The following is a 72,089-nucleotide window of genomic DNA, read 5'->3' as shown; positions in this document are numbered from 1 at the left end:
GGGTGTTGATTAAATTTTTTGATATTTACTGCTAATTCAATTTTAGGCCACAAATTTAATAAGATTCAAAAGCACACTTAAACTATCCATTTTTTTGAGTTCATATGAAAACTGTTAAAAGTGTGGGTTTTATACCTAAACTATCACTTAAAAAACACATTTTTCTCTTTTATTACACTCTTATCATGGTGTGTGTAATACACTCTCTTTATTTAAAAAAATTATTACATCACACTCCACATGGACAAAACATTTCACCTCGATAAAAATTAAATAAATTATTAGTAGTAGTTAAAGTTAAAGATTAAAGTATTACTATTCCCCCAAAAAAATTATAAAATAAAATGTAAAATAGTTTTTTTACCCCACTCCATCCTTCTTCTCACCGTACTCACCCATTCCATATTTTTAGCTTTTTTTAAAAAAATAAATAATTCATACTTCATCTCCCTCCCTCCCCCCCCCCCACCCAAATCCCTTCAAATAATAATTTAGATATTATTTTTAAAAAAAATATTATATCCCACTCACATAACGTTCTGCTTCCAATTTTTTTTCTCTTTTTTTGTATTAGATATATAAAAGTATTTTTTTTACATGCTGCAAGATTTTTTTAAATTTATTTATTTATTTATGTTATATTCGATACGCAAGTAGAACCAAATAATTTTCTAAAAATATGTGTGCACATCTAACACAAAACAAGAAGAATGTAAAAATAAATAAATAAATTAGGAACGGAAATAAAAGGAGTGGGGGGGGGGGGGGGGGTTGTCGTGGGAGGTGGAGGGAGGAGATGGTGGATTGAGGTGAGAAAAATATTTGTAAAAAGAATATTTTTTTTATGTTTTTGGATATTAATACTTTAATATTTAGTTTTTAACTAATATTAATAGTTTATTTAATTTTTGCCTAGTGGATATTTAATCCATGTGAAAGGTTTTTGCAAGTAACAGAGAGAGTGTATTACATACACCATTGATGTGTGTTTCTCAAACTAATAAGTAATAGTTTAGGTATGAAACTCACACTCTCAATAATTTAGATATGAAACCCAAAAAAGGAAATAATTTAAATGTGTTTTTGACACTTAAAGCTAAAATTTAACGATTAAAGTTTAGTGAATATTTGATAAACTTAAAGGGTAAAAAATGTTCATTGATATATTTTTTTTAAAAAAAGCTATTTTAAACTTTAACAAAATTCTATAATATAAAAATGTGAAGAAGAGGACTATCGAGAACAATTTTATCTATTACTTCATTAGTCCAATAATACTTGTCCACTATTAACTTTGCACACTTCTTAAAGAATTATGGATAGAAGGGGAATTTTACTATATTACCCTTTAAATGTAATAAATACAATATCGTGGAAATTATAATAAGAAAATGACTATAATTAATGATGAGGGTATATTAGAAATTAAGTATAAAATTATCTATTAATTTTATAAATGGACAAGTATTATTAGACATCTCAAAATAGTATAATGAAGCATTATTATTGGACGGGGAGAGTAATAAAAAAACTAACTTAAGACATTGATACATAATGCAGCAAAAATAGTGAATTTAACCAAAAGATCAAGAAAGTTGCAGAGTAAATTATGATGATCATGTAATCTTCCATGCATTTGGGAAGAGTAAAATGTGGGGCCCATTACCTATGTTACCACATAATAAAAGTGACCAAAAAGTACGTAAATGTTTCATTTAGCTATTTCCTCACTACTTTATAAGAAAAACATAAATAAGGGAAATTGGGGAGGAGATTACAATGTTAAAATCAAATCCTCACTAATAAGGTGGGAGTTTAGATAGTCAAACAATTGATTTGCTAAGATTCTCCTTTTATAACCTCACTTCAATTCATACTCTTTCTGTTTATTAAATATTTGTCATACTCCTTTCGTCCTATATTAGTTAATCATCTTACTAAAAATAATTGTTCCATATTAGTTGTCCACTTAACTAAATTAAGAAAACATTAATTTTTTTTCTTATATTACACTTGTAATTAATTCTTTTTTAAAGTATTCACGTTTGTTTGTAAAATTCTCAAGAAATTTTTTAAGGGGTGACTTAGTAAAATTATCTTGTTATTTATAATTTTTTAATATGCGTGTCGAAAAGAAAGTGATCAACTAATATGGGACGAAGGGAGTAATTTTTTTAAGTCAAACAATTTATATTTTGGTGAATATTATTAAATATTTTTTTTATTATATTAATATGAAAAAAATTACAATTAATATTTTTTTTACAGTTTTAAATATATAAATTTTATTTTTAAAATATCAAATTAATTAATCTAATTTAACTTTGAAATTTACTCAAATAAGCAAAATGAAAACTTTTTAAAAATAGATGGAGTAACATATTTAGTTTCTCTCTAATAAATGTAGACAGTCATTAATATAGTAAAAATATATATTAAATTGAGATTAAAGGATAATAACTAAAGATAAATTAGGAGTGTCCACCAACTTTTAAAAAAGTAGTAGTCCATTTATAGAGATAATCAAGTTTGTACTTTGTTTCATTTTAACTAATGTAAGATTGATTTAATTTTGAAGTGCCGAATCAAATTTTGTTTTGAAAAATAAGTATTGTTTATGTCTAATTTACGTATATTGACAATAGAATATCATTATACTTTAAATTAATCAACAACAAAATTAATTAATTGTAATAGAAATTGATTACATATAGTAGATTACTTACTTTATTTTTTAATTTATCAGTTAAAGCTTGATATTGCTTTTTCTTAATAAATTTCATGAAAATATTATATTTGAGGAATTTGAGTTTTCACAAACTTTATTTTTGTAGTAAAAAATTGATAAGATAAAAGTTTTACGTACAAGATAGAACTATTATATTGATCATGTTTTGAATATATAATTTATTGACAATTAGAGATGTAAATAAGTGGGAAGATGGTCCGAAATTTGAACTTTGATGAAAATTGATATAACAATCCTAAACTTTGGACCACTAAATCAGTCAATTGTAAGTGATTGTCTCACATGCACTATTTAATTAATTAAATTAGTCAATTAGTTAACTAATTGATTTTAAAAAATTATTAGATATTTTATAAATTAAAAAGTCAAAAAAGAGAAATTTGTATTATTTAACAAACAATTGCCGATCTTTCCTCTTCCCCAAACTTTTTACATCTACCAAATATGACAAAGTGTCTCTTTTTTTAACTCTTCTCAATTGTGTTTCTGAATTTGTCATGGTAACGTAGATGTGTGATAGTTCTTGGCAGCGTGACTGGTGTTCAACCAAACTTGATAACATACTAAAATTGTGGATGTGTGATTGTTCCGGTGTTCAACATAACTTGAAGGTTAGTCCTTTTTTTGTGTTGTCTAACCTTAAAATTGAATTTTTCATCAGAAATTATCTAGGGTTTGGTTATTATTGACGTCATTGTTGATTTTGAAGTAGAACTTTAGGGTTTGTCGATAAATTAGGATTTTTACTAGTCTAAATTTGTGTCTTGTAGTTGTGATTGTTCATTATATTTGGGTTGTATGTATATGCATATACCAATGTATGACTCGCTAAATTAGAATTTTTCCTAGTTTAAATAGAATAAATCAATTCCCCCCAAATTATTTGATTTGTAAGAACCGGATGTTTTCTTCAATTTCTTCTATTTATGTAAGGTGAATATGACATAATTTCAGGAATGTATGCTTTTAAATATAGGGAAAAGGGCCAAAAATACCCCTCACATAGTGAAAATGACTCAGAAATATCATTTTTCTACCTTTTGGTCTAAAAATATTCTCACATTTTGATCTAAAAATACCCTTCACCTTTTTTCTAGTCAAAGATAGTCCTCCTTTAGTAGTGTGGAAACATGTCCGAAAATTCAGGCGATATAACTATAGAGGAAATTCTCTCTCCGGAAGAAAAACACCTCCTAGAATATGGTCCCCTAAATACACAAAATCACCATCCCTAAACCCCCCGACCCACTGGAACCCGGATACAACTAGCTCCATGATAGAAGACAACCAAATACCACAAACTTTTAAGGAAATCCTTATTGATAAACCAAAGACTTTGAATCATACATACGTAACACTCAAATGGAAAAATACCATGGAGGAGGAAACCTACTTCCAACATGAAGCAATTGTCCTAATTGATGAAGAACATAAAGATTATATCAACCATGGTGTCTATATGTGATAATCAAAATATCCGGGAAACAGTTAACTCACGCGTACCTGAAGAACAAACTGACAGACACATGGAAGCTCACCAAACCGCTAACATTGATAGACCTAGGGTGGGATTACTATATTGTCAAACTCAGTCGAGTGCAAAATATGCATAAAATTCTGCACGAAGGCCTATGGTTCGTTGCTTGGAATTTTCTATCAGTGAAGAGATGGGAGCCAATTTTTGTGCCCAACAATCCACCTTAACCTGCATAGCCATATGAGCTAGGCTACCCCAATTATGAACTGAATTCTATGACAAAAACACACTAGAAAAAGTTGGATGAAAATTGAGGGCACTACTTGTTGACAGCCAATTTTGGCCTAACATTTTCAAAATTCGTAACTTTTATATTTTTTTTAATATTCATTTCATATGTTGCATTTGTTAATATTTATTTTGATATTTTGCACAGTCTAAAAATCCATTCAATATGAATAAGATTTCATAAACAGATATTTTATTAGCTAGTAATTTCGGTCCATCATTTTATATAATGGTATTGTACTATAGATTTTTTATTTTCTATTTAACTCATTTCTTAGTCATTAAGTGGGGGGAGGGGGGGGTGATGAATTATTTTTTAGGAGGGAAGAATTTCTTAAATGGAAAAAACCCTAATTTTTTCCTCGCCCACTTTACTTCCTTAGCCGCCACCACCCAAAGACCCCAATCAGATTCAAACCAATTTGTTCCTTTCTTTCTCGTTGCTGCCCAGTAAACCGGAAACCACCACGCTTCTACCATCTTCTTATACCAAGAAACCAAACAGCCTCTTGCTTCACTATTTCAGCCACCAAACAACTCCATCTCCTCCACCTTTTTGACGCATTTTCCGGTGAGCTTCCACCACCCAACCAGCCGCCTAAAGCAGCTCTCTCCAACAACAGCCTAAACCTCACCCATTTCCCTTCCAAATCAACCTTCAAACACCCAACAACCACCGAAAATGACCAACACCTCCAAACACCTATTTCACTCTTTTCCGACAACTCCATGAACTCCGAACCACCAGACCCACCTCCATAACCATCGTTGTTGCCAACAGCTCAACACCACCAGATCTTCACCGCATCGCTGATCTTCTGATGAGCTACAATAATCAAAGGTTCAAACTCCGGCGAGGAGCTCATGAACCGGAGCAACACAACAAGGTCAGGTATTTTCATTTCAGTTTCTAAATTTAGAGATTTTATGTTAGGTAGATATTATAAATATGAGTTCATTTTCTTAGATCTGTATTAATTTGTATTTGCTCGATTATATTTATTACAAGTTTGATTTCATTGCTTTTGTTTAAGCCTACTTCCGGTGATTATGTTACTGTCGTTGTTTAATTTTGTTGATTTTCTTATTGTTGGTTTCTCGCTCGACTTCACTGTTTCATGATATTAATTTTGCCATTTTATGTTCTGAAAGTAATGTGCTCTTTATTTGTTTAAGTTAAAGTAGTTTTTGCATTTTTGATACATGAATGTATGTGATGGTTTTTTATTTTATTTTATTATTTTCTCCACTTTCCAATAACTTTAGATTTGCATTGCTGCTCCATTTGGCTCACATATATTTAGTCTTAATTAATTTATTTGGATTGATTTCATTCACCGTTTAAGAAGATATCAACAAATCTTGTTTTGTCAATTCCATGTGGCTACCTTTTGTTGTTTGTTCTTTTTTAATATATTATTTTTGTTGTATGTTTAAAATTAGTCAATGAGAAAATTTCTCCGTCGATTTTGGAGGCCTCCACATTTGAAAAGACGGAAATTTAGTTTAAGTTTATATAAGTTTTATGTTAAAATTAGCCAATGAGAAAAATCTCTCCGTCGGTTTTAGAGGCCTTCCCATTTTAAAAGACAAAATTTTAGTTTAAGTTTATATATTTTATTTGTTAAAAATGACCAATGAAAAAATCTCTCCGTCGGTTTTAGAGGTCTTCCCATTTTAAAAGACGGAATTTTAGTTTAAGTTTATATATTTTATTTGTTAAAAATGGCCAACGAAAAAATCTCTCCGTCGGTTTTAGAGGCCTTCCCATTTTAAAAGACGGAATTTTAGTTTAAGTTTATATATTTTATTTGTTAAAAATGGCCAACGAAAAAATCTCTCCGTCGATTTAGAGACCTTTCCATTTTAAAAGAAGGAATTTTAATTTAAGTTTATATATTTTATTTGTTAAAAATGGCCAATGAGAAAATCTCTCCGTCGATTTCGGAGGCCTCCCTATTTTAAAAGACGGAAATTTAGTTTAAGTTTATATTTTTTGTATGTTTAAATTGGCCAATGAAAAAATTTCTCCGTCGATTTTGGAGGCCTCCACATTATAAAAGACGGATATTTAGTTTAAGTTTATATTTTTTGTAAGTTAAAATGGTCGATGAAGAAATTACCGTCGATTTCCAAGGCCTTTCATGTTAGTAAGACGGATTTTTATTTTAATTTATTATTTATTTCATTTATTTTTATTTTTATTTATTTACTATTAACACTTTTGCTAAGTGTGTTTACAGGTACCCCGGAGATGCTTCTCATTGAAGCTATTCGAATTAGGTTCGAATTATACTCTTATTCATTATTGTATATTATTGACGATAGGCAAATTTAGGCCGATTCTTATATTATTGTTTTATCATATTACTTGTGTATATTACATCTTTATTATACTTGTACAATATTTTATCCTACTCCTCGATTTGAAAAAATGAATTCAATCGGGATTCACATTTGTGGATTTCGAAGGATGTCTAACCCCTTTACTTCGAAATAACCTGAACCCCTTACTTAGAATCTAATGGGTTCGTAGATCATTTAATGGTTTCCTAGTTTTCCTAAAATTAGGTGGCGACTCATTTAAAATTCTTATTTTCTTAAAATCATTTTAAAATTGAATCAATTGATTATTTTTTGAGTCACCGCGACGTTTCGCCCTATTCGAATAGAGTATGGATGTAAACAGAATGGCAACTCCGCTGGGGATATAGAGGTTCTGACTATTATGAGTTCATTTTTTCAAATTGAGTAATTATTTTATTGTGTAATGCATTATATCTTGTATATTTTGTTGATTATTTGTATAATATATTTGTTATTTAGTCATTATTTGTTTAAACTTTATATACATTGTCATTGCATTCATGACATTTTCCGACATGTATGTATAGTATATTAAAGAACAGTTTTGCAGAATCGCAGCCGGACCTTTTTATACTCAACCATTTTCCGGAATGATCGGCAATTTATTAGTTCGTCATGCGTCTAATGGTTGTCGTGAGTTCTAGCCTAAGTTGTCCACTTGGGTTCCCGGTTTTTCAAAAGTCACTCTTAGTTAACTAGCGTAGAGTGAAACCAAATCCCGATTTCGAGCGCATTTTGAACTAAGTCGACCCAACACCCAAGGCGTGTTGGACCCATTAGTAGTCTACCTCGTGTCTATTTGGCCTATTGGTCATTAAAAGACAATCATGTTTATGTGTTAAATTTGAAGGATGTATACGTCATTTGACAAAACAATGTCCCTTCGGATAGGGAGTTTAAGAGTTTGTTTGAGTCAAAGAATGATCAAATTACAATTGCATTTGAAGACGTTGCCATTTAAAGATGAAATGAAATCAAACAAAGGGATCGTCAATTGAGGCATAGCTTAGGATTGTACCCCTGCGTGGGACTGATTATTTGTATCCTCTTTTTCCTATTATGTATCTCCATTCAATTTTATTCATAAAGTTTGTATAAATTCAAATTTTGGGACAATGTTGTCAAATGACGTAATACATCCTTCAGATCGATAAGCCTACCCTTGGCATAAAATGGTCACATAATTGTATAAAACGCGCAATAATTGTTTATATGCTATGTGATATAATTGAGTTTGTTTTCAATCAAAGTAGTGCTTATGTGTTTAATTAATTTATTTTTAATTTTTGGTGATATTTTGCATTATTTATTATGAATACAAATTAACACTTTTATCTTTTGAGTTTATCTTCTTTTTAAACGAGAGATTGTTTTATGATAGAATTTAGAAGTCATTGTTCGTCCAAAGTTGCAAGAGACAAGAGGATTCGCGAAGTTCAAGTGTTTATATTTCATAATACATTAATCTCAAGTCAAAAACATAAATCAGGGGAGTCTTTAACTATGATGTCGCACTCATTTATTTTTCATTATTTTTGCATGTTGGCTCTGCTTTCACACATTTTAAATATTTTTGCAGGAAAACCATCCCCGACGACAGTCAAGGATGGTCATAACAATGTTTGGTTCTCGTGGATAATTGGGAGAAGACACAGTTCCAAGAGACATTAAAAAAAATACAACAAGTGACTACTGTAAGAAAAATGAGAGACCACATTCAACATGCAATACAAAGGTCGACAGTTAAGACGATACAAGAAATCGCTCCGAGTTTGTCTAAATTCTAAAGTTGTTTTATGTCATATCTGAATGAACTACGCGAATCTGATTCTCATCTCGGTGAGATACGTAGGCAACCCTTCTTGGGTTCGGTATCCATTTTTTCAAATTTCAAAAAAATAAAAAGTAAAATAGTTTGTGCATATTTTTCAAAGCCTTATCTGAACAAACTATGCGAACCTGATTCTCATCACGGTGAGATACGTAGGCAGCCCTTCTTGGGTTCGATATTCATTTTCTCAAAAGTAAAAAAAATAAAATATTGTGTGCATATATTCAAAACCACATCTGCATGAACTATGCACACCTGATTCTCATCTTGATGAGATACGTAGGCAGCCCTTCTTGGGTTCAGTATTCATTATTTTAAATTCAAAAAAAAAAATTGTGTGCATATTTTCAAAGTCATATTTGCATGAACTACGCACACCTGATTCTCATCTTACTGAGATACGTAGGCAACCTTTCTTGGGTTCGGTATTTATTCATCCTTTCAAAAAAAAACTTTATTTACATATTAAAAGAGTCATGTCTTCAGCTCAAATGAGACCAATGCAATTAGGAGCATGTAAACGTATTCGATATGATGAAGAGGACTAACTTTGTGGTAAACCATAGATTCGTTTGGTACCTCTCATTATACTTTTGTGATGCTTGAAAATTCTCTTGCATGCATTCAAGATAAGAATAAAACCAACCTCATGATTTAATGTGCATTGTGTGGTGAGCTTTTAGATCAAAATTCATTTGCATCGCACTGTTGATCTAAAACTTGGCTTGAATGTTTATCAAGGCGAAATCCTGAGCTATGTTTGGTTTGGGAAAGGATTGTAGGTTTTCTTTGACCCGATTGTGCCTTTCAAAACCTACCAAATGACATTGATCCCTAGTTTTTCTCACTTTGAGCCTGAAGCCTTTCTTTGTACAACCACATCTTAGACACTATCCCTTTTTAGTGTTTTCATGCACTATCCCTCTTTTGGCTCAACCTTCTTGAGTGCACCAAGAGTGTGCAAATTATAAGAGAAGATCCATGTTTGAAGTTGCCAAAGACAAAAGATACAAAGTCTCCCAAAATCAAGGAAGCAAAAAAATGATTTTAAAAAAAAAGGGTGGAAAGAAAACAAGAAAGACAAAAACACTCCTACAAGGTCAATGAAAGACGAGAAGGGAAAAAAATCCAACAAAAGAGGAGAAAACTTCAAAACAAAGGGGTGAAAAAGAAAAAAAATCCAACAAATAAGAATTCAAAAAAAGTTGGAAAAAAAAAACAGGGGACAATAAAGAGGATCAAATGCCAAAGGTGTATCAATCATCAAAAGCACAAATTCACTGTGACGCTCAAGAAGTAATTTACTCACTCTTATCCCAAATATATATCCTATCCATCCCTAAGCCTACATTATAAGACAATAACAAGTCCTACATGATCTCATTCTAAATGTTCTCACATTAGTGGAGATTTACATAAGGGCCAAGCATATGGTATCACAGTTGCAAGCATTGAACATTCTTGTGAGTGTGAGTGGACTTCAAAAAATGTCCTGCAATAAAACATTTCAACTATGTGTGAAATATGACTTTTCTTTATGTGAGGGCACTTGAAACATGGAGATTGGTACAATTCAAAATCTTTGTTTGAAGAAAGATGAATAAATCTTATTGATACTTAAGTATGTTTGAGGTACCACTTGAAACTGTGAGAGTTACCTTGAATTCAATCGTAATTAGAAAAAGAAAAAAAAAGATTTACATGCGATCCTAACTGCTAGTACCAATTGTAGTCGAGACTTGACTATCTCTTCACATTCTTTATTCTTCAAAAAAAAAAAATTACATTTTTTTTTGTTGTCCGTTGTAAAACGTGACATTAGGTTAACCTTTTAAATGTGAAACATATATTTTACTTCATTGAGTTGCCGTCTAAAAAATGTGACATGTCTTTTATCTCTAGGCTTTGAATATCATAAGAAATATCATTTTCCTATTTCATCATGTTCATATTGTACAGTTTCTACTGATGATCTTGGCTCAGATTCTTTGCAGCATTCATCATCTACATGATTGGAACTACATTTGACCTGATTCCTGGCTCAACATGATATGTAGGCGCCGCGACGGCTCGATCATATACCCAGTGTCATGTTCTTTTTTCCTTGTAATAAAAACTGGGACAGAATTTTTGAAAATATCTCAAAAATTCACAATAAAGGTGTTATCTCCAGCAACTCAAGATTGGAGATCATTTTAAGATTTGCCAAAAGTTCTAATTGGGACAGAATTTTTGAGGAAGACCTCAAAAATTCCAACAAGTACTGTCAGGAGTTTGATAGTCAACTTCAAATGATTCATCATGAAGTTCAAAGTCAACTTGCAAATCTTCAGCATTGTCATGACGAGCCAACAATGCCTCGTATAAATCTCCAATAAGACATGAGTCACAATAAACACAAAATGGTCAAGAGTAAAAATGTTGGTTGCTCACATGTGTCAAAGTGATCAGACATTTGGTACACATTCTCTTTTAAAGAATCTTTTCTCAAGGTTTCTTGACTAAGTCACTAGCTAAGGCGACATTATGTCTACCAATTTTTCCTTCTCAAGTACAGAAACAGGTGAAAGCATTGAAGCGATGACGCTTTCAAGACAAATCATCGAGTCATCCACCTCGTTACAGTTGGACAATTATCGAGTCATCCACCTCGTTACATTGGACAATCATCGAGCCATCATCCACCTCGTTACAGTGGAAAATCATTGGGTCATCCATCATTTGCATTTTTCATAGTATTTTTAGTTGCCGAGAGGGCCATTGCATTTTCATTTTGCCAAAAGGGCCATTGCATTTTCATTTGCCGAGAGGGCCATTGCATTTTCATTTTACCAAGAGGGCCATAGCATTTTCATTTGCCGAGAGGCCCATTGCATTTTCATTTGCCGAGAAGGCCATTGCATTTTTCATTTGCCGAGAGGGCCATTGCATTTTTCATTTGCCGAGAGGGTTATTGCATCTTTCATTTGCCCAGAGGGCCATTGCATTTTTCATTTGCCGAGAGGGCCATTGCATTTTCATTTTGCCGAGAGGGCCATTGCATTTTCATTTTGCCGAGAGGGCCATTGCATTTTCATTTTGCCGAGAGGGCCATTGCATTTTCATTTGCCGAGAGGGTCATTGCATTTTCATTTTGCCGAGAGGACCATTGCATTTTCATTTGCTGAGAGGGCCATTGCATTTCATTTGACGAGAGGGTCATTGCATTTTCATTTGCCGAGAGGGCCATTGCATTTTCATTTGCCGAGAAGGCCATTGCATTTTCATTTGCCGAGAGGGACATTGCATTTTTCATTTGCCGAGAGGGACATTGCATTTTTCATTTGCCGAGAGGGTCATTGCATCTTTCATTTGCCGAGAGGGCCATTGTATTTTTCATTTGCCGAGAGGGCCATTGCATTTTCATTTTGCCGAGAGGGCCATTGCATTTTCATTTTGCCAAGAGGGCCATTGCATTCTCATTTACCGAGAGGGCCATTGCATTTTCATTTGCCGAAAGGGCCATTGCATTTTTTATTCGCCGAGAGGGCCATTGCATTTTCATTTTGCCGAGAGGGCCATTGCATTTTCATTTTGCCAAGAGGGCCATTGCATTCTCATTTACCGAGAGGGCCATTGCATTTTCATTTGCCGAGAGGGCCATTGCATTTTTTATTCGCCGAGAGGGTCATTGCATTTTCATTTTGCCAAGAGGGCCATTGCATTTTCATTCGCCAAGAGGGCCATTGCATTTTCATTTTTTGCCAAGAGGGCCATTGCATTTTCATTTTGCCAAGAGGGCCATTGCTTTTTCATTCGCCGAGAAGGCCATTGCATTTAAGTCGCATCTATTCAGAGGTGAAGGATATGCACCCTATCTATTCCACATTCAAGTCGGAGGAGGCTTGCGTTGAAAGAATTCTTATTCATCCTACCGATGGACATACATTCAAAATCCTATCGATGGATCATCTTTTTTCATTCATCCTACCGATGGACATACATTCATATCCTACCGATGAATCTTTTTTTTTCATTCGTCCTATCGATGGATAGACATTCAAAATCCTACCGATGGATCATCTTTTTTCATTTGTCCTACCGATGGACATACATTCAAAATCCTACCGATGGATCATCATCTTTTTTCATTCGTCCTACCGATGGACATACATTTACGTCCTACCGATGGATATGCATTTTTATCCTATCAATGGATCATCATCATTTTTATTTGTCCTACCGATGGACATACATTCAAAATCCTACCGATGGATCATCTTTTTTTTATTCGTCCTACCGATGGACATACGTTCAAAATCCTACTGATGAATTATCATCCTTTTTCATTCGTCCTACCGATGGACATACATTCACGTACCGATGGACATGCATTTTTATCCTACCAATGGATCATCATCATTTTTATTCGTCCTACCGATGGACATATATTCAAAATCCTACCGATGGATCATCTTTTTTATTCGTCCTACCGATGGACATACGTTCAAAATTCTACCGATGGATCATCTTTTTTCATTCGTCCTACCGATGGACATACGTTCAAAATCCTACGATGGATCATCTTTTTTCATTCGTCCTACCGATGGACATACATTCAAAATCCTACCGATGGATCATCTTTTTTATTCGTCCTACCGATGGACATACATTCATATCCTATCGAGGGATCATTTTCATTCGTCCTAACATTGGACATACATTGATATCCTACCGATGGATAATCTTTTTTCATTCGTCTGATTGATGGACATACATTCAAAATCCTATCGATTGATCATCTTCATTCGTCCTACCGATGGACATGCATTTTTATCCTACCAATGGATCATCTTCATTTGTCGTATCGTAAGAGATGCTACCTTTTCCCTGTAATTTTGTCTCTACTGATGAGTTTCATCTTTGTTTTTTATTTAGAACATCAAAGATGATGCATTCTAAGTTGAGCCACAGGTGTGGACTACTTCAACAAGGGCGCAACACATCGTGGAACCTTTTGGAGGCAAGTCCAGGATCGACTTCCACCACATTCCAACCGTACTTTTATATAAAGGTCATGTGTTCGGCCAAAATCGGGTTTGTCAATTTTCGTTGTCTAAGATTTCTTTCATCAATCATATTCAACGAAAGGGATAGTTGTTGACACCCAATTTTGGCCTAACATTTTCAAAATTTGTAACTTTTACATTTTTTTTAATATTCATTTCATATGTTACATTTATTAATATTTATTTTGATATTTTGCACAGTCTAAAAATCCATTCAATATGAATAAGATTTCATAAACAGATATTTTATTAGCTAGTAATTTCGGTCCATCATTTTATATAATGGTATTGTACTATAGATAATTTTTTATTTTCTATTTAACTCATTTCTTAGTCATTAAGTTGGGGGAGGGGGGGTGATGAATTATTTTTTAGGAGGGAAGAATTTCTTAAATGGCAAAAAACCCTAATTTTTTCCTCTCCCACTTTCCTTCCTTAGCCGCCACCACCCAAAGACCCCAATCAGATTCAAACCAATTTGTTCCTCTCTTTCTCGTTGCTGCCCAGTAAACCGGAAACCACCACGCTTCTACCATCTTCTTATACCAAGAAACCAAACAACCTCTTGCTTCACTATTTCAGCCACCAAACAACTCCATCTCCTCCACCTTTTTGACGCATTTTTCGGTGAGCTTCCACCACCCAACCAGCCGCCTGAAGCAGCTCTCTCCAACAACAGCCTAAACCTCACCCATTTCCCTTCCAAATCAACCTTCAAACACCCAACAACCACCGAAAATGACCAACACCTCCAAACACCTATTTCACTCTTTTCCGACAACTCCATGAACTCCGAACCACCAGACCCACCTCCATAACCATCGTTGTTGCCAGCAGCTCAACACCACCAGATCTTCACCGCACCGCTGATCTTTTGATGAGCTACAATAATCGGAGGTTCAAATTCCGGCGAGGAGCTCATGAACCGGAGCAACACAACAAGGTCAGGTATTTTCATTTTAGTTTCTAAATTTAGAGGTTTTATGTTAGGTAGATATTATAAATATGAGTTCATTTTCTTAGATCTGTATTAATTTGTATTTTCTTAATTATATTTATTACAAGTTTGATTTCATTGCTTTTGTTTAAGCCTACTTTCGGTGATTATGTTACTGTCGTTGTTTAATTTTGTTGATTTTCTTATTGTTGGTTTCTCGCTCGACTTCACTGTTTCATGATATTAATTTTGCCATCTTATGTTCTGAAAGTAATGTGCTCTTTATTTGTTTAAGTTAAAGTAGTTTTTGCATTTTTGATACATGAATGTATGTGATGGTTTTTTATTTTATTTTATTATTTTCTCCACTTTCCAATAACTTTAGATTTGCATTGCTGCTCCATTTGGCTCACATATATTTAGTCTTAATTAATTTATTTGGATTGATTTCATTCACCGTTTAAGAAGATATCAACAAATCTTGTTTTGTCAATTCTTTGTGGCTACCTTTTGTTGTTTGTTCTTTTTTAATATATTATTTTTGTTGTATGTTTAAAATTGGTCAATGAGAAAATTTCTCCGTCGATTTTGGAGGCCTCCACATTTGAAAAGACGGAAATTTAGTTTAAGTTTATATAAGTTTTATGTTAAAATTGGCCAATGAGAAAAATCTCTCCGTCGGTTTTAGAGGCCTTCCCATTTTAAAAGACAAAATTTTAGTTTAAGTTTATATATTTTATTTATTAAAAATGACCAATGAAAAAATCTCTCCGTCGATTTTAGAGGCCTTCCCATTTTAAAAGACGGAATTTTAGTTTAAGTTTATATATTTTATTTGTTAAAAATGGCCAACGAAAAAATCTCCCCGTTGGTTTTAGAGGCCTTCCCATTTTAAAAGACGGAATTTTAGTTTAAGTTTATATATTTTATTTGTTAAAAATGGCCAACGAAAAAATCTCTCCGTCGGTTTTAGAGGCCTTCCCATTTTAAAAGACAGAATTTTAATTTAAGTTTATATATTTTATTTGTTAAAAATGGCCAATGAGAAAATCTCTCCGTCGATTTCGGAGGCCTCCCTATTTTAAAAGACGGAAATTTAGTTTAAGTTTATATTTTTTGTATGTTTAAATTGGCCAATGAAAAAATTTCTCCGTCGATTTTGGAGGCCTCCACATTATAAAAGACGGAAATTTAGTTTAAGTTTATATTTTTTGTAAGTTAAAATGACCGATGAAGAAATTACCGTCGATTTCCAAGGCCTTTCATGTTAGTAAGACGGATTTTTATTTTAAGTTGTTATTTATTTCATTTATTTTTATTTTTATTTATTTACTATTAACACTTTTGCTAAGTGTGTTTACAGGTACCCCGGAGATGCTTCTCATTGAAGCTATTCGAATTAGGTTCGAATTATACTCTTATTCATTATTGTATATTATTGACGATAGACAAATTTAGGCCGATTCTTATATTATTGTTTTATCATATTACTTGTGTATATTGCATGTTTATTATACTTGTACAATATTTTATCCTACTCCTCAATTTGAAAAAATGAATTCAATCGGGATCCACATTTGTGGATTTCGAAGGATGCCTAACCCCTTTCCTTCGAAATAACCTGAACCCCTTACTTAGAATCTAATGGTTTTGTAGACCATTTAATGGTTTCCTAGTTTTCCTAAAATTAGGTGGCGACTCCTTTAAAATTCTTATTTTCTTAAAATCCTTTTAAAATTGAATCAATTGATTATTTTTTAAGTCACCGCGACGTTTCGCCCTATTCGAATAGAGTAGGGATGTAAACACTACTCAAGATAGATACTTAGATCTCAACTACACTTAGAGGAAGGTATGCAAGAATTTGTATCCAAGTCCCACTAGAGGAGTCGGTCAAGAATGAAGTGATAATCGGATGCCACAAACAAAAGGTAATCTACGAAGGGGAGAGGATCATGTGTGTTTCGCTGCGGTAGAATAGTCCATATGCTAAGGAGTTGTACCGAAATAGCCCAAATCCACCAAAATCAACACAATTCATCAACATCTAAAGAAATTGAGCATCCAGACAATTGGCAAATTGTTTCCTTCTCTAAGAAAAAGAAAGCGACACAAGCACTCAGACATATCCAAAGGCCAAACAAGGCACGATCAGCAACATGTAAAGGTGTATGACCCCCGCTCATGTAAGTTCCTAAACACCGTTTTCTCAAACCAAACACCCGAAGATGGTGGAAACAAGAAATATGTAAGAAATATTATTATTGGGAATGGGCTCGGGATATTTATTCCAAAGACTAGTTCCCCAACTATAAAGTGTCTTATCAATGTTAAACCAAAGCTTTCTAGAACTTTTAATGAAGAGAAACAAAAATTAAAAAGAAGGAATTCACAAGGCAAACACTTGCCCTGGATTAAATGCAAAGAGAAATAGAGGGTCCCAATGCATTTCCTCTCCCAACGCTCCGGTGAACAATACCACTGCCCTTTCCCCTACTCAAAGTAACCATCACTATGATACCAACAACATGATCATGGAAGTCGCATCAAACATCCATCAAACTATCCCCTCAAACATGGAAAGAGAAACCCCCTTTAGAGGTTTTAGAGGAAAGAGACTATATGTCATGCCCCAATTTAGGGGAGGCGCGACAGGCACATGATGCCTCACTTGACCGAGCGAACCAACTAAAACATAAAGTAAATGAAACAATAAGCTGAGAAGGCCCCCACAATAACCTGCTGAAACAAGATAACTAGACCGGCGAGGTCACAACAACATTAAAGACATAAAATAGGTGGGCAAGACCAACTTAACTAATAAATAACTAGCATTCCGACAAGGCTGCAGCTGAAATCATAAATACAATAAGCCGACAAGGCTACAATAGAAGCTAAGAAGACCCAATGAAGTATGTCCACAAGTCTCTACGAATACTACAACTCAAATGGTTGGAGAAAGTCTTTCACGATGCCAATAACTATATATAAAAATATAGTATGCAAACTCTATCCACTACCAACATCTCCAGGCTGAGACAACACCCCTATTGCAAAGGCCAATCAAGATATCTGTCTGATCCTGTAGCATGACATGCAACGTCCCCAGGCAATGAGACGTCAGTACGAATGAAAATGTACTGAGTAAGGCAGAGAGTGAAATCATAAATAGTTGCAATAAAAAGGGTAAAAGTGATACCACCTGAAACTAAAACTCTAAAATCCTCAGTGGCTGACGTCTGACCTCCTAGTAGTCAAATATGCATGATATGCTCGGGTAATCGTATGTCATGAGTACAAATATATAGATGCAAATGCATGACATACCCAACCAAATGCTAGCAATAGTGGTGTTTTCTGGTAGCCAACCGGCATCATATTCGCCAACTTGTGGCCATCGGTGTCTCATACATATAAATATAGGCAATAGGCCCCATACCTCCCAATTATAGCTCGGGAGTAGAATGCATAGCATGTTATGTCATGGATTCATAATGCATATATGTTACCGTTGCTATGTCGCCAATCTTGGCCCATTGGTACTCTTGTTTTCAAAACCTCGTAATCACTTTCGTATAACATGTAACAACTCATAAAACCTTATAGGCTTTTAGAATAAACCGGAATACTGAATTTGACTTTAGAAAGGTAACTTAAACTTGAGGGTATTCATAAGGAGCTTAAGGTGCTTAAAGAGTCTCATCGTAACTTCACTTAACTTTCGTACAACCATTTAGGCATATAGATTCGAAGCTCTTGACTGGACTTCAACTTAGAAAAAATAATCATTTAAAAACTCAAAAGGAGACTGACATGCCTGACTTGATTTACTTTAGGAAACTCCAATTTGGTAGTGGAGTGAGTCTGCATAGAAACAAAATTGTTTGACAAGTATATAACCAAAAGAATAGGGTACAACGTTTAGTATGATTATGATTTTCGAAATTTTTTTGGTAAGAATTTCTCACGAGAAAGAACAGTTTCATATCCCCTTAAATACAACATAATAAATCTTCATCAATTCAGCCTCATTCTTAGGACAATAGCTCGCTAATAGTTATAAGAAATAAGAAATTCTACGGAAAATAACTTTAACCATCAAGTATACTTCAAATAGTCCAAACACAATAATAATATGATAAATTCAAGAAATAAGATCAACTGACATCCCAATGCCCTTCACAGAAGGTCTTCCTAGCAATAGAATAGTAAAAATGACTCATTCGATGATTTACAATACTTAGAATTCGTGAGATATGGAGAAAGAATTTTGCCTTAACATACCTTGAATTTGGGCTCCAATAACTTGATAATCGTTTTTCTTTTGGTCATCAAATATCACGACAAGACATTTTCTCATAAAATCCTTTCTCAACGGAACTATATATGTGCATAAATAATGCACCATGTCACTAACTTGATTTTTTTTTTGAGAAGTTAAAGAGTGACACAAAGCTATAAATACCAAAAACCAAACCAACTGTCATGGAGTCTCAATCAATTTTTTTCCAGGATATTGGAACATATAGGTATATATATAAGAGTATATGCAGAGGCCATACATAGTGTTTTCCTTAAATGATGAATCAATAAGTTGGTGGTGTATTTATTATGCATATATATATATATCACATATCACTAAAAGTAATTAATAACTTTATAATATATTTAATCTTATTATTGGGGATAAGTGACAACCACCTTGATTGAAAACATTGCTACACACTTTCCTCCACTTCCACGTGGAAAGTGGAGGTTACTACACCCAAATTAAGTTTATCCCATTTTAAAATTATTCGGATATTGCTTAGGTTCGTGATAAAATATATACAACTTTTTAAATACACTACAATTAATAGAAAATTATTTCCAATAGAACCTACCTCATATAATAGTAATTTCTTGACATAACTAGACTTACTATCTCTATTAAAATATTATTAATTTATAAAAATCTTATAAAATAAATACTTATGCAAATATATCATATACAAGAACCTTTTTTCATAAGTATTATTAGGAAGGCTATGAATTAAAATATGATGTTATCAAATAATGTGTGGTGTTATAGTAGAACTCTCGAATTAAGGTTGTAAGCCTTTTATATGAGACAAAGAATAACCGTAAATACTCGAGGTGTTACACTATAATCCTGATCAAAGCGAAAATGGCCTCCAACCTCCCACCCCACCCAACCACACAGAACTCCCCACTAATCTTCACAATAACACCAATGCATCCAGACACTCCCAACTATATTGTTGGAACTAGCGTTGCAGGCAGTTAACCTTCTAAGTGATGATAGCAGGGCAAACGATAACCCTAATCTTCTATAACCCCACATATCTTGCTCAAATAATCAAGGAAGTAATCGATTAGGCGATAGCAGAATTGGGTACACAAATATGGATGCAGACATTGAGGCAAACCCAAATGTGGGGGAACATTAACACCACCACAATGGAGGAACTCAATGCGTTGATGAACAACACATTCCAAAGCTTACCCTTCTTTCATTCACTCTCATACCTGACCAACTCTCAAAGTCCAACTATTATCTCCCGAATTCCACAAGAAGTTTTGAACACTCTATACTCCCAACCCCACAAGGAAAGAAAGAAGATAGGAACTCAGAAATAGAGGAGCGCTCATTCCTAGAGCTGATAAGAGAAAACAACTAGGAACTAGAGGACATTTTGACAAATCTTTGAGAGAAAAATATAGTGACATGCATCTTGGAGACACTTTTCCTCAAGGAATTTGAAGAACCTGTCAATACAACTGTACTAGCCTATTGCCCATAAATTATGAAAGTGTGTACACTGAATCTGAGAAATGAGAGAGACTCAGTCCTAGTAATTGTAGCACTGAACCCTATAGGATTACACATACACGTATCTCATATGGACAAAGCCAAAGGTTTATAGGAGCAAGCACCACAACAATCGTCAATGTTAAACTTCATCATATGAAACGTGAGGGAGGCGAATAACAGGAACTTCAGGCGGCAGTGCAAAGCAATGGTAAAGCTCCACAAGCCTACAATGCTTGTACTACTGGAAACAAAGTTGACAAAACACAAGAGCTTAACGGAAGGGCTGAAGTTTGACATAAAATCAAGTTCATTGACTTTAACCATACAAACTAGCAAACATAAACACAGTCAAACTTACATCAATCCAAGGAATGCTTCAACTAGCTATTTTGATCCAAACAACATCATACATGATCAAGAGATACAACATGAAAATTCTATTAAGGCGATAATAGTTACTCCCTCTTCTTCACTTGAATCAGTTTCTTTGTTGCATTTTTCATCAGCACAACCTCTTCACAATCTTTGAAAGCAAACACTCATTCCACCTCCTTTATAATACACTGTTCTTTTAAATGATAAATATAAATTGAGCCCTCATATTCATAATTTCTCTATCATTGTAATCAATGATTTCTTTCATATTTTGATATATATATATTTACGACTAATAGTTCATTCGCACCCTTTATTTTCTTCACCAACTTTAGAAGGATGAACTTAGATTGTTCATTAACCACACAATCCCTCCAATGAAAATATTTACATTTTTCTTATCCATGGTATGAGAAAGATCAAAATTTTCTACCCAAATTATTATTGGATCAAATTTTTTTTCAAAGGAAGTAAAAAATCATGAAAACATCACACTTCCTCATTCAACTTTGGATCATCATTTTCATAACAAATATCATTCAAATTCAACTGTACCTATTCCATGGCTAATCCTAATAAAAAAAATAATCAGAAATTAGAGAGAAGAAATTAAAAGCCCCAATTAAAAAAAAAAGACAAACAAAACAATTAGAAATTAAAGAATAATTCGTTAAAGCTTATCTCTTTGAGCTACGATGGTGATTTGTGTTTGAGTGAACAACATTTATGGGTAGAAAAATTAGGTAAAGAGGTAAAACGAATTGGGTGGGTACATTATTAAGTTGGATATAATAATTAAATTAGGAGGAAATTTAAGTGGAATATATATATATATATAAGCATGCCACATAGGTGCCTAGTAAGAGGATAAAAGTGGGAAGATGAGACTTGACCATCCCAAGGGCAAATATGTGCCTAAAGTTAGATGATAAAAATAAATATATCAAAAAAGTACGACGAAAGGTAAATATAATAATTTTCTTAAAGTATAAGTGCAAATATGACACTTTTAAAAAAAATAAATTAAAATAGAATATATTGTTGAGTAAGATTATAGACTTGCACTTTCTTTTCTTTTAAATCATATTTATGTATGTTATATTAAAATTTGACATAAGAGTATTATGTTAAATATTTGGTTTTGAATTTAGGACTTATGTTATATTTTCAATTCCATTTGTTTTAGTAATATTGACTTGAGACTTCACATTGCAAGTTATTTATTTTTTAGTTAGATTTGATAGATTATCTTTTTGTCAAATATTTTAATAATTTATGATATTTTATTTATAATATTGATCTTTTTGTCAAATATGTACTTCGTGATGTTCACAGAAATCTTGTACTTTTTTTTTGATTGATTCAATTGAAATATACTAATTTGAAAAATAATTTTTTTCTTTTTTTATAATATTAGTTAATAACATATATTTATTAATTAATATATTTTCAAAAGACAATATATATCCTAAATATTTAATTTAACATCTTTTAAAGAATTTTTAATTTATCTAAAACAATTGTGTATCCAAACAATATATATATAATGTAATTACACTGTAACAAACAAACAAATCAAATTAGTAATTATTATGCTATTGATTATATCAATTCCAATTACTGGCTTTCCAAACAGAGCCTTAGTTATCACAAATCCCTTTTACTATTGCAGAGCAGAAAAGGTCACTCGGGAAAGTAAATCACCGGCGACCGCCGTCCGTCTAAGATGCCGGTATTCAAAACTCCATTTAACGGTTACTCCGTAAAGTTCAGTCCCTTCTACGAAAACAAACTAGCTGTGGCCACTGCGCAGAATTTCGGCATCCTTGGTAACGGGAGAGTTCACATTCTTCAACTCAATCCAAACGGACCCGTATCGGAACTTGCGGCTTTTGACACAGCTGATGGAGTTTACGATGTTTGCTGGTCGGAAGCTCACGATTCCCTTGTAATTGCTGCAAGTGGCGATGGTTCTGTGAAACTCTATGACCTTTCTTTGCCTCCCACCAATAACCCTATTCGTTCTTTTAAGGAACATACACGGGAAGTTCACTCTGTGGACTATAATACCGTGAGAAAAGATTCCTTCTTATCAGCGTCTTGGGATGATACTGTGAAGCTATGGACTGTTGATAGAAATGCTAGTGTAAGGACTTTTAAGGAGCATGCTTATTGTGTCTATTCCGCTGCTTGGAATCCAAGACATGCTGATATCTTTGCATCTGCTTCTGGGGATTGTACTACTCGCATCTGGGATGTCCGCGAACCAGGTTAGCTTAGCTTAGATACATGTATTTGGTTTATCATACCTAAGAAAAATGATTCATTTCAGCTGGTTTGACTAAGTTTTTGATTAATTTGTTATTTGTTAAGAATCTTACTAGGAGATTAATGATTTATCATTTGAACTCATATAATTCATTATTTGTGAAGGTTCTACCATGATTCTGCCTGCGCATGAGTTTGAAATCCTCACATGTGATTGGAGTAAGTATGATGATTGTATCATTGCAACTGCGTCCGTTGATAAGTCAATCAAGGTTTGGGATGTTAGGAATTATAGAGTGCCAATAGCAGTGCTTAATGGGCATGGATATGCAGTGAGGAAAGTGAGGTTTTCACCACATAGAGCAAGTGCAATGGTTTCTTGTTCATATGACATGACGGTTTGCATGTGGGATTACATGGTGGAAGATGCACTTATTGGAAGGTATGATCATCACACAGAGTTTGCTGTAGGAGTTGATATGAGCGTTCTCGTTGAAGGTCTATTGGCTAGTACAGGATGGGATGAACTTGTTTATGTTTGGCAACATGGAATGGACCCTAGAGCTTCTTGACAAAGGGAAGTCAAACATTTTCTTCTTTTTACTTTTATCTACTTTATGCTAAGAGAGGAAGTGAATAAACTGTTTATGTTTGGCAACATGGAATGGAAACTGTTTATGATGTCTTCTGTTGAAGTTGTAAGATAATTTGAAGTTTCATTGTATTTAAGGTTCTGGTAAAACCTTGATAAATAACATTTACACCAAACAACTTCTGACGTTTCAGAAAATATGTACTATATTCAATCCCTTTGGGTTCTGTATTGCTTTTTGGAATGTTAGTTCCCTGAATTTCTTTAATATTATTCAGAATTTTATGAGGGGCAGTGGGTCAGGTAAGGATTGAAAAGAAGGCACATACTTCTGATCGGAGTTTAGTGTGTTTTGTTTATAAAAAATAACAAACGGAGATCCTATAAGAGAGCTTACAGAACAGGTACTACATTTCAAATATGTGCAATGCCATTTTCACTCAAATGCCTTCATCCATACTTCAGTGGAAGATGCATTCCTGATCAAGCACTTACAGTCATCCTATAAGAGAGCTTACAGAACATGCACTACATTTCAAATATGTGCAATGGCATTTTCACTCAAATGCCTTCATTCATACTTTAGTGGAAGATGCATTCCTGATCAAGCACTTAAGAGTAATCATTCTTGTAATTCATATGTTCATGTTTATTCTCTCAAATGTCTTACTTACTTGTGGGATAATTAATGTCGGCAAACATGTCATGGGGGCTGTATTTTATTTTACAGTGCATTTTCAGAGAAGATATACAACTAAATATGCTCAACTACACTCTGAAGGGTAAAAGGATAAATAATTCCGGATGTAACAAGTGACTTTTGATTCAATTTTCAATTTTATAAGAAACTGTATTGGGCCATCGTGTTATGGTATGGTGGATGATTCATGAGATCATTGGTTGAGTGCTTGAAATAGATAGATTTTGAAACTTGAAGAAATGATACCCTTTACTTGAGCATGGACATGGTCGTGATTCCAGAAGAAGGATTATGCCAGAGTTCTGCTGAATGATTAACCTCCTAGTAAGTATGTAGAAGTGTCATGAAAATTATGCCATGCTTCTTTATTGATAGCAGTAAACCTTCTTCAATTTAGTTAACTGCAGTCCTCTTTAAATTTTTGTTTTAATCCGACTGTAGAGTTTGTTTCCTGGTCAGATTATCACCACTGAGTTAGTGGTTACGACGGCAAAGACAGTGGCTTTTGAACGCTTGCATGGTGAATTAGGGGACAAAGACAGGGATAAGAAGTTAAAGGCTAGCAAGGGCAAGGATAATGAGGGTTTGTGACCTGGATCAAGTGAAATCATCAAGGACAAGGATGAAAAGATTCTGGTGCTACAACAAATTTGGCCTGAGGCCACATCAATTCTATACAATGCTTGAGAAGTGTTGCCAAAAGTATATGTGGGAACCCTTTCAAGGCGTGGCCTTTGGACAGAGCTTTTGGCCACAAAACATTGAACATTTATAAAGCGTGCTCTTTAGTAGTATAGGCTATACTCTATAAGTATTGCCAAATCGTAATATATCTGACAACACGTAATGATACAATATGGCTACACTTTTAAAGTGTGCTATTTTTATAATTCTAAATGCAACACCTAAGAAGCGTGCCCTTAAATTCTCATAAATTTCACTGAAATAATAATATTTCCTCCATGTATCTAAATTTCCCCCCAATTTCTAAAAAGCAAAACTCAAAAGTCAGTACGCCTATTTTCATACAATTTCTAAAACACAAAAATAAGAAGTCATTTGCTGATTTTTTGCCCAAATCAGAGAGATGATAGAAAGGATTTTTTTGCCCAAAAGCATTTAAAGGATACCTCCGAAGAAATCACTACAATGTTCTCCCTTGCACTGTACCTCTCTGGAATCAGGTTGTTTTTTCACTTCTTTACAAGTTTAAAGGTAGAAATTTCTTCATTTCCTTACAATTTTTGAACTCTGAAATCAGTTGTAGATATATGTACTCTGAACTATGAAGAGTCCAATGGTGGAATGGGTTATATCTATGATCAACTGGAAAACCCGAGCAAACAAAAACTCTTTCTGATTAGGGGTGATAATCGCAATGACGATGGTCTGTTACCTATACTAGGTAACATAAATCTTTGACCTAGATATACGGGGTCCTGATGGAAAAGAGTACTTGTTAATGTCGGATGAGGAGTTGATGATGCGGTGTTAAATGAGTACTCTCAAAGCTTCAGGTCCTGTTGGACAGCATTGCAACAAGCGTGTATTCTCTGTGCATTTGAAGCATAACCCAACAAGGATTGTTCATGAGGTTTGGTTTGATGCTTTGGTAAATTTTTATGATGCTTTTACATTTTTAACTGAAATTTTATTTGTTTAGGTGTTTGATTCTTTTTAAATTCTTAAACCATGGGGGGATAGTTCCCAACACATGAATTGTGTGTCTGCTTTATCTTCTTTGTGAGCGTTATCGTCTCTTAAAGGTATTCCATCAGTTTAAATTAATATCTTAAACTTTGTGGTCGTTGATAAGACAAATGAGTGTCATATAGAAAGTGAGTATGAGTTTTTGCAGTCGAGCAGTTGTGTACTACATGATTATATCTATATTAACTTTTGAGTTTTGTGGTCTGATATTGACTTGTAAGCGTTTTGAGATTCTGCTACCATATTCAATTTTCATTCATGTGTCTGGATGGACAAAGTAAAGAATAAACAACAAAGGAACTCCAGACAGTATGGACTATTATTGAATAATGCAATAAAAACAAAGAAGCCTTTGGTGTAAATTAATTAAGAGGGGAAGAAAATTTCATTGCCATTTGCTCAGTTATAGAAATTGATTAACTCTAAAAATAGTTAGTAGTGGACCCAACAATAGGTTGCAGGTTCGGTAGAACACTTTGGAGTCGGGCCCTATCCACTAATGTTTGTGTGAATAGTTCAATTGAGCACAGTTAAAGAGAATGTTGTGTTGGGGTGTCAGTTACCATGATTTATATTTTTCAAAAGGTGCCAATTTCGAATTGGTTGGCTTTAAAAATTCAGAATTCAATTTTGTCTTTGACATCTCAACATGCGAAGCCATAGACAACTACTATTCATTCTTGACAACCAAAGAGAGGTATCAAGCATTAACCCTCTACATTGCATAGGTTAATAGTTGCTAAAATTGCTTCCAAGACTTAAAAACTAAAAATGATAATAATAGTAAGGCTTATATTAAAAGAGTATTCTCTGGATACCCTATGCTCTGTGCAAGACCTTATGTTGCAGAATGCTCGTTAAATCATCTTTATTGAGCGTACTATATCCATGATGAAATCTGTTATCTTATTATCTAACATTGGAGAATTCAATAGTTGGCTTGTTGACTTGCATTAACACGTGGTTTTGGAAGTAGGATGACTATCACAGTATTACCTAAGTGAATGCAATAAAAGAGGCTCTTTTACTCAAGACTGGAGATTGATAGTTCTGTCTCTTGGATACCATGGATGTCATTTCTTAAGATACTTGATATGTTATGTACTAAAATTTAGAGTATGGTTTGTTTAGTATATCTGAAATAGTATCAGGGAACATTAATTTATTTCCTTTTGTGCTTTCTTCCTAGATTTATGGGTGATTCATCTTATTATTTTGGTGTTTTAGGTAACAGTGCTTTGTATAAACAGTTGCCTTTGATTTTTTTCATAATGCATCATAGATTGCTAATGTTACTTTTATTCTTTCATTTTCATCAACACCTTTGCTGTCTTTTTTCTTTAATATGTTCTATTATAACTCAATGCAAGTTTGATCTGTGTATGAATGTTTTCTTGTAGTTGTTTCCCTGCTACAGTTCAAGCTTCCCAAGTTTCATTTGCTTCATTTCCTGACAGCTATGCCTGAGCTTGTCTTATTTTTATTCTTATATTTTTTGTTTATGTTTGCAATTGCGTGGCTAACTTCTCAAGTTGTCTTTCTTTCACAATGGTGTGTGATAGCCTGTAAGGCCATCAACTCTCTCTTTGAGTTATGGTCAGCAACCATTTTGCCCACGTGGCAGAGGTTCTCCCCCACAATGGGGACCTCAGGTTGGTCATCCTGGGTACTTTCCAGGTTATGATTACAATCATAGAGGACAATGACTTCTCACAGCCCACAATATCTACCTCCTGCCTAAGGCAATTATCCTCCACACCAAGCACCAAGAGGCAAATTTTGTCCGGGTTGGGATGTGTCCGAAACATGATTTTTGAAAGGAGTAAGATATACATTTAGGGCTCACCCTGTCAACTAAAAAATCACAGCTTCAAATTCCTTAACCCGTCAAAAACAAATGTTTGTTCTAGTAGAATTTGAGAACTATGCGTTAATTTGTCCTAGAAATTTACATAAACTATCCCTAGAGACGAGATATGTACTCAACTATTAGAAGCAAATGAAATTTTTGAGAGTACTAGAACAAGGAATCGATTTGCATTCTCCAGAATCTCCCCTCTGAAGTCAAAAACTCAATATCCTTAAACAAAAGATCATCATATGATTAGTAAACAAAATTAAAACCAACATATCCTAGTGAATACTGCAGATGCGCTCCAAAATTAGAAGATCCAATAGAAAACATTGGTACTAAACTATATTGCTGAAATTTATGAACATGCTAATTTACTAGATTTTTTTTTACCAACTAAGACTGTAAGCAGCTGGTGCAAACCCCTGTCTTGATCACTAGACCAAAAGAGGTGTTTATGAATATTTTAGTTTTGTGTTGTTAGGTAATGAGTTGTGTATCAATTTGTTATTTTTGGTAGATGAGATGTACAGAAGATTGTAAGCATATGAACTATAAAATAAGATCGAGAACATCATTCAGGTGGAAAACTGAACTAGCAAATGTGATTGCAGCAAGTACTAGGAACCATTATGGAGTAAGGAGTATGATTGTTGAAGCCATGAACAAGGTTGAAAGGAAAGGTGTTGTGACACTAGAAGAGGGAAAAGGTGTTGAAAACAATCTCCGTGTGGTTGAAGGAATGCAATTTGACTGTGGTTATACCTCTCCTTACTTTGTTTCTGATAGTGAGAAATTGGTTGTTGAGTATGAGAACTGTAAGGTTGTCTTCTTTCTAGTTTTAGTTTGCTTAAGATGTTCTTATGTCTCTTTGAATGCATAGTGTACCTATTGCTGATGTTAGGCAGTTTGAAATGCAGTTACAGCTAGTTGATGAAAAGACAACACATTCAAGAGATCGTGTCAATATCCTGGAAGATGCTATCAGAAATGGTTATCGAATTTTAAGCCAAAGAATTGAGCAACAAGCTCTGGATACACTTGTTGTCCATAAGCTTAGAGGTGCCCTAAAGGTTGCTGAAAACTTAAAGCTCATGGTTTTGGTGAGCGAAAAAGCTAGTGTCTTGATGACGAAGCAACCCTTTCTAGAGGTATCTCTTACTCCTTCAAAAGTGTTTTTATATTTCATATTCACAAGAAAGTTAAATGCTGAAATTTTCAATCTGAAAGAGGCTGCAAGAGTGTTGTTGGCTCTTCATTTGACAACTATTAAGATAACAACAGTACATTTTATCTGAACGCATTGTAATTGCCTCTTTGATTAGTAATGAATTAGCAACTATTGACTAAAAACTAAAAAAATAAAGTTGTCTATAGATTATTAGTAGAGTACTAGAGTAAGGTAATCTCATAGCACTAACCAGTCCTAGTTCTTCTTAAATTGTTTTTCGTTTTTCTACACTGTTACAGAGCTTCTCTTTATATCCCAGAAATAATCGAGGTATCAAGTACTGATATTGAAGACACTTACACTTACACTAACAAGAGCTATTTAATTAGCTGCTATCCTCAATAGATAATTAGACACGAATAATAAGAACTGTAACATAATAGCATAGCCTTAAGATACCAGTTAGAGACTTGTTCCACCTAATATGGTATGCTTTTCATGGAAGAGAACTTTTTGGCTGAGTGGAAATTAAGAACATATCATCTACGTACCTACTTGTAAATCTTTTAAGATCATCAAATCTCTGGCATTTTGTTGCATGCGAATGTGTATTTACTTTATTATCTTGAAGTTTAGTTGGGTATTTATTCGCTGGTTTCGAAGTGGTAAGACAACATATTTCTCTGTTGTTATCATAAAGAATCTGAACTGTTTTATCTTTTTCTCTTATAACTGAGAAATCCCCGAGGGCCGTTGGTGCGCAGTTCGAAACCTTATGGATGATGGAGTCACTCTTTTACCCTGTTATATCTTAGAATGAATCTAAACATGTGCACAATTGATTCGGCAACTAGTGCTAATTCACAATCGTAAATTGGCACAGAACCTTGAATTAGTTCAGACAGGATTTTTAGATTCAAGCACCTTATATCAATATTCTGCATTTCTCATCAGTTTTATGTTCTTTTCGCTATGATGTAAAATTAAACAAGTACTCTAAAACTGTTTTAAGATGGAAACAAAACATCACTTTTATATGGTAATCATAGAATGAGAAAATCACCATTAAATATGTTGGAGCTATTTTGAAATGCTTTTCTATTAATTTCTGAAAAGCGAGAAGAAAATGGTGAATGTTTTGAAAGGATGATTTAGGTGTTGTCATTCTCTATATAGTTGTAATATTTTTTTTGTGGCATAATACATGTGAATAAATACCTTAACTTGGCCTCAACTATCAAGTTCAAGTGTTAAAATGATCACAATGAAAGTTGAAGTGTCATGAAATGTGCTTTCGATTTTAATAATAGCCACATGTAATAGACCAAGCACATATGCTATAGCATTAATAGCTCATGGCTAGAAGTATTACAAGAGACACTATTAGTTTTTATGTCCAAGATGTTATTCTACTAGAATTTGTTGAGCGCGATTTCTTTCTAATTTTATTTTTCATTTTGGATGTGTAGGAAAATGCAGGTGATCCAAGTTGAATGGTGGATGTATATAGAGATGGTAATGGGGCATGGGGGGGGGGGGGGGGTTCAGCTTAACCCGTAAAATTTTTAACCCGACCCCCTCCGCACCACATACCAATTTTTTTCATTTTTAATCCGCCCCACTCCACCCCACATAGATTCGCCCTGCATATTTTTTTAAAAAAATATTATTCTTTTTTAATTAGGTTTGATACTAAAAATAAAACTCATAAAAATAAATTGATTTTCTCATTAAGTTGTATTAATTAAAAGCTAAAATTTTATTTTTTAGAGGTCAATTAGAAAGTATATAAGAAACTGTATTATTTTTTATTGAACAATTTTCATTTACTATCTTGAATATTTTAATAAATGAAAAGAGTTTTTGAGCAATTATGATATTTGAATACATTTGATTTAGTGGAATTCATTGCTAGTGCATATATTGAAATATTGTTTTATAAGTATGTATAATACACTACATGTTTTTTTAAAGTTTATTACAAATCTATACATTTGAACTATTTATTAGTAGCATAATAATGTATAATGTAATCAGTGAATGTACACAACAAAATTGTAATTTTTCAATTAGAAATTGTGGTGTGTAAATATTTTATAGAATATTGCCACACTTCAAAAGTGTGGCGACAAAGACTAGTTGCTTTTGGAGTGACTTACTGGGTTGTTTAATGTTATTCTTAAGCATTTGGGATGGATGATAATTTCATATAATTTTTAAAAGCACAGGCAAAGTAGGTTTGGAGTGACTTATTGAGTTGCTTAATATCATTTTTAAGACAATAAAAATATCTAAAGAATGGAGATGGAGCTCGATGATTTCGTTGTTGATCGTAACAAATTTTTGTTGTGCTGAAAATTAACTGCAATCAAAATAATAAAAGAAAATGTGATTTTTATTGATGAATTTTGCCAGTACAATGTTATAGTTCTCTTGATTCTTCTTTCATAAACTTTTCCATGATTCGAGGGCATCCAGTAGCGTATTTCTCGAATGTAGGATGATGTAGACCTCTTTGAGATGTATTTGATCTTCGAGAATGTCGAAAGCAGTTCGTCATTTCAAGTCCATCTCCGAGAAGGACACCGTTGACCACTCATTTGAAGAATTGTGTAGTTGATGTTGTCGCTTTCTCCAATCCTTGCAGAATGTTTGTTGAAGTCTTTTCTTAATTGTATTCAGAATCTCCTTCGCAGTCCCCCTTCTGAATGTCATGTTTATCCCCTATTTATAGTTGTAGGGGTTGGATTGCTTATGATTGGTCAAAAGATGTCATTTTGACACTTGGTGGATTGTGATTGGTTCTTGAATTTGACTGGGACTACCACATCATTTGGACGTGTGGCGTCATCTTGTTGGTCTTGGATGCCTAGTCACCGTGACACGTGACATGAATTTGAGCTTCAACCCAAATGAACATGGATTTAATTCAAATTTCTTATGAATTTAATCCAATAAAATTTGTGTGTCTACAAATACCCCTACTCCAAGGCTTGTTAAAGTGTAGGCTTGCCGACACTTGATGGCGAGACTTGAAGTATTATGAATCCGATAATATCACTCTTAAGACATTTTCTTGACTCCATTTCTTGTGATGAGACAAATTGTATGCTAAGATCATCTGCAACTCCATTCAATATGCTCATAAGGATTTTGTTATTTCAATCCAACCGAGGGATAATATGGATGACTCTCGAGGGAGAGATAAGCAAAATCAATGTGGCAAACTTGTATGAATTTTAAGTTTCAAGAAACTTCCACAATAGACTTGAATGCAAATTTGAACACCAACACTCACGAGTGTCACACAAGTCCCCAAAGTTGTAGGAATGCCGAAATCATGAGATTCTTAATCTATTGGAATGAAAACTCAAAGAACTACCATGTATAAAAATCACGGCCAAATGCTCTATGAATTGATACAAATATTGCTTCGAAGTCAGCTTATAATTCTGTTTTACTCGCTCTTCAACTTCGCATGTCTGTGGTAGAAAATTCATAACTCGAAGTAGGAGTGCCGAAATCATGAGTTTCTTTCTCCATTGAGAAGACGACACAAAGAACTACAATATGCGTAAAAATCATGGCCAAAAACTTTATAAATTTGTACAGGAAATTGCTTCAAAGTTAACCCACAATTCTGCCTTGCTAAGTTCTTTTGCGTCTGTGAAAAAAAATTCATAACTTGGAATAGGAGCAACGAAATCACAAGATTCTTATTTCATTGAAAAGAGGACTCCAAGAATTACAATTTTAACAAAAATCACGGCCAAAGGCTTTCTGAATTAGTACATATAATTCCTTGAAGATGAACTAGACGTTTGTTATGCATTCTTTCCAGCTTAGCGCAGTCACATGGAAATATTCAATTGTTTGTAGCGTTGTAAAGTACACTTCCACAACCAAAACATATGAGAAAATTAAATTCAAAATATAATTTTATTTGTATAATTTTATTCTGTTGATGTCTGAGTCTCGCATTTAGCTATCACGTCTCACAAATCTCTTCTTTTTTTTTTTTTCAAGAGAAAGCTCAAAGGGTCTCGATATTAGACCAAAATGACAAACTACATGCGGATGTGTTGAAGTTTTGAGCCACAGGCAACAAGTAAAACCTTCATGTGAAAGAAAGAATTGTTGTAGTTGATCATGTCGCAAATCTATTCTTTTCCTGATAATGATCACACATACTTAATTTTTATGTTTTCTCGAAGCTCATCATATAATTTTTTTTTAGGCATAATACATGAACATGACCCTTAACTTGGCTTCAACGGACAACTATGCCCTCCAACTTTGAGTTGTTGCCCAATCTGTGTTTAAAAACAGTACTACTGATTACAACAAACTTTGCAGAAACACGAAGTTACCAAAGTTTAATTAACCAGTGAAGAACAGAAGAACATAATTTAATTCACAAAACTAAAATCTGTAAAAACATACCAGAATCTATAAAAGACAGAACAGGAAGAAGATCAAGCCCACTGAATGCACAGTATCCCCTTAAGGAGATTATTCTCCTCTAGTATCCGAGGTTTGATTTGGAATATGTCCTCCCAAGATAGAATGATCTCAATCACCAGTGTATTGATACCCGAAACTCTGGTGTCAGCGAGCCACTCAACGGTAGTAAAGTACACGAAAAATATTTGTGCAGAAGAAGAAGAAGAAATCATAAATTTTCGTAAGTAAAAAGTCTGAAGAATTACGGGTATTTATAGCCTAGAGGAACTGGTTCTGAAAGGCTGCAACCTTTCAGAATCCACACAACCATTCATGAAAGTTTGCAATCTTTCAAACGGTCATGGTTGTTCCTGAAAGTTGCAAACTTTCAGAACAATCATTTCCAACGGCAGGAAATTCAAAATAAAACGGGAAATAATTTAATTTAATTTAATTAATTAAATAATTAAAACAAAAACTTTGTCCAAAAAATAATCTGTCGATCGATCATTTTCTAAAGCCAAAGCCAAATTCGAAGCCGAGCCGAGCGAGCGACGACGACGGCGCGAGGGGGGGGGGGTCCCTCTTTCCAACCCTTTTAACAACTAATAAGAGTGTTTCCCTATTTAAACACATCTATTTTTCTTTCCACCACCAATGAGGGAGAAATGCCTTTTCTTAAAGCATAAGAGAATCTTTTCCAATTCCTCTTTTCATCTTCCCTCCATTTCCCATTAACTCTTGCTATACCCAACAATTATTATACCCAACAATCCCCCACATTAATGGGGAATGGTCATAACATAAAGGAATGCACGGACGAGTGTGTACTTTACAAGCAAGGATCAATTGCATCTGGATAAGTAGGTTTCCCCTTGGACTTTCCGTAGTGAACATATGTCAGATATACTCGGTCAATCGGTAGATGCGATATCTTTGAACCGTCGAGCTTTGGTGCATAGCTAGACAACCATATGTCACACAATTAACCCTTTACCATTTATGGTTCTTACGGTTGTGTTCGTTTTAGCCATGAACATCTCTTGGTTTCATGAATGTATAGAGAATAGGCTTTTGACAAAAAATTATCTTTGAAATGGCTTACACTTCACACTCACATAAGTGATTTCTAATCGTGTCATCTCATAGATACACTATTTGGTCAAATCTGCCAAACTTAGCAAATCATTAAAAACTTTAAGCTTTATTAACTCATTAACAAGCCTTAATGTTTTAACCTTGTTCCTGAACATTGTCTTCATCATGAGAATGGATTGAGTTGATTGACAATGTCGAACCATCAGTCACAACTTTGTTTTTCTCCTTGAATCTAGCTTTTGGGATCTCGAGTCTGCTAGATAGAGTTACCATCATGATGACTTGTCCTAAGCCGTAAACTTATTCCTTTAGATGATCTTTCAACTGCCTCTCTTACTAGGCCTTTCGTTAGTGGATCTGACACATTATCGCTTGACTTCACATAGTCAATTGTGATAATTCCACTAGAGAGCAGTTGTCTTATGGTACTATGTCTCCGTCGTATATGACGAGACTTCCCGTTGTACATGACGCTCCCTGCCCTACCTATTGCTGCTTGACTATCATAATGTTGCAAATAGGTTCCACAGGTTTGGGCCATAATGAAATATCCCCTAAGAAATTTCGGAGCCATTCAACTTCTTCACCGGTTTTATCTAAGGCAATAAATTCAGATTTCAATGTGGAGCGAGCGACACATGTCTGTTTGGACGATTTCCAAGAGAATGCTCCTTCACCAAGTGTAAACACATAACCACTTGTGGATTTTACTTCATTTAACCCAGTGATCCAATTTGTATCATTATATCCTTCAATCACGGCAGTATATTTATTATAATGCAAAGCATAGTGTTGTGTATGTTTCAGATACCTCAACACACGTTTCATTGCCATCTAGTGAGTTTGATTAGAATTACTAGTGAACTGACTCAGTTTGCTAATAGCACAAGCTATATCTGGTCGCGTACAATTCATAATATACATCAAACTTCCCAACACTTTGGCATATTCCAATTAAGAGTCACTTTCACCTTCATTCTTTTGAAACTTAAAGCTTAGATCAATTGGAGTTTTGACATTGTTAAAATTCAAGTACTTGAACTTATCCAATACTCTTTCAATATAATGAGATTGAGATAATGCTAGTCCCTAAGGAGTTTTGAGAATCCTGATCCCTAAGATCAAATCAGCAACTCCTAAGTCCTTCATATCGAACTTGTTGGACAACATGCACTTAGTAGCATTTATATCGTCAATATCTTTACTCATTATTAACATGTCATCAACATACAAACAAACAATGACTTCATTATTTAGAACGTTGTTAATGTAAACACACTTGTCACATTTGTTAATCCTGAATCCATTTGCCAACATCGTTTAGTCAAATTTAGCATGCCATTGTTTGGGTGCTTGCTTGAGCCCATAAAGCGACTTCACAAGCTTTCACATTTTCTCTTCTTTACCAGGAACTACAAACCCTTCAGGTTGTTCCATGTAAATTTCTTCCTCCACTTCTCCATTTAAAAAGTCTGTCTTGACATCCATTTGGTGAATTTTAAGATCATGCACTGTTGCTAGTGCTATTAACATCATAGTTGATGTTATCCTTGTTACTGGAGAGTATATATCAAAGTAGTCCAGACCTTCTATTTGTTTGTATCCTTTGACTACTAGTCTAGCCTTATATTTGTCAATAGTCCCATCGGCTTTCATTTTCCTTTTGAAGATCCACTTTAATCCTAAAGGTTTATTTCCTGGAGGAAGATCAGCCAATTCTCAAGTATAGTTACTTAAAATTGATCCGATCTCACTATTGGCTGCTTCTTTCCAATACGTTGACTCAAACGAAGACATAAGTGCTTTAAATGTTTGAGGCTCATTTTCAAGCAAGAATGCCAAAAAATCTAGTTCGAAAGAAGTGGATTTCCGTTGGCGATTACTACGTATAGGATCCTCGTTAAGTTATGTATTTTCCATTAATTCTTCACGTGGTTGTTTAGGTCTTTCACTTGTCGACTCACATTCAGTTTCATACGGATAAATGTGTTTAAAGAACTCAGCGTTATATGACTCAATTACCGTATTAACATGAATTTCAGGATTATCAGATTTGTGATCCAAAAATCGACAGGCCTTACTATTCACATCATTTCCAATAAATACACAATCCACTGTTTTGGATCCAATTTTCACCCTCTTGGGTAAAGGAACCTATACCTTGGCTAGGCACCACACACTTTGAAATATTTCAAGTTGGATTTCCTTCCTTTCCATAACCTATATGGAATCGATTGCGTTTTGCTACGTACGGGGTACCCTATTGAGTATCTTGTTAGCCGTAAGGATGGCTTCCCCACACAAGTTTTGCGGTGAACCAAAACTGATTATCAAGGCATTCATTATTTCCTTTAATATTTTGTTCTTCCGTTCCACCAAACCATTTGACTGTGGAGTATAGGGTGTAGTAGTTTGATGAATAATACCACCCATATCACTCCGACTTATTTTTATCTTTAGATTCAATTGATTTTCCACTTCATTTTTGTATTGCTTAAATGTATCAATTGCTTCATCCTTAATATAAAGCAAATATACATAACAAAATCGAGTGTAATCGTCAATAAAAGTTATAAAATACTTTTTTCCACCACGAGATGGTATTGACTTCATATCGCATATATTTGTGTGAATTAAGTCTAAAGGTTTAGAAATACTATCAACAAACTTATAAGGATGTTTAACAAACTTACATTCCACACAGATTTCACATTTCGATTTGTCACATTTGAAATAAGGCAATACTTCTAAAGTAATCAATTTTCGCAAGGCTTTGTAATTTACATGTCTCAAACGGCCATAAATCATTTGACTCCAATAAGTAAACAGAAGCAGAATTCTTATTAATACTGTCAACAACCATTACATTCAGTTTGAAGAGGCCCTCAGTGAAGTAGCCCTTTCCTAAGAACGTATCATTTTTACTTATTACAACTTTGTCACTAACTAGGACACACTTAAACCCCTTCTTAATGAGCATTACAACAGAAACTAAATTCTTCCTAATAGTAGGAACGTGTAGAACGTTGTTCAAAGTCAACACCTTGCCGGATGTCATTTTCAACATTACTTTTCTAGTTCCTGCAATCCTTGTTGTTGCTGTGTTCCCCATGAATAAATCTTCATCGAACTCAGCAGGAGTATACGTTGCAAAGGCTTCTTTTGCAGAGCAAATATGTCGAGTGGCACCTGAGTCGAGAAACCACTCCTTGAGATTTCCATCTAAGTTGCACTCCGAGATCATTGCACAGAGGTTATCTGCATCTTCCATCTCTTCCACGATGTTTGCTTGACTTTTGCCTTTGTCCTTGTCCTTTCTTGGAGCACGACAGTTAGAAGACTTGTGACCAGCCTTACCACAGTTGTAACAGTTGCCCTTGAATTTCTTCTTGGTTTGTTCTGACTTCTGTCCGTTGGACTTCTTTCTCTTCTTGCCTTTGGTAGGAGCTTCTTCAACAATATTAACTCCCATTATTGTCGAACTCCCAAGAGACTTCTTTCCGGCGGTCTTGTTATCTTCCTCGATCTTGAGCCGAATCACAAGATCTTCAAGCTTCATTTCCTTACGTTTGTGCTTCAAATAATTCTTGAAGTCGTTCCACGAAGGAGGTAACTTTTCGATCATTGCAGCCACCTGAAAAACTTCATTTACTACCATATACTCAGCAATCAGATCATGGAAAATAAATTAAAGTTCCTGCACTTGTGATCCAACAGTTTCACAATCTGACATTTTATAGTCTAAAAACTTTGAGACCATAAATTTTTTCAAGCATGCATCTTTTGTCTTATATTTCTTCTCAAGTGCATTCTACAATTCTTTCGAAGTTGTCATTGCACTATAGACATTATATAAGTCATCCTCTAAAGCACTCAGAATGTAGTCCTTACATAGGAAGTCTGCTTGTGTCCATGCTTCAATAATCATGAACCTTTCTCTGTCTGATATATGCGCAGGAGGCACTGGAGTTTCTTCATTGGTTAATTTCTGGAGACCAAGAGTGGTAAGCCAGAAAAATACCTGTTGCTGCCATCCTTTGAAATTCACACCAGAGAATTTTCTCGATTTCTTTGCTGGTGGTACAACAGTTCGGGTTGGTGCAACAACAACCACCGTAACATTATCATTTGCCATTTCAGAATCTGTAATAAACAGAAATTGATACAAATGATTCAGTAAGCAATAACTTAAATTGCAAACTTAATAGGAGTATAAAACCACGAAGATTTTTGTCTCCACCAGAAACACATATTAAAATAAAATAAATAATTTCCTTAAGATTGTTGCCCAATATGTGTTTAAAAACAGTACTACTGATTACAACAAACTTTGCAGAAACACGAATATGTAAAAACATGCCAGAATCTGTAAAAGACAGAACAGAAAGAAGATCAAGCCCACTGAATGCACAGTGTCCCCTTAAGGAAATTATTCCCCTTTAGTATTCGAGGTTTGATTTGGAATATGTCCTCCCAGGATAGAATGATCTCAATTACCAGTGTATTGATACCCAAAACTCTGGTGTCAACGAGCCACTCAACGGTAGTAAAGTACACGAAAAATATTTGTGCAGAAGAAGAAGAAGAAGATAGTGCCACATAGGCCAAAAAAGGGTAGAATATTACATATAAAATAAGTTCGGGGGGGTAATAGGACCTTAGTAAAGGTTAGGTGTGTCTCAGGGATTTCGGGTATAGGCTGGGGGGGTACTTATGCATTTTTCCTATGAAGAATTACGGATAGTTATGGCCAAGAGGAACTGGTTCCGAAAGGTTGCAACCTTTCAGAATCCACACGACCATTCATGAAAGTTTGCAACCTTTCAAACGGTCATGGTTATTCCTGAAAGTTGCAACTTTTCAGAACAGTCATTTTCAACGGCGGGAAATTCAAAATGAAACAGGAAATAATTTAAATAAAACGGGTCGCGAGGATCCGAGTCGGATCGGAGCGTTTTGGTTAATTAACTAAATAATTGAAATGTTTTGGCCATTTAATTTGATTAATTAAATAAATAATTAAAACAAAAACTTTGTCCAAAAAATAATCTCTCGATCATTTTCCAAAGCCGAAGCCGAGCGACGACGACGGCGCGAGGGGGTCCTCTTTCCAACCCTTTTAACAACTAATAGGAGTGTTTCTCTATTTGAACACATCTATTTTTCTTTCCACCACCAATAAGGGAGAAATGTATTTTCTTAAAGCATAAGAGAATCTTTTCCAATTTCTCTTTTCATCTTTCCTCTATTTCCCATTAACTCTTGCTATACCCAACAATTGTTATACCCAGCATGAGTGTGCACAAGTAGACACTTAAACTTGTATAAAACTGAACAAGTAGACACACGTGTCCTACATGACATAATACATGTAGGACGCCATGTAGGGTGCCATGTAGGACAAATATGTCTCTTCGTTCAATTTTCTACAAGTTTAAGTGTCTATTTGTGCACACCCAAAGTTAAGGGTCATAGTTCTCAGCTGATGCCAAGTTAAGAGTCATATTTATGAATTATGCCTTTTTTTTAACATGATTAGAGCCCCTCTTTTACTTCAAGGAAGGCAACTGCTCTCGTAGAAACTTCAATTAACACTTGCAAAAATCAGATGGGCGATCAAGACAAATCAACAAGAAGACTTAGCTTCTACCACTAGTCCATCCAAATTAACCTTTGTTATGGAACCAAAAAAATGTGATTATTACTAGTTGTAGTCTTTTCATTAAAGTAGAAATTTATTTGTAGAGCTACTTCATATGACAGACAGGATGCATGTATGTTTTGGGTTTTGGAGGAGATGGTGGAACAAATAAAGAACAAGTGGAAAAGAAGTGATGGACAACGTAACTCTGATATGGCTATTTTAAAGGCATATCAAAATACTATAAGAAATGATAAATAAATTATTATTTTTTAGAAAGTTGATATTGTTTGGACGGGGCAATAAGAAAATAGTTGTCAAATAAAATAAAATAGGAAGTGAGCCGAGAGTTTGATCAACTTTCTTATCTTTTTCCTTTGTGGCAGACAAGTGACGCCCCATTCTTGACTTTTTGGAATAATACTATGTATCATTTTTGGTCTTAATTATTCCTCTACACTCTCTGTTTATTTCCAGAATTTTGAGCTGTCAAGCAGAGGATATATAGTTTCATCAACTAAAAAGGTTAGTCAAACTCATCTAATAGTTTGTTTAATATTTGCTACTCTCATCTCTATTGAAGTACAATTATGGAAAAGAAAAAGTGATGTAAGGAAAATGAAAGAACGTTGGTAGGTTAGTTGGATCTCACAAAGAGAAAGAGAAACAAAATGCAGGAGAAAGAGAGAGGGCTAAATACTTACTCACACCGGGGTGTGCAAAAACTGAATCGACTGATAAATCAAACCGATAAAAATGTTATTGGGTGATTGGGTTAACGGGTTTTTAATGATTTTATAAAAAAAAAATTATTGGGTTATCAGTTTGGTATTGGTTTTTAATATTGGGTTATTGGGTAAACCGATAACCCATTAAGACTAGTAATTTACTACTTTTACTTGTACATAAATATTATATATTAATCTCAATACCTTAGTAGTTACTTTTTTTTGTCTTTTAACCTTCAATTCACACTTCACAATGACTTTGAGTTCACAATTTCACATTATAAAAAATGTTAAAATCTAAAGTAAGAATCTCATTCCTCTTAATTTCTCTTTGTGTTACACTTGTATAGTTCTTTTCATGTTTGTTATTATTGTTTCTATTTTATGAGCATTTGTAAAGTTACATTATTGTGTTTTCGCATCAAATTTATTAGAAAAGTCATATATTTGTTTTATAAGTATTTTCTTATTGGTTAAATCGAAAACCGAACCGTTAAGGACCAAAATCGATAAACCGAAAACCGATAAAAAATATCTTATTGCTTTGGTTATTGGTTTAACATATTTAAAAACCGAAAACCGATAAACCGAACCGATAATACACAAAATCGAACCGAACCGACCGATGCACACCCCTATAACTCACACCAGCGGTTTACAACAAATCAATAGATGCATGACATTATCACTTAGTCATGGTTAGTTAATGTATATTTTCACCTCATTAAATTATTACTTACCCATGATAAGTTGTATTAGTTTGATATTAACATCCAATGCGGGTGAATTCTTACGGCCGGGTGAGAGGGAGGGGGTTGGAGAGAGCGGAGTGAATAGAAGCAGATCTTTTAAGTTTTTTCTAAGAAGACGAAAATTTCCCCTCAGTAATGAAAATATATTACTAAAGCTATTAGAGATATAAAGGTTAGGTACCACTTGGTCTCGCTTATGGATGAATACCATTTTCTTTTTTGAAATCTCACTATAGTAATGCTGATAAAATTCCAAAAAATGAGGGGTAATTATAGAAAATAGAAAGTAGTCTGAAGAGGGGTAGAGTATCAAATTTCTAGACAAGAGACTGCACAAGATAAACGGGAGATTTGGTTTTGTACTCCGTTATACATGTTAGAAACTAATTGTGCGAATCTAAAATTACTATACTTGCTCTTTATGCACCATTTGATGTTTGACAAAAACTCAATAAGAATAATTTTTATTTTTATTTATAAATACGAAAAACACAGCAAGATGGAAATCTTTTCGTGTGAAAATAGTAAAAAGGAGTAGCCAAAATTTAATGAAATGAACTTGACGTTTATTATGCAAAAACTTTTAAAAATTCAACAGACTGATCACCTTTATTTTCTTCAACTTAAGACCTCCTCTTAAGTTGGCTTAAAAAGTTTGTCCAATGAAATTTATTAATTATTCTTATCTTTTCATCTTCTTTCTCCTGATAAAAAGTCTGTCCAATGAATATTTGATATGACATTTCATCGTTTGGCAGGTGTTATTTTCTTCTCTTCGCATGCAAGAACATTGCCGATGTTCTGAATTTCCTAGAGAGATTAAAGAATGACGAAAAAAAAAAACTCTTGACGTGGATAAAGTTGAAAAGCTGAAATCTGAGCTGGCATTTATTTGTACATACGTCCAGCTTTCTTATTCCGATTTGGAGTTAGTTTAAAAATGTAATGATGACTGCCAGATGTTGAGAATCTGCTTCGATCAATTTTGTATGATGTTGACAACAACGACATGCATCATGTCCTTGCTAGCCTCAAGGATAATATCGATCATTGTATCAGCTCACAACATCGTTCTAAATCAAGTGCCACCATTCTTGAGGAGCAGTTGAATTATATTTCCTCCTCCTGAATCTCCATCATCTATCCAAGTTTCTTGCTGAGCACAAGCTTTTCTTAAACAAATGGTTTATCGATTATTGATTGTTATCGGTTTAACCATTAAGATCTGACATTAAAAATCATTGGAAATCACTTAGAAATAAGGTGACAAACCAAATGAACCATGCATATGAGTTCATAAGTTACGTACATCTTGCTCAAAAGCAAACACTTTTATATTGTAGAATAACCAAGAGTTTGAGAGAACTAGAAATAAAAGTAGGAATCCAAACTCTAAGTCAAGGACTTTATATACAAAATGATATAAATATAATTATTTAATTTACTATCGGATTATCGGTTAACCCATTAAGAAAAAACCTCAAACCATTAGAACCGATAACCCGATAAGAAAAATATCAAAACTGTTAAACCAATAACTCATTATTGATAAATCAATAACTTTTTTTCGATTCAGATTATTGGTTTCGATTCGATTTCGAGCCGCCCTAGATTGTGTTACAATTTTGGTGACGATGAATACATGCAAAGTTATATTGATTGATACATTTTTTTATGCAATGTATTATGTAAAGAGGAATAAATAGACAAAGAAAACAAATGCCATTAGATACACAAAAACATAAAAGCTCTTTTTTTCTTATTTATTTTAAGAACTTTCATAATGGTTAAAAGGTACTCATTTTATTTTTCAAAAATCCATTGGATATTGTAAATGATACGAAAAAAATATAAGAATCATAGAAGGTACACCTTTCGATAACATTTAATTTAGTCAACTTAGTAAAATTAGTGATTTAAAGTCAATTATCAATAAGAGATTTTATATATTATCCCGGATTTGAATTTTTATATACTAAAATAAAGAGTTAAGTAATTTAATTTAGGTTTTGAACTAATCTAATGTTAAAATGAAGACCGTCTTTCTCTTATTATTATTATTTTATAAAATGATAGTATACTTTTTTCTACAAACTTTAATATTTTATAATAAAGTAATATAAAATCATTCATCCACTATTTTAAAAAAAAAACAATAATGAAAAGAATTTTTCTCACATAACTAAAGTTAAGATCAATTAATCTAAGCTAAGATTTTGTTCAACAGTCTAGTAAAAAATTATTAATACCATTCTATTAATTAACTAAGATTAAAAAAGGAAAGATTTTGTTGGTGGACATTTTTGAATTAAAAACGTATCAGAAGATACAATTGATCCATTTTGAATATTGACCATTTTTTTTTAATAATAATTAAGCAAAAATAAAATCATATATCCACTATTTAAAAATTTGAAACCTCGAAAAGAGAAAAGACGACTTTATATATTAGCCCTCTTGAATTTGCATAATCAAATTTAAGTACTTTATATTGCTTCGTGAATCATAAAGTACATATTCATGATCAACTTAGACACATGACATCCAGTTGTCTTTAGTAAAAATCCCAAAAGTACATGACTTTGAAATTAAATTCTAATAAAAAGCATAATTAGGAAAGTACAACATATTCATGTGTGATATGTTGTTCTTTCTTCATATTTAATTTGTGAATCCTCCTCCATCTTGGTGCAACACAACAACGATCTCATCACCATTTTTTAACCCATTCTTCATAAAAAATAGAAACACGAAAAAATATTAAAGTTATATAATTTTAAATTAACGATAAATTAGATTAAGTTAGAAAATTAAGGTCTTACTTCATCAATAGTCTTTTTTGGTGAAACACGTTTTCCATCGAAGAGAAATCAAACTGTTTTGTAATCCATTTGTTTTTTCTTACAGTATATCATGAAGATTTTCTTGATACTTGTACCAGGTGACACATTGAAAATGATAATTGATCCATCCTATAAAAATAAAAATTAGGAGCATTTAAATTTTAAAAATTATATTAGAGAGTGAAATGATGAACCTGAGATTGAACATGGATTTCAATTGTTGTGGTTTCATCAACTGGACTCTTATTTTCTGACATTTTTTCTTTGTTATGGTGAAAATGAGAAATATTATACCAGTTTATATAGGAGATGAGAAGGAAAAAATAATAAATGAAATGATATAAAATATTAAAGCAATTTATGGTCCTCTACCCTCAATGTACCAAAAAAAGATTTAAGATATATTTCAATTTTATGAATTGTTTGACTGATACGGAGTTCAAAAATGAAATTAATATTTTTAAAATTTATGGTCAAAAATAAAATTTAGATATTTGTGTGGTTATGAATTATCCTATTAATTAAGAGAAAATAAGAAAGTTTAAACTTGGATTGTTCTAGAAGACTATAAACACTTTAGTTATGACACAAAAATAGACTAAGTATTCAAAGAATAGATTATATCTTAAGACATAAATAAGGATAGATAGTCAAATTCCCCTCTTAATTAACTTTTTTTAAAAGGATGTGTAATGAAAAATAAGAAAGCATTGTTATTGACTAATGTGATTTCATTAATTTTTAAATATTAATCGTACTTCTTTAAACAGGGGCGTATCTAGAGGGGGTGCCGTGGGTTCACGTGAACCGCTCCCCTCTCTAGATCATATATAGTAGTGTTATATGTTAAAAAAATATTTAAATATAGATATGTGAACCCATGTTCAAAGTATCATATAATAATATGATGATGATAGGGTGCACCTCTCTGAGTGAGGATAGAAATTTAAATCTTATATCTATCTTATGTGTTTGAGTAACACCTCTCCAAGTGGTTATCGATTACACTTTTGGCGTTTCAACTAATTTTTCTTAAATCTTTCAAAATTTTCCAGTTTGTTACATTGAAAATTCTTTAAAAGATTTAGCACTATAATTTTTTTTATATAATTAAATCAAATGTGTACATTAAAATTTAAAAGTAGTAGTATTATATATTTTGGACCTATAATTTTTAAAATTTAATGGTTTATATTAAGTCCTAAAAGTCAAACAGATCAAATTTATATTTAAGAAGCATTTTTTCGTAATCGTGCACCCATCTTACCGAAATCCTGGATACGCCTCTGTCTTTAAAAGGTTGTGTTGGTTTATACGATGACATCGGTTTATATGGTGGCCACACATGTGAATTGAGTTAGAATGTACGTAGACCTTATTTTTATTTTTATCTTTGTGGGATAGAAAGGTTGTTTCGAAAGACTATCAGTTCAAAAAGAATGTCACTAATGCAAGATTGCAAGAAATACGTAACAACCACAAGATAGAAAATAAATAAAGCAACAAATAGTATTACACATAGAATAATAAGAAACTATGTAATTACTAAATAATTGTACCAATAACAGTGAGAAGAGGAAAGGCTGAGGCTAGCCTCTACTCTTATAGATAAAGAGGGACAACACCAGCTACCTACCAACATTTTAACCTAATCTACGACCTCACTAACTTTCTATTTAGGGTCATGTCCTTATTACCCGACTAAATATTTGTAAAAGCTTTTCTTATATATTGCTGAGAACAAGTTTCCATTAGTGACTCAGTTTGAGATTCTTCAGAATGTGTGTGGTAACATCAAAGATTTTCATGGATTGATAGTGAATGGTTGTGTTGATCACGAGATTGTTGATTATGTCTTACCTCAGTTTCAACTGATGGCTGAGAGAGTAGGACACTTCCTTTGGGAGGATCATACTGATGAAGTCTCTCAACTCTCCGAGCTAGATGAGGATGATCAGAATGATAGAGCCTCTCGACTCTTCAAGCTAGCACATCTACTCATGAAGATTATTCTAATTGAACTGGAGGTTATGAACATATACAAATTTGAAAGCTTTAACTTCAGCAGAAATTGGACACTTTATTAAGTAGATCCTTGAAACCTCTCCAGACATTCTTCGGGAATATCTTATTCATCTACAAGAGCACATGGTAATTGTTATTACCCCTAGCACTTTAGGGGCTTGAAACATTCATGTCATGATTGAGTTTCTATTAATAATTCTTTCTGATATGCCCAAGGACTTTATTCATCATGACAAATTATTTGATCTTTTGGCACTTGTTGGAGCACTTATCAAGGAGGTATCAACTCTTGTTCGTGACATATAAGAGAAGTTAAGGAATAAAAAGATTACCAACGAGACAAATCGTGCAACTCAAAAGTTGCTAGAAAATATTGAACTCCTCAAGGAAGATCTCGAACATGTTTATCTGAAAGTCCCGGATTCATCTCAATGTTGCTTCCCCATGAGTGATGGACCTCTCTTTATGCATCTTCTACACAAACACTTAGATGATTTGCTGAATTCCAATGCTTATTCAATTGCTTTGATAAAGGAAGAAATTGGGCAAGTGGAAGAAGACCTAGAATCAATAAGATCTTTTTTCATGAATATTGAACAAGAATGGTATAAGGATCTTTGGGCACGTGTTTTAAATGTGACATATGAGGCAAAATATGTCATTGATTCAATTATTGTTCGAGATAATGGTCTCTTACATCTTATTTTCTCACTTCCCATTACCATAAAGAAGATCAAGCTTATCAAAAAGGATATCTCCAATTTACATGAGAAGATTCCTGAGAATAGATGTCTCAATGTTCTAAACTCTCCCAAGAAGCCAGTTGAGAGCAAATCATTGACAACTGATAAAATAATTGTAGGTTTTGAGGAGGAGACAAATCTGATGTTGTTCATCTTGTATTCCTAAGATACTTAGAACAAAACTTTGAAGAACTTGGTAAGACACAATAAAGTTTAAGAACATTTTCACAACTAGAAAATTAAAACTAGTAGAGAAACTAGAATCAGAAACAAATTAGATAAAATATACGAAATATTTTTTCTTAAAGAAGAATTGTTGTCAATCTGTGTTTAAAGAATCTTACTGATTCCAACAAACTTTGCAGAAACATGAAGTTACCAAAGTTTAATAAACTAGTGAAGAACAGAAGAACACAAATTAATTCACAAATCTAGAATCTGTAACACATACCAAAATCTGGAAAAACAGAAAGAAGATTAAGCCCACTGAATGCACAGTGTCCCCTTAAGGAAATTATTCCCCTCTAGTATCCGAGGTTTGATTTGGAATATATCCTCCCAAGATAGAATGATCTCAATCACTAGTGTATTGATACCCAAAACGCTGGTGTCAGCGAGCCACTCAATGGCAGTAAAGTACACTTATAATACTAGATTTATTAGTAGAAGAAGAAGTCCAGAAATTTTGTTCATAAAATGAGAGGAAATCCCTCAATTTATAGAAAACAAAGGGTAGTGTGAAAAGGTTCTTAATGTGCCTTACCGGAAAGGTCACAAACCTTTGGAAAAGTCACAATCTTTCGGAAAGGTCACCACCTTTCATAAAAGTCACAACTTTTCATAAAAGTCACAACTTTTCATAAAAGTCGCAACTTTTCATAAAAGTCACAACTCTTCATAAAAGTCGCAACTTTTCATCAAAGTCACAACTCTTCATAAAAGTCGCAACTCTTCATTAAAGTCACAACTCTTCATAAAAGTCGCAACTCTTCATTTTCCATTCACACCTTTTAAAAACCCAACAATCCCCCGCATGAATGGGGAATGACTCCAAGACAAAGAAACGGACAAATATGTGCACTTTACAAGCAAGAATTAATTGCATCTGGATAAGTAGGTTTCCCCTTGGACTTTCCGTAGTGAACATATGTCGGATATACTCGGTCAATCGGTAGATGCGATATCTTTGAACCGTCGAGCTTTGGTGTATACCTAGACAACCATATGTCACACAATTAACCCTTTACCGTTTATGGTTCTTACGGTTGTGTTCGTTTCAGCCATGAACTCCTCCTGGTTTCATGAGTGTATAGAGAGATGGGCTTTTGACAATCATCCTCTTTGAAGCGGCTTACACTTCACACGCACATAGGTGATTTCTAACCGTGTTATCGCGTAGATACACTATTTGGTCAAATCTGCCAAACTTAGCAAATCATTAAAAACATTAAACTTTATTAACTCTATAACAAGCCTTAATGATATATCCTTGTTCCTGAGCATTGTCTTCATCATGAGAATGAATTGAGTTGGTTGACAATGCCGAACCGTTAGTCACAACTTTGTTTTTCTCCTTGAATCTAGCTCTTGGGATCTCCAGTCTGTTAGATAGAGTTACCGCCATGATGACTTGTCCTAAGCCGTAAATCCATTCCTTTAGATGATCTTTCAACTTTCTCTCTAGTTAGGCCTTTTTGTAAGTGGATCCGACACATTATCCTTTGACTTTACATAGTCAATTCTGATAATTCCACTAGAGAGTAGTTTTCTAACGGTATCTTGTTTATGTCCTATATGACGAGACTTTCCGTTATACATCATTCTCCATGCCCTACCTATTGCATCTTGACTATCAAAGTGTATGCATACTGATGCCAAAGGTTTGGTCCAAAATGAATATCTATCAAGAAATTCTGGAGTCTTTCAATTTGTTCACCGGCCTTATCTAGAGCACCTAGCTCAGAGATCATTGTAGAGCTAGCAATACATGTCTTTTTGGAAAATTTCCAAGAGATTGTTCCTCCACCAAGAGAAAATACATATCCACTCATGGATTTTACTTTATTTGATCTCGGTGATCCAATTTGCATCACTATATCCTTTCAATACTGTAGGATATTTGTATAATGCAAGACATAGTTTTGAGTATGTTTTAAATACCCCAAAACTCTTTTCATTGTCATCCAATGAGTTTAATTGGGATTATTTGTGAACCGACACATGCTATATCTGATCACGCACGCTTCATGATATACATCATACTTCCCAATAGTCTAGCACAATCTAATTGTGAGTCACTTTTGCTTTCACTTTTTTTGAAAGGCAAAGTTCACATTTATTGGAGTCTTGACAATATTAAAATCCAAATATTTGAACTAGTCAGGTACCTTTTTAATGTAATGACACCGTGACAATGCTAAATATCTTGGAATTCTAAGGATTCTTATACCTAAGATCACATCAGCAACTCCACGATCTTTCATATCAAAGTTGCTTTCTAGCATATGTTTAGTAGCATTTATGCCATTAGTGTCTCTATTGATGATCAACATATCACCAATATACAAACAAATAATAACCTTGTGATTTTAATGTAAACATATTTATCACTTCCACCAGTCTTACATCTATTTACCAACATAGTTTGGTCAAATTTCTTATGTCATTATTTGGGTGCTTGTTTTAGTCCATAAAGTGACTTAACAAGTTCGCACACTTTCTTTTCTTTACCAGGAACCACAAAACCCTCGGGTTGTTCCATGTAAATTTCTTCCTCCAATTATCCATTTAAGAAAGTTGTTTTCACATTCATTTGATGAATTTGTAGGTCATATACCACAACTAATAATATTAGCATCCGAATGGATGTAATTCTAGTTATTGACAAGTATATATCGACACGCTCAAGAACTTGTTTTTTGTGTAAAGTGTTTGACACAAAGTCTTGCTTTATATTTGTCAATAGTTCCATCGACTTTCATTTTCCTTTTGAAGATTCACTTTGAACCTAAAGGTTTATTTTCTAGAAGAAGATCAATTAACTTTCAATATGGTTGCTCAAGATTTCATCAATCTCACTATTGACACCATCTTTCCAAAAGGATGAGTCTACAGAAGACACAAGAAATGTTACAAAATCATATTCGAAGGAAGTAAATGTCCTTTGACATTTGCTACGCCTCTGAATCTCTTTATTAAGTACATTCTCCTTTTTTCCTTTTCCAAGGTCTTTTAGACCCTTCACTAGACTACTCAATTAGTCTAATTTTACAATCCACAGTCATAGGTATTATTTTAATCCTTTTAGGAATAGGAACTTGGACTTTGGCTAGACACCTCCACACTTTGAAATATTTCAAGTTGGATTTCTTTCATTTCCATTTCTCATATGGAATAGATTGTGTCCTGGAAAAACAAATTTTTCCATTGCTTTCTTTATGAAAAGGCAAAACTTTTTGTTGTTCTCTTTTGCAGTAAGGATAGTTCCTCCACACAAGTTTTGTGGTAGACCAAAACTTATAAGTAATGCATTGATCATTTCCTTCAAAGTTAGTTTTTTTTTTTTCATTAGATTGAGGTCAATAGGGCAATAGTTTGATGGATAATTCCACTTTTCGAACATATTTCTGCAAAATGAGATTTATACTCTCCATCCCTATTACTTCATATCTTTTTCCCAACTGATTTTCAACATCAATATTATATTGTCTAGACGTTTCTATTGCTTCATCCTTACCATTCAGCAAATAGACATAGTCATTTCTAATGCAATTGTCAATGAAAGTTACGAAATACTTTTTTTTCCACCATGAGATGGTGTTGACTTCATATCACAAATGTCAGTGTAAATCAATTCTAAGGGATTAGAATTCCTTTCAACAGATTTATAAGAATGCTCAGCATACTTAGATATCACACAAACTTGACATTTTTTATATATTGCACTCAAAGTTTAGACAAAACTTCTAAGTTGATCAGTTTTCCTTACAAGGTTTTGTAATTGACATGTCCCAAGTATTCATGTCACAAACAGTTTGACTCAAGCAAGTAAGAACAAATAAAAATATTGAGTTTGAAAAGCTCTCCGCGAGGTACCTTTTTCTCACAGATAATTGTTCCTATTTCTTACAATTTTGTATGACACAAACATTGTTTAGAGTCACCACCTTGTCAAATGTCCTTTTCAGCAGGACCTTTCCATAACTTTCAATTTGATTGTTATAGAACTACCCATGAACAAAGTTTCATCAGGTCCAATAAAGGCAATATAATCCAAATATTTCTTTTACAAAACATAACGAATAACTATTCACCTATATTCATGTCTATGCAAATACTTTTATTATAATAGACATATATTTTCATGAAAAATCACAACATTTTAAGTGACACTTTTTCATAAAAGAACACAATTATTTTGAACAAGTATATATATAATTTGGTAGTTTCATACTAGTCACATCATATACTAGTAATAGAGAAACTCAACAACCACAATACTGAATATACTCCAAGAATTTTGTGGGTCTAACATAATACAAAAGTATCATTGAATTTCATGTCTTTTGCTCAAAAATTAAATTAGACATCAAGTCTAATTTTATCTTTATCATAAGCAAAGAACCCCCACATTTTAAATATGATCTCAAAAATATTTTTCCAGTATTTGAAAATACTTCTTCCACATATTTTCCCAGACTATCAAAATGTCATTGACACTATGAAACCTCTTTTGGAAATATTATTCTACAAAAGAATTATATTGCTTCAATTCTCTTTGACAATATTTACATAGTGTCAAAGTTCATTCATAGAGGCACAAAATCACAAACTCTAAGTCACTGGTATTTTTTCATCTATCACAAATAGACATACAACTTAGTATTTAGAATACTAACAATAAAGACAAAAATGTTTTTGTACAATTTGTTTCTATATAACATTGAGTTTATAGAAAGTCAAAAGTACAACATTGACTTATTATGTGAAGTTTTCATAATTTTTCAAACCAATTGCATAGTCTGATTTATCCAAAGTAATAAACTACAAAAGTTTTTAGCCTACAAAAATCAGACACAATCAAATTTCACATGGATTACAAAACTACAAAAGTTTTTTTTTTTTAGTCTCCAAATAGAATTAAACATATTCTTTATCACATAGAAATGTTTTTCTTTTCAAATAGTCTTCCAACTATAACATTTTGACATACTATTTATCAAACAAAAATGTGCATCTCTCATTTTGCAAACTAAAGAATTTTAAAGGCAATACTATTTGCCAAGAAAAATTCATTCCACAACAAATGGTTTGCAGATCTTTTTCCAAAGATACACATGATAAAAATCAAAATTATTAACTCTTAGAAACTAGTTTCCTCCTTAGATAAATAATAAGAAGGTTACCTGGTGTAATCTTTAACCAGAATAGCACCAATTTTTTTCTATACATTCTCACTTCGACCTTGCTAAACAAAGCACCAAATTATGGGGAAGTAATGTCTTAAACTTCTACTTCCATGATCTGTTTCTCTCAATCAGTAGAATACAAGAAATACCAACAGTATAATAATTTCCTTAAGATTGTTATTCGTCTTGTATTCCTAAGTTACTTAGAACAAAACTTTGAAGAACTTGGTAAGACACAATAAAGTTTAAGAACATTTTCACAACTAGAAAATTAAAACTAGTAGAGAAACTAGAATCAGAAACAAATTAGATAAAATATACGAAATATTTTTTCCTTAAAGAAGAATTGTTGTCAATCTGTGTTTAAAGAATCTTACTGATTCCAACAAACTTTGCAGAAACACGAAGTTACCAAAGTTTAATAAACCAGTGAAGAACAGAAGAACACAAATTAATTCACAAATCTAGAATCTGTAACACATACCAGAATCTGGAAAAACAGAAAGAAGATTAAGCCCACTTAATGCACAGTGTCCCCTTAAGGAAATTATTCCCCTCTAGTATCCGAGGTTTGATTTGGAATATGTCCTCCCAGGATAGAATGATCTCAATCACCAGTGTATTGATACCCAAAACGCTGGTGTCAGCGAGCCACTCAACGGCAATAAAGTACACTTAGAATACTAGATTTATTAGTAGAAGAAGAAGTCCAGAAATTTTGTTCATAAAATGAGAGGAAATCCCTCAATTTATAGAAAACAAAGGGTAGTGTGAAAAGGTTCTTAATGTGCCTTACCGGAAAGGTCACAAACCTTTGGAAAAGTCACAATCTTTCGAAAAGGTCACCACCTTTCATAAAAGTCACAACTCTTCATAAAAGTTGCAACTTTTCATAAAAGTCACAACTCTTCATAAAAGTTGCAACTTTTCATCAAAGTCACAACTCTTCATAAAAGTCGCAACTCTTCATTAAAGTCACAACTCTTCATAAAAGTCGCAACTCTTCATTTTCCATTCACACCTTTTAAAAACCCAACACCTGATACTTAGAAAGCTCACCAGTGGACCGACAGATCTAGATGTCATTTCGATCACTAGTATGTCGGGTTCAGATAAAACTACTTTGGCATACAAGTATACAATGATAAATCAATTTCTAGCCATTTTTACCTTCGTGCATGGTGCATGGTTGACCAAGGATATGCCGAGAAGAAGTTGTTGGATAAAATTTTTAATCAAGTTAGTGACTCGAATTCAAAATTGAGTGAGAATATTGATGTTGTTGATAAGCTACGGAAACAACTGTATGGAAAGAGGTATCTTATTGTCTTAGATGACGTGTGGGATACTACTACATGGGATGAGTTAACAATACCTTTTCCAGAAGTTGAGAAAGGAAGTAGAATTATTTTGACAACTCAAAAAAAGGAAGTGGCTTTGCATGGCAAGCTCTGCACTGCTCCTCTTAAACTTCGATTACTAAGATCAGAAGAAAGTTAGGAGTTATTAGAGAAAAGGGCATTTGGAAATGAGAGTTGCCCTGATGAACTATTGTATGTTGGTAAAGAAATAGCCAAAAATTGTAAAGGGCTTCCTTTGGTGGCTGATCTGATAGTTGGAGTCATTGTTGGGAGGGAAAAGAAAAGGACAGCATGGCTAGAAGTTCAAAATAATTTGAGTTCTTTTATTTTGAACAGTGAAATTGAAGTGATGAAAGTTATAGAATTAAGTTATGACCATTTACCACATCACCTGAAGCCATGCTTGCTTTACCTTACAAGTTGTCCGAAGGACACTGCACTGACAATCTCTTTGTTGAAAGTTGTATGAAGTGCTGAAGGACTTGTGGAACAGACAAAGATGAAGATTGTGAAAGAAGTGATGGATGTTTATATGGATAACTTAATTTCCAGTAGCTTGGTAATTCTTTTCAATGAGATAGGTGATGAGCCGAGTTGCCAACTTCATGATTTGTTCATGACTTTAGTTTGATAAAAGCAAGAGAGGAAAAATTGTTTGACCAGATAAATTCAAGTACACCATCTTCTTCTTCTTCAGATTTGATGGCCATAGATGGAGACAAGCTAGCCGACAGTGTTTCTGAAACATTTCATCTAAGACACTTGAGGCTTCTTAGATACTTGGAGCTGGATCCCTATTTTATCAAGGTGAAAGATTATTTGTTGAATGAAATATGCATGTTGAATCATTTGAGGTACTTATGCATTGGGACACAAGTTAAATCTCTGCCTTTGTCTTTCTCAAACCTCTGGAATCTAGAAATCCTATTGGTGTATAATGAATGATCAACCTTGGTACTATTATCGAGAATTTGGAATCTTATAAAGTTGCGACTGTTGTCTGTGAGTGATTCTTCTTTCTTTGATATGGATGCAGATGGGTCAATAGTGATAGTAGAGGACACAAAGTTAGAGAACTTGAGAATACTAGGGAAACTCATGCTTTCCTATTCGAAAGATACAAAGGATATTTTCAAAAGGTTTCTCAATCTTCAAATGCTTGTATTTGAACTCAAGGAATCGTGGGATTATTCAACAGAACAACATTGGTGTAACATCTCGCAATTTGAAATAGCTAGGAAGAAGCTAAGAATTGGAAATAGTCATTTTTGGAAAGAATTGAAAATCTACAAATTTGTTTAGATTAGGAAAAGTGAGTTTTTGGTCAACTTCAAACAGTGATAACTCCTAAATCAAGATGCGTTAGGTGTACTTCCAGATATGGTTGGAAATCTCTTGGAATGATCTTTCCAACGCCACCGAGTTTGCGCGATTTCGAGTTTGTATGAGTAAGTTATCCCCTTTGGAAGTTGGGCTGTTGGATTAAGGAAAGTCCAAATCCGGATTTTTGAAGGGTAGTTTGGTCTTTTCCTTACCCTTTTATTTTGATTCATTTTTGGTAATTACTTAGGGGTCTAAACTGAACTTAGTAAGTTTACGCTTTTGGAAAAAGAGTTAGGGTTTTGAGAGGAGAGAAAAGAAGAGGAGAAAGGAGGAGAAAGGAGAAAAACGTTCAAGATTCGTCCAGATCGTCGAGTTTGGCTTGTGGATTTCATCGGGGGTGATCCCTACAAGGTATGTGAGATCACATAACGTTGGGTTAATTCTTCCACGCACCAAACATGATTTATTTCAGAGAATTTAAGTTATTGAAAGCTTAGAAATTGAGTTCTTGATGGGTTTGTTGAAGTTTCATTAGATTCTTGTTTCGTTGAATTCGTTGAGGAGTTGTTTGATCCTAATTTGTGATTTTAGGTTCGATTTTGAGTAGAATCTGATGTACTTTAATCATTTAATCGATTCTAAGTGTTGGTTAAAAGAACCCACGGAGTTTAGAGGGTTTAGAGCTGAAAAACGAAGAAGAAATTTCGTCAAACGAAATTAGGAGGTGGTGGCGTGTCGCGGAGCTGGTTCCTAGAATTGGGAATTTGTGTTTCGCGACGCGGAGCCGTCAAGGAGTCTTCTGCCTCAAAAGTCGTTTTTGAAACTAAATTTTAAAAGCTTCTCCGCGCGCGGACCCACCCTCAATTATTGATTTTCGGTCTTTTCTCATGTTTAGCTATCTAAAACCATTCCTAAACATCATGAGATCTTTCCAAATCACAAATCACAATCCTTGAATCCATAATTCAATTCAAGGACCAGTTAAGAGTCAAGTCAAAAGAAGTTAGGATCAAAGTCAAGAGTCAAGTTAAGGGAAGTGCTTCAAAGTTTTCAAAAGTCTTTTATAAACGTTTTAACTTTGTTTTAAAACTTAAAGTTCAAATTGAGTAAAGAGTAAAGTTTCAAATCCATTTCTTCAAAAGTATATGGGGACTATGTATTCCCAAAGGGTTTAAAATGTTTTCACATTTAAACAAGAAAGGAAACCTCGATTTCCAAAGGGCCTTCGGGCTAGTTTTCAGAAAAGAGAAATCGCTTTCTAAATGAAGCAAGAGGGGAAACTTTGATTTCCAAGATAGCCTTTGAGCTAAGTTTTTGAGCACTAATCTCAAATCACAGAAGAAGTATGTTTTTAAACATAAAGAGCTAGTATCATATTTTGGGAGTATTATTGAGCACCGATATGGGAAAAAGTTCATACAACTATCAACCCCCATAAACCATGTAGCCATCATGGGTAGAAAAGGGTCATACTTTTTAGATGAATCTTTTTCGCATAGACTAGTGGATCCACTTAGTAGTTCAGGTCCTATACCTGTGGCAAGGTATAAGATGCGCTGGCAGCGTGAGGGAGATCGATGTATCATCACAATAGCTCTTATGTGATGGTTGTCGGTTAGATAAACTCCCGCAGCAGTACTTTGTATTTTTATATACATCAGTTTATTTGTATTTTTACATACATATCAGAGTTATTTGTATCTTTGCATACACACAGAGTTGACATCATGTGTTAAACAACTTTTTATTGAAATGAGTTCAGTTATGTTGAGTTGAGTTGAGCTAGGTAAGTTCTTCAGTTCCTTTCAGATTCTTTTCAAGCCTATGTTGGGTTTAGCATTCCAACTCGCATACTCGTACATTTAATATACTGATGCCAGTTGGTCTGCATTGTATTATGATGCAGACACAAGTAACTAGGATCGGCATCCAGCGCATCGTTGATCCAGTGAGCAGTTCAGAGTCTGTTGGTGAGCCTCTTTGCATTTTAGATGATCCATTTTGTTTACTTTCAGTATTAGATAGTTCATTAGTATGTCGTGGGCCTGTCCCGACATCCATCTCAGTTGTTTTAGAGGCTTCATAGATAGTCAGTCAGATGTTAGTTCATTCGTCATCATTTTGTTTTTGACTTATGTTCAGATTTGAGTTGCCATTTTGGCTAAGTTAAATTTTTATTTTCAAAACATTATGAGTTCAGTTTGAGACAATTAACTTGTTTAGCATTTGAATTCCTTTCTTATTGCATACAGTCTTCCGTTGAGTAAGTAAGTCAGGCCAAGGGTTCGCTTGGGGCCAGCAATGGTTCTCGAGTGCCAGCCACGTCCAGGGTGTAGGCTCAGGTCGTGACAATTGATTCCCGAAATTGGATTGCCTAACTGAACTATAAATCCTCAGTGTAGGTTTTAAAAGTTCAAACACAAATGACAGTGGGTCCTCTGTAGCAACAAATCGGCCGTGGAATTTTCACTTCCCTTCGAATCTGAAAAAGTTATGCCTGCTTGACTTTCCTCTGACATCCAATTCACTATCAACAATAGTGAGACTCCCAACCTTGAAGAGTTGTCCCTTTATGATACAATCATCCATAGGGAAGAATGGAACATGGGGAGGAAGACACCTTTGAGAATCTCAAATTTTTGAACTTGGAACAAATTACTCTTTCCAAGTAGGAGGTTGGAGAGGAATCATTTCCTGCGCTTGAGAAATTAAAACTGGAGGGATGTTGTGATCTTGAGGAGATTCCGCCTAGTTTTGGGGATATTTATTCATTGAAAATTATCACACTTGTATACAACCCTCAACTTGAAGATTCCGCTATGAAGATTAAGGAATATGCTGAAGATATGCAGGGAGGAGACGAGTTGTAAGTTGTTGTCTGGAATAATATCCCGTTATTTAAGTAGCTTTTGAGCATTATGGTTGAAAAGTAGAATGTACTTTGCTGGGTAGATTAAGCATTATGATTAAGAATGTTGTTATGAAACATTTTTATGTGACTTTTCTGAGTTTCTTTCAGAAAACTTACAAGTTTTTAACAAAAAATATAATTTTTATAAATACACATGTCATTTGTTGATTTGTCCATTTGACACGTGTCATTCGTGATTGCAAGTCACACCTGAGGTATGTTGTATATAGGTGACCACTAGACACACCGATATCAAGTATAGGTTTCTATTTGATCATACACAACTTTAAGATAAGTCTTTATCTGATGTTGATGCCAAATTGAAGTGACTATATAAAGTTGATATTTTAAACATTAATCTTGTACACCGAATTACTATACCTATCACTACTTTCTTTACTATTTTGGCAGATAAAGTGAGATAGATTCGTTGATTTATGTTTTTGCTTTTCTTACAATAGCAGAATTTTGTTACTTTCTACCACTAGCTATCTCTTATTCTATGTTATGTATGTTTTTCATTCTCATTATCTCTTTATTTTTTTCTTTGCATTCACACAGACAATTTTCTTGTAGACTGCTTATAAGCCGTATGTGGAGACAAATCTAGGATTTAACGTACATGTTTTTATCGCGACCTCGGGTTAATATCAATAATAATTAGATTCACAATCACATATTTATAATTACTAGTTTCTGGTAACGTACGTTGCACGTTTGTTCTTTATTATAATGATAATAAATTTTTTTTAATCTATAATAGTTTTGAATTATAAAATGGAAATATTGGTGGAGTAAGGAGTGCATTTTTTTTTGAGAATTGGTAACATGTTAGGAGTGAAAAATTTTAACCACTAACTAATAATCTCTTTTACTGCTTATTTGTTATATTCAAATTCAATTTCTATTATATGTTTTTTTAAGATTGTTATTCCTCTTTCATAATTAGAAAGATAAATTTTAACGTTGTTCATATTTGACTTTTAAGTACTCCTTCATATTAAATTAAACTACCCCATTTGTTAGAATATGTCTTCTTCAGAGATTTTCTCGATTTTTTTTGCTCGATGTTGTTGAGGGAGAAACATTAGTTATAACTTTTACCTCGAAAGCTAGGAGACTAAAGCAAAATATAATGTAACACCCCCAAAAAAAATTGAGCTAAGACTCGAACCATCCTTCGTTGTGAGTAGGATTTTACCGAGGAATTTAAAATTTCTTGAGTGTTAAGGTCACTAAATGTAGCACCTTGAGTTCAAAAAAGAACTAAAAAGAATTCATTCAAGTCATTCGTAAGTTCTTCTAAGTTTTGGGTCAACTTCAAACGACCATAACTTTCAGTACAGGATGAGTTAGGTTGCCCATAAGATATCAAATGAGAGGACTTTGAATTATCTTCCCAACGGCATCGAGTTTGCTAAGTCTTGAGGTCTGATGAGTGAGATATGCCCTTTTGAATTCAGGCTGTCGCGACCCTTTCGGAAGGATACTACCACTTTAGAAAAAATCTACTTTAATGCTTGCGACATTTAAAAGAGATTAATGTAGGGAGTATTGATTAAAATCTAGTAGGGGGATTAGGTTCATAAAAAAATAATTAAGGATGTGCATCCTGCCCATTTAAACATTTATTTGCGTCAAATTAAAACTGCGTAGAATTTTAACTTATGGCGGAAAAACCCTTCCAAGATAATCTAAGCAAATAACTTACGAGATTTTCATGCATATATTATCCTCACACTTAAAAATGATATAAAAAGAATATTACCAACTTTCGAGTACCAAAATTAGTCGGTTCATGTTTCACACAAACATTTAAAACAAATAGTAAATTTAGTATATTACAAGACTTGGGTTTACACACCCCAAAAAGAACAAAACATATAGCCATACTTATATTACAACCCATGGTGACATAATCAAATTAGCCCTCAAAATTTCATGTAAATATACAACACATAGATCATGTACAAGTCTAAAGGTTTATACAAAATATAGATGCCTATATGCAAATGTGATCTTCCTTAAGGCTCTAAAAATCTCCATCTCCAATGGCCAGCTTCATGCATCCTCTCGAACATTCCCTACGATAGAAACAACTATCGCTAAGCATATAACTTAGTGGTGTAAAAACTATAAGTTTAGAGCTCTCAGATTCACCAAGCTACCTTTCTCAAGTCATGGGTAGCACAATTGAAACATAATAAATAAATCAAGTAAACAATATAGAAAGAGTATCAAGTTTGATATTTAAAGATCCAAATGTCAAGAACGCTCATAGCACCATTCTCCAAGAGATTCAATAACAAGGCTCACCCAATATATACATCATGTCGTCACACAAAGCACAAACATGTATCAAGAAGGGCCGACGCCCTGTATCAAGAAGGGTCAAGCCCAATAGTCAAGAGAACCAAGAATCATATAAAAATGGCTTTCTAGTTGGTACTTAAAATGGACAGCTTCCATTCTTAAGACGGACTAAAAATCCAGAGTTAAGATGGCAAATGATCCGAGCAAGAGGCATGCCAATAGTGACAAAGTCACAGCCACAAGAAGGACAAGGTCCAACAAGAGTGCCAAGTGATCAAACAATTCGTACAAGTGGGCGAGTTACATAAGTGTCTTTAATGTCTTAAAGAATACCAACATGATAATGCAAAGTGACAAGAGGTAACCAAGGTACCAAGATAAACTTTCAGATATAATAGCAGGTAAAAAGAGTAAAAGTACATGTTTATACACAAACCTTAGTGCTTAGCTTAGAAACAGTCCAACAAAACTTCAAGAGTTCAAACCGTAGACCAACCAACATATCAAGGTCCTCAACTTGTTCACGAGTATATACAACCTTAAAAATAAAATTAAATAACTTCTTTAATTCCTAGTATCTCAATAATGTTGATGTAAAACAGGATTATCATCACAAGTAAGCTTAGCCTGTACAAATATGACTATGCTCCCAAAACAGTAATTCTGGCCAGCCTAGTACCTCATGTCGCAACTTAGATTTGAAAAGGAAAATGGCAAAACTGGACTGTAGATCATTCATGAAAGATGTAGGTACATTTCTTAAGGTTGCAAATAATCAAGAATCACCGCAAAATATATTTTTTACAAAAATATATAATCAAAACACTAACAATTGATCATAGAGGATTTATAATTCCGAAATCTGGACAGAACTTTTCCTATGTTTTGTCCCATATTTCGAATCCATAAAAGCTAAATTAGTGTTTTACATAAGCATACGAGTTGTAGGTATATTATTTCTATTTCCAAATCATATTTATTCATTGTAAACGAAGTTCTAGAGAACGAGATATGCTTAAAATACCAAACACTACCAGCTTAGAAACAAATTTCATCACTTACCAAAGAAAATGGTGTGTCTCGAATTCCAGCGAAAAGGACCAAGTTTTTATCTTGTGATTTTGAAGAACAATCTATTTAGATAAGGTTCTAAGGTTCTTAGACTTGTGTGAAATGAATTTAACTAAAGGAGGTGTGAAGATATAATCACAAAAGTGATGTTTATCACTTGTACAACTGTTACTAAAAGGGGCTGCCCAAACAAAAAGTGTTCTGCCCAAAATGCATGCATATATACCTATATGTATATCCCTCACCTCCCTTTAAAGTTATACATAATTCTAATTACAATATTACGTAAATACCCCAATACAATCCCTTAAATTACGATCACAATTTATGTTAAGCAAGTTTGCAAATATCACAACATTGCAAGTTCCCAAAATGAGAGTAAAACATAATGTAGTAATTAAGCAACGGTGTATCGACATGCGACTCTTGGTTAGTATTTAGGGGTGTTACAACTCTCTCCACTTAAAGAAATTTCATCTCGAAATTTACCTTACATTAGTCCCGAAACAAGTCTGGATACTGGGTCCTCATGTCTTCTTCTCTCTCCCAGGTAGCTTTTTTTCCCGAATGGTTCCTCCAAAGTACCTTTACTAAGTGGATTCTCTTGTTTCTAAATTTCTTTACTTCTCGAGCTTGAATTAGGATAGGTTCTTCATTATACATCAAGTCAGGATTAACCTCAATAGATTCAATCAGAAGAACATGAGATGGATCAGAACGATATCTTCTGAGCATAGAAACATGGAATACATTGTGAATCTTGTCTAACTCAGGTGGCAAAGCTAATTTATATGCAATTGGTCCAACCTTTTCAAGTATCTCATAAGGTCCACTAAATCGGGGACTAAGTTTTCCTTTTTGGCAAAATCTCATAATCTTCTTCCATGGAGACATCTTTAAGAATACTTTATCTCCAACTTGATATTCAATGTCACGCCTTTTAAGATCAGTGTATGACTTTTGTCTATCCGAAGAAATCTTTAGATGATCCTTGATAATTTTTACCTTGTCCTCTATTTGTTGCACAATTTCAGGACCAATAAGCTTTCTTTCACCAACTTCACTCCAACAAAGAGGGGTCTGGGATTTTCTTCCGTACAAGGCTTCATAGGGAGGCATTCCAATACTCGATTGGTAGCTATTATTATAAGCAAATTATATCAAAGCCAAGTGTTTGTCCCAACTACCCTCAAACTCCATAATGCACGCTCAAGCATATCCTCCAAACTTTGTAGCACTCTTTCCGACTGACCGTCTGTCTAAGGATGGAATGAAGTGCTACATTTGAACTCAGTACCCAAAGCTTCCTGCAAGTTGCCCCAAAATCTATATGTAAACCTTGGGTCTCAGTCAGATACAATAGACACATGGATCCCATGTAGTCTTACAATCTCATTAATGTACAATTCGGCTAAACGCTCAGGTGAGTAATTCATCATGATTGCTAAGAAGTGAACACTCTTGGTTAGCTTGTCCACAATCACCCATATTGCATCATGATTTCTTTGAGTGCGAGGAAGTCCATAAACAAAGTCCATTGTTATTCTCTCCCATTTCCATTTCGGCATCGACAAGGGCTGTAGTAAACCGTCTGGGACTTGATGTTCTGCCTTTACTTGTTGACAAACCAAACATTTGGAAATGAACTCCGCAATGCCTTTCATACCATTCCACCAATAATGTTCTTTGATGGTTTGGTACATCGTTGTACCCCCAGGATACATCGCATATGGTGCAGTATGTGCTTCATTCAATATTTCTCTCCTCAATTTGTCATCATTAGGGACGCATAACCTGTTTTGATAAAATAAGCCACCATCCTCCGTTAATGTAAAATCAAGTGTTCCCCATTTTTGTCACAACCCGAGTCTATACCCTGACGTGGCCGGCACTCAAAAACCATTGCTAGTCGCCAAGCGAACCCTTATCCTGGCTTACTACAAGCGGAAGACTAACTTAAGCATGCAAAAGCTTAAAACTGAAAAAAATCAATAAACTCAACTTTAACTCAAATGAACAACTTAGAATAAAAAATAATATATTCAACTCGCCATAAAATAGGCACTTAAGTCTTTAAAACATTTAATAAAATAAATGAATAATACAGACTTCTCAACTATAATGACTATCTATGAAGCCTCTAACTGATAAAGATGGAAGTCGGGACAAGACCCACGACATCCTGATTAAACTGAAAAATAAATGAAATCCTTCGAAAATAAAGAGGCTCACCATAACTAACTCGAACTTCCGGATGTATCAACGAAGCTCCTGTTGATGATCCTGAATACCTGTTTTTGCATCATGAGAATATGCAGGCCAAATGGCTCAATATGTGAAATGCACGAGCATGTAAGAGGAATTCTAAAGCATAAACATAAGCTTGAAAAAAATCTAAAAGAAACTGAAGAACTTACCTGACTCAACTCAACTCAACATAACTGAACCCATTTCAATATAAAGCAATTTAAAACATGTGCAATATAAAGAAAAGTTGTTAAAAAAAACATGATGCCAACTCTGTGTGTATGCAAAGATACATTTAACTCTGTGATGTATGTAAAAATACAAATAATCTGATGTATATAAAAATACAAAATACTGTTGTGGGAGTTTCTCTAACCGACAACCATCACATAAGAGCTATTGTGATGATACATCGATCTCCCTCACGCTGCCACCACATCATATACCTTGCTATAGGTATAGGACATGAACTACTAAGTGGATCCACTAGTCTATGCGAAAAGGATTCATCTAAAAAGCATGACCCTTTTCTACCCATGATGGCTACATGGTTTATGGGGGTTGTGAGTTATCTGAACTCTCCCCCATATCGGCGCTCAATACTACTCCCAAAATACACTAGCTCTTTATGTTTTAAAAACATACTTCTTTCTGTGATTTGACATTAGTGCTCAAAAACTTTGCTCAAAGGTTATCTTGGAAATCAAGGTTTCCTCTCTTGCTTTATTGTGAAAGCATTTACTCTTTAACTGAAAACTAGCCCAAAGGCTCTTTACTGAAAAACTAGCTCAAAGGCTCTTTTGAAAATCTCAGTTTTCTGTTCTTATTTAAATGTGAAAACATTTTAAACTTTTTTGGGAATACATAGTCCCCATATACTTTTGAAGAAATGAACTTCAACTTTACTCTTACTATTTACTCAACTTCAAAACTTAAGTCTTAAAACAAAGTTTAAACATTTGTAGAAGACTTCTTAAAATATGGTTCATGCCGAATGATAGACATGAATGACTCAATGCAAGGTTTTCAATAAACATAGATAGAACTCAATACTTGGAACTCAAGAACTTCAATGATACTACTAATTTCAAGAATGCTCAACTCAGAGGGTTCATGCGGAATTATGAGCATGAACTACTCAACTCAAGGACTCAAAGCTACTTCTCATCTCAAGATTGTTCGACTTATAATGTTCATGTGGGAATTATGGGCATGAACAATTCAACTCATGCTCAACTCAAAGGGTTCATGCAGAATTATAAGCATGAACTACTCAACTCAAGCACTCAAAGCTACTTCTCATCTCAAGATTGTTCGACTTATAATGTTCATGTGGAATTCTGGGCATGAACAATTCAACTCAAGGACTTCATTAACATGTAATAGTGACATGATTATAAATATAATCTCATAGGGGATTAGGAACTCAATACTTAGAACTTGAAGATACTACTCCTCTCAAATGTACTAAACTGATGAAGTTCATGCGAAAGTTATGGGCATGAACGACTCGACTCAAGGGTCAAAATATCAATAAAGAACTCATGTATACGACTCTTCTCATTCTCATACTTACTTACTCAAAACTTAACTCAAATCGATGATGGATCTCAAAGGATTCACAATTGAACTTAAAGGCTTCCTTGAACTCTACTCTTAACTCTCTCTTGAATTTGAATTGTGAATTCGAGAGTTATGATTCATGATATGAAGGATCTCAATAACAATATAGCTATATTCAAGAACTCAAAATCAACTTATCTCAAGAATGCTCAAATCTAGGGAAAGTATCCTAGATTACTCTTTTTCTGATCTGAAAGTAGATGTAGGACGTGAGGACGAACTAGTCCAACACTATGATAGCCTTACATACCTAGAATAACAAGATTCTTGAAGAAGAACTTGATTAGAAGCCTTGAAACCCTAGCTTGAAAGTAAACAATCAAGAAAATCTTTTTTGAGATTCTTGAATTAGTTTCTTGAAATCTCTATGGCCAAGAATTATGATTTTCATTAGTAAAGATGAAAATCTGATTGTTTCGAGCCTTTTATTAGTCAAGAAATTCGTTTATGGTTTTCTTGGAGGTAAAAAGACAAAAATGACTCTTTTTCATATTTTCCCGTCGGCTAAAATAGTCATAACTTTTTACTCAGAAATTGAATTGACGCGAAATTGGTGGCGTTGGAAAGTAGATTCAAATACCTTTAATTGGATAGGTTATGGCTCACGTAACGCTTTATATTCTAAGAGATATGATCGTTTGAAGTTCACCCAAGTAGAATCTTACATCAAAACTTAATGAAACTTCAAGAACACTTATCAAGAACTCATCAAGAACTTAAATCCTTAAATTTCAAGAACGAAATTATGCTAAATAAATCATGATTGGCGTGTGGGTGAAAGAACCCAACACTATGGAAGCTTACATACCTCTTAGGGAGATAAAACCATGGCGAAAATCAGCAACAACACGCAAGAATTTCGACGAACTTTTGATCCTCTCCTCTTTTCTCCTCTTTTCTCTTCTTGAATTCTCAACTAAAACCCTAGGCGTATATTAGGATTACAAAGCTGAACCTAATAGGATTAGACCCTTAAAATATTACTAAAAACGAATTAAATCTAATTGGATAAGCAAAAGACTAAAATACCCCTCACTATTTTCAGCTAACTTTCCTTAACTGGACAACCTAACTTCAAAAGGTCATATCTCACTCATCCGAACTCAAAACATAGCAAACTCGGCGGCATTGGAAAGATAATTTAAAGGTATTTCCTACAGTATCTGGTATCATATGTAAATCATATTGAGCTAGAATTTATGGTCATTTTAAGTCGACCCAAAACTCATACTTAAGCATAACTTGCAAAATTTCAGATTTTGCTATTTCCAATTTAATTCTTTTTGAAACGCAAGGTCCTACATCTAGTGAACTTAACACTTAAGAAATTTTAATTCCTTGGTAAAATCCTACTCACAACGAAGGATGGTTCAAGTCTTAGCTCAAAAAAATTCTGGGGTGTTACAATTTTGAACTTGTCTGTTCAATTTTATAAGTTTCTCATCTAACTTTTGTGCTTCTTTCACCTGTTCAAGTAATATTGGATTTACTTGCAAATTAGCAATAACTGAACCATTTGAATCAAGTGGAAAACAAACATCCATGCCTCTTAACTCAAGGAGCAAGAGCAAAGGACTCAAAGAAATGCTTGTGAAGGATTTTCGACTTAAAGCATCTGCAACCACATTGGCTTTACCTGGATGATAATCAATCGTGCAGTCATAATCCTTGATGAGTTCAAGTCATCTACGTTGTCTTAGGTTTAGCTCCTTCTGAGTACCTAAGTACTTTAAGCTCTTGTGATCAGTGAATATATGATATTTCTCTCCATACAAATAATGCCGCCATATTTTTAAAGCAAACACTATAGCAACAAGTTCAAGATCATGAGTAGGATAATTCAATTCATGCGGTTTTAATTTCCGAGAGGCATAAGAAATAACCTTCCCTTCTTGTATCAAAACGCATCCTAGACCATTGTGAGAATCATCACTGTATACTACATACTCTTTCCCTTCAATTGGTAGAGTAAGTATAGGTGCTTGAGTCAACAAGGATTTGAGAGTTTCAAAGCTCTCTTGGCATTTTTCATCCCAAATAAACTTTACTTCCTTCTGCAAAAGCTTAGTCAAAGGGGGAGGTGATAATGGAAAAGTCTTTCACAAATCTTCTGTAGTATTCGACTAAGCCCAAAAAACTTCTTACCTCATTTGGACTTTTGGGAGGTCTCCATTCAACAACTACTTGTATCTTACTAAGATCCACCTTCACGCCTTCGGTTGATACAACATGTCCTAGAAAATCCACTTCATCAACCAAAATTCACACTTGGAAAGTTTATCATAAAGTTCCTTCTCCTTCAAAATTTTCAAAACAATCTGAAGGTGTTTATCGTGGCCTTCACTACTTCTGGAAAATATTAAAATATCATCTATAAAGACAACCACAAACTGATCAAGATAAGGCTTGAATACTTGATTCATTGGATCCATGAATACCACAGGAGCATTTGTCAATTCGAATGGCATCACCAAAAATTCATAATGATCATACCGAGTTCTAAAAGTTGTTTTAGGAATATATTTCTCTCTAACACACAGTTGGTGATATCTTGACCTTAAATCAATCTTTGAGAATACTTTAGCACCCTTCAGTTGGTCAAACAAATCATCAATGTGGATATTTATTCTTGATTGTTATTCTGTTCAATTATCTATAGTCAATACAAAGCCTAAGAGTGACATCTTTCTTCTTTACGAATAAAATAGGGGCTCCCCAAGGAGAAACACTGGGTCGAATAAAAACCTTTCTCAATAAGTTCTTACAATTGAGATTTCAATTCTCTTAATTCTGCGGGAGCCATTCTATAAGGAGTGATAGAAATAGGGGTAGATCCAGGAATAAGCTCGATTAGAAATTTAACCTCTCTTTCCGGGGGCAACCTAGGAAGATTTTCTGGGAAGACTTTAGGGAAATCACATATAGAAGGTATGTCCCTGATACAAGGACTCTCCAACTGTGTATCAACTATGTGAGCAAGTTATGCCCCACAACCTCGACACATCAACTTTCTTGCCAAGGCCATAGAAATAATACTAGATGTCAATGATCTTTCACCTCTTACAATGATGTGTGGAAATGTTGGATCTTTAAAAGTCACATGCTTTGACCTACAATCTACCACTGCATGATATTTATAAAGCCAATCCATCCCGATAATAACATCAAAATCCTTGAATGGCATTTCAATCAAATCAGCAGAGAAGACTAGGTTTTGAATCACAAAGGGACAATCACGGTAAATTCGATTACATACAACTTGATAACCCAAAGGACTTTTAACCAACACATCATAATTAAGTCTCACATATTTCACATTTTCAAGAAGAACAAGTGATGAACAAATATAGGAATGTGTAAAACCAGGATGAAAAAGTGTAAACACACAAAAACCAAATAAGTGAAATTTACCGGCAACCACGTCTTGTCCATCTTGATCATCCCTCTGCCTCATAGCATAAGCACGTGCAGTAGCTCTTGGTCCACTAGCTTTATTAGCTCCACTTGCACCCGCTGCTTGGGTGTTTTTAGTTATTGCGCCTCTATTAGTTTGAGGAAGATTAATAGAAGGCTTATGAACTGAGCCTTCAGTTCTCAAAGAAGGAGCATTATTAGGATTAGGACAATCTTTCACTTTATGATCAAAGTTACCACAATTGAAACATGCACCAAAAGCTTTCCTGCAAGTACCATAATGATTCTTTCCACATTGTGGACAAGTGGGAATGCGAGGCTTGCCTTGGCCATAATTTGGAGTACTAGCTTTAGAAAAATTTGATCTATTTTTGATTTTGTTGAGGTGGCCCGTTATCACTACCAGCCTTAGAATCATCAAACCTTCCCCATTTTTATTGACTTCCAAAATCTGGTCTAGGCTTTCGAAATTTGTTTCCATTTCTACTAGCTTCTTCTTTATCAAGTCGTTCCCAAGTAAAAGTAGCAGACACTAACTTACAAAAGTTCTCATGTTGTAGGATCGCCACATTCTTCCTAATGGAATCATTTAAACCGTCTTCAAATTTCTTGCACTTGTCTTTTTCCTCTTTAATAATACCTCCAGCATAACGAGAGAGCCTTAGAAACTTTTGTTGGTACAAAGCAATAGACATGTCTCGTTGCCTTAAATTCAGAAACTCCTTTTTCTTTGCATCACAATAAGCAGGTGGGACATACTTCATACGAAATTCCTTAAGAAAATCATCCCAAGTAAGAACTGGAGGTTTTACCTTAACATTAGAAACACTTACCCACCAATCGTAAGAATCCTTTTGTAATAGTGAAATAGCATACTTAAATTTGGAAACATCTGAACACTTCAACTACTCAAATACCCTCTCCATGCGCTCCAACCATTGTTCAACATCAGTGGGATCAACAGTGTCTTCAAACTCCACTTTACCCATTTTCCTCATTTTCTCAAAGTTAATCCGGTTGGGATCATGTATCAATTCAGCCATGTGGTGGAAGAATTCAGCCATTTGTTGAAAATGAGGATTCATGGCTTGAGTACCACGACTTATATGAGGATGTAAACCAGCTCTTACACCCGGATGATTTCCCACTTCAGATCCACTAGTGTGGGGAACATATTGATTCGAGAAATGTTCTTCAACCCATTCCAGTGCATGAGGTTGGGAAACAGAGGTACCTGAACCTTCACGAGCAGCTTCCATAGGTTCGTCAGAAGAAGAGACCATAACTTAATTCCATCAAAAGGGAAGATCACATTGCATTAGGGACATGTACTTGATGCATATACACTCTACATGCGATAAAAAATATTATAAACCATGTAAGTGAACAAATAATCTAAATATAACCTTTTAGAGAGCGAGCAAGTATACAAGTAATTCACAACAAAAGTCCTAGAACCACAAACCTAGGCTCTGATACCAACACTTGTCGCGACCCTTTCGGAAGGATACTACCACTTAAGAAGTAATCTACTTTAATACTTGCGACATTTAAAAGAGATTAATGTAGGGAGTATTGATAAAATCTAGTAGGGGGATTAGGTTCATAAAAAAATTAGTTAAGGATGTGCATCCTGCCCATTTAAACATCTATTTGCGTCAAATTGAAACTGCGTGGAAGTTTAACTTATGGCAGAAAAACCCTTCCAAGATAATCTAAGCAAATAACTTACGAGATTTTCATGCATATATTATCCTCATATTAAAAATAATTTTAAAAGAATATTACCAACTTCCGAATACCAAAATTAATCGGTCCATGCTTCACACAAACATTCAAAACAAATAGTAAATTTAGTATATTACAAGACTTGGGTTTACACACCCCAAATAGAACAAAACATATAGCCATACTTATATTACAACCCATGGTGACATGATCAAATTAGCCCTCAAAATTTCATGTAAATATACAACACATAGATCACGTACAAGTCCCAAGGTTTATACAAAATATAGATGTCTATATGCAAATGTGATATTCCTTAAGGCTCTCAAAATCTCCATCTCTAATGGCTAGCTTCATGCATCCTCTCGAACATTCCTTATGATAAAAACAACTATCAAAAAGCATATAGCTTAGTGGTGTAAAAACTATAGGTTTGGAGCCCTCAGATTCACCAAGCTACCTTTCTCAAGTCATGGGCAACACAATTGAAACATAATAAATAAATCAAGTAAACAATATAGAAAGAGTATCAAGTTTGATATTTAAAGATCCAAATGTCAAGAACGCTCATAGAACCATTTTTCAAGAGATTCAACAACAAGGCTCGCCCAATATATACATCATGTCGTCACACCAAGCACAAACAGGTATCAAGAAGGGTCAAGCCCAATAATCAAGAGAATGAAGAATCATATTAATGTCTTTCTAGTTCGTACTTAAAATGGACAACTTCCATTCTTAAGACGGACTTAAAATCCAGAGTCAAGATGGAAAATGATCCGAGTCAAGAGTCACAGCCACAAGAAGGACAAGGTCCCAACAAGAGTGCCAAGTGATCAAACAATTCATACAAGTAGGCGAGTTACACACGTGTCTTTAATTTCTTAAAGGATACCAACACGATAATGCAAAGTGACAAGAGGTAACCAAGGTACCAAGATAAACTTTCAGATATAATAGCAGGTAAAAAGAGTAAAAGTACAAGTTTATACACAAACCTCAGTGCTTAGCTTAGAAACAGTCCAACATAACTCCAAGAGTTCAAACCATAGACCAACCAACGTATCAAGGTCCTCAACTTGTTCACGAGTATATACAACCTTAAAAATAAAATTAAATAACTTCTTTAATTCCTAGTATCTCAATAATGTTTATGTAAAACAGGATTATCATCACAAGTAAGGTTAGCCTGTACAAATACGACTATGCTCCCAAAACAGTAATTTTGGCCAGCTTA

General features: G+C 34.0%; 2 protein-coding genes, 1 long non-coding RNA gene and 1 pseudogene across 3 annotated transcripts; all 4 read left to right on the top strand.

Annotated features, from left to right (window-relative positions):
• Window positions 1-22,509: 22,509 nt before the first annotated feature.
• Window positions 22,510-23,945, top strand: LOC125830055 (peroxisome biogenesis protein 7-like). The gene is made up of 2 exons (XM_049509273.1): window positions 22,510-23,157; window positions 23,321-23,945. Exons 1-2 carry the CDS (start codon window positions 22,614-22,616, stop codon window positions 23,725-23,727), a joined length of 951 nt encoding a protein of 316 aa, XP_049365230.1. The 5' UTR covers window positions 22,510-22,613; the 3' UTR covers window positions 23,728-23,945.
• Window positions 23,946-25,556: 1,611 nt separating this feature from the next.
• Window positions 25,557-27,625, top strand: LOC125830072 (uncharacterized). Its single transcript, XR_007443127.1, has 2 exons — window positions 25,557-26,213; window positions 27,558-27,625. It is a non-coding gene; the product is annotated as an uncharacterized LOC125830072 (long non-coding RNA).
• Window positions 27,626-27,750: 125 nt separating this feature from the next.
• LOC125830109 (chaperonin 60 subunit beta 2, chloroplastic-like) lies at window positions 27,751-29,307 on the top strand. Its single transcript, XM_049509319.1, has 3 exons — window positions 27,751-27,809; window positions 28,592-28,832; window positions 28,930-29,307. Exons 1-3 carry the CDS (start codon window positions 27,751-27,753, stop codon window positions 29,305-29,307), a joined length of 678 nt encoding a protein of 225 aa, XP_049365276.1.
• Window positions 29,308-40,952: 11,645 nt separating this feature from the next.
• Window positions 40,953-58,451, top strand: LOC125830039 (putative late blight resistance protein homolog R1A-3; annotated as a pseudogene).
• The last annotated feature ends 13,638 nt before the right edge of the window (window positions 58,452-72,089 follow it).

The sequence above is a fragment of the Solanum verrucosum genome, unplaced genomic scaffold (assembly GCF_900185275.1).
Source record: "Solanum verrucosum unplaced genomic scaffold, falcon-dt-bn FXZP01000151.1, whole genome shotgun sequence".
Classification (NCBI taxonomy): Eukaryota; Viridiplantae; Streptophyta; class Magnoliopsida; order Solanales; family Solanaceae; genus Solanum; species Solanum verrucosum.
This window is presented reverse-complemented; position numbering and strand designations above follow the sequence as displayed.

Coding starts and splice junctions, on each gene's coding strand:
- LOC125830055 (XM_049509273.1), top strand. CDS start 22,614: ATGCCGGTATTCAAAACTCCATTTAACGGTTACTCCGTAAAGTTCAGT. Junction 23,158..23,320: donor CTGGGATGTCCGCGAACCAG/GTTAGCTTAGCT, acceptor TTATTTGTGAAG/GTTCTACCATGATTCTGCCT.
- LOC125830109 (XM_049509319.1), top strand. CDS start 27,751: ATGGTCAGCAACCATTTTGCCCACGTGGCAGAGGTTCTCCCCCACAAT. Junction 27,810..28,591: donor CCCCACAATGGGGACCTCAG/GTTGGTCATCCT, acceptor AACATCATTCAG/GTGGAAAACTGAACTAGCAA. Junction 28,833..28,929: donor TTGAGTATGAGAACTGTAAG/GTTGTCTTCTTT, acceptor TTTGAAATGCAG/TTACAGCTAGTTGATGAAAA.